The following is a 60,948-nucleotide window of genomic DNA, read 5'->3' as shown; positions in this document are numbered from 1 at the left end:
TCTGCACTCAGGAATTACTCCTGGCAGCGCTTGGGGTACCATATGGGATGCAAGGGATCAAAACCAGTCGACTGTGTGCAAGGCAAGTGCCCTACCCACTGCACTATCTCATCAGCCCCTCTCTACCCATTTTTGATGGAGATTAGCTTCTTTTGTTGTTATGCTCTGTTAATGTTTTATTTATCTTGGATAGTAGCCCTTTAGTTGATGTATCATGTGCAAATAGCTTCTCCATTTAGTGGAGTGTCTCAATTTTAGGTCACTTGGCCATGCAGAGATTTTTTTATCTTTTCAGTTTGTTGTAATTCCATTTGATTATTTTAGCTTCTGTTGTCTTTGCCAGTAGAATGATATCATTGAAAACACCACTGAGGTCTAGATTTTGGCACATTCCCCCCACATTTTTCTTACTGTGTTTTATGGATTCTGGTTTAATCTCTAGGTCTTTGTAATTAGACAATTTTCAGGGGGTGGGGTTCTTGGGCCACACCCGGCAGTGCTCAGGGCTTACTCCTGGCTCTGTGTTCAGGGACCACTCCTGATGGACCTCGGGGAATCAAATGGGGTGCTGAGGAATGAACCCAGGTCAAATGTGTGCAAGGCAAGCACTCTACCTGGTTTCTCTCCAAACATCATTAGAAAACTTGAATAAAAAGACAACAATTTTGTCTTGATGCACAGAAGATTAGGTGTGAGAAACAAAAGGAGCAGGATGGAGTAGAGGGAATATTGTGAAGGAGAGAGGGCCCAGGGTATGAATGATCAGGGCGGATTCTGGTAGCAATGCTCTAATAACACAAGGACACATTCTCATCACTGAGTTCTTTACTTTTCAGCTCTTTTGGCAATGCCCAGCAGTGCTGGGTCCCATTTGGTGCTTGGGTGGATCCTGGCCTCCTGCTTATGTTTAAACAAAGCACACCTATGTTTAACCCATTGCACTATTTTTTTAGCTCCTCGTCTTTGATGTCTTTTCATCAAATATTTATTAATCATTTTATATATTAGAATCAGTGATTAGCTGAGGAAAGAAAAACAAAGTGTACACAGACAATTGTGTACGAAATGAACACAAACATAGTCAATGGTCACAAAACTTGGGTTCAGGAAAATTCAGAAAGCCGAGCGAAGCCTGTAATGCTCACTGGAAATATTTATCACTGGTTAAAAATTAAAAGCGTGGCATCCGAATCATTTATTTGGAAAGGGCTCATAGCTAAGAGTTAATTGTAAAACTATGCAATTTTGTAAAAATTGTAAAACTATACTATTTCAGGGTATTTTAGTTAATATGCAAATCTACAACAGCTGTAAGAACAAAATTATCAATATTAGCACAACAGACTAAATCTCTTCAATTATTTTAAATCTTTCAAAATTTTAAATGAAATTACTGCCACATGAAATAAAAATTTTTTATTTACTTTTTTGGGCGGAGTCTTACATCTAGCTGTGCTCAGGGCTGACTCCTGGATCTGGGCTCAGGGACCACTCCTGGCAGAACTTGGGGGAACCATAATAGGTGCTGGGGGTTTAACTCTGGTCAGTCACATGCAAGGCAAATGTCTTAACACTGAAATAAAAGTTCTTGTACTACGTAGTTGCAGTAATTAAAACACCATGGTACTGGAGTAAGGACAGACTTTCAGATCAATGAACAGAATTGAAAACCCAGAGACAAAATCCTCAGGTATATGGACAGTTAATCTTTGATAAAATGGCAAAAAGTATGTAATGGAGCAAGGAAAGTCTCTTCAACAAGTGATGGGAAAATTGGCCCCATGTGCAAAAAAATATATATATATGTATATATATATATACATAGATATATAAAATAAACTCATATTTTTTTCTTTTTGGGTCACACCTGGCAATGCTCATGCTCAGGGGTTAGTTACTCCTGGCTCTGCACTCAGGAATTACTCCTGGCGTCACTCAGGGGACCATATGGGATGCTGGGGATTGAACATGAGTTGGCAGCATACAAGGCAAAAGCCCTTCCTGCCGTATTATCACTTCCACCCTTCAGACACTTTCTTATGCCATTCACAAAAGTCAAATCAAAACAGATTTAAGACCTCGGCATCAGATCTGAATCTACGTTATAGTGAGGAAAATGTAGGCAGAACTCTCCATGATATGGAACTTAGAGAGGCATCTTTAAGGAGTCAAGACCATAGGCCAAGCAAACAGAAACAGAGATAAAGAAACGGAGCTACTTTAAATTAAGAAGCTTCTGCACCGCCAAGGAAATGATGACCAAAATACAAAGATACTCCATGAACTGGGAGAAAATATTTGCCCACCACTCATCTGATAAGGGGCTAAAACTGAAGCCAGTGGGCCCCATTGGTGGCTTATGTGAGAAGGCTAGGACTGATAGAGTCTGTGATGGGCCCCTGACATCCGCTTGGTCTTCTCGGCATGGGAGTTGATCCTCACCACCTGATTCCTTGGGGAGCCAACGAACTCAGGTTGGAGCTAGGAACTGCTCTTTGCAGGATAGGAAAGTCTGTCCTAGGCCTTCCCCAGGGTTTCCAGGTACTTTGTCCTGTCTCGCAGAAAAGAATTTAAGGAGCAGACAAGCAGTGAAGTAAAATATTTTATTTGGAAGTTTTTAGGAAGGGAAAGGAAGGAGAAAAAATGAAAGAGTAACACCAGACATGAATAACTTCGTAATTCATAGTGACTACAATAAGTTTTCTTTTTGTTAACAGAAAGGATTTTCTCCATAAATTTACTCAGCAGCAAAAACCTTTAGAAAAGACAATTTCATGTCCGAAAACCCTAACACAAATCAAGGAGGTTTTGGGGTCACATCCAACAGTGCTCAGGGGTTACTCCTGGCTCTATACTCAGGAATTACCCCTGGTGGTACTGAGGGGACCAATGGGGTGCTGGGGATTGAATGAACCCCAGTTGGTCATGTGCAAGGCGAACACCCTACCCACAGTACTACCACTCCAGCCCTGATAAAATGTTTTAGAAGGTTTTCTAGGTTAGAAACTCAACAGCAGAGCTAAGTACATTTATAAATTGGAATATCACTTGATCACCTGACATCCCGTTACTCATTGATTTGCTCGAGCGGACACCAGTAACATCTCCATTCATCCCTGTCACGTGCTAGTGTAGCCCAATCGTTCTAGGAGCACGAAGAGCCTCAAACTGATCGTTCAGGGTCTTTTTTTTTTCTTTTTGGGTCATACCTAGTAGTGCACAGGGGTTACTCCTGGATCATGCACTCAGGAACTACTCCTGGCGGTGCTCGGGGGACCATATGGAATGCGTGCAAAGCAAACGCCCTACCCGCTGTGCTATTGCTCCAGCTCTTCGTTCAGGGTCTTAACAAAGAAGTCTGACCATCTCATAGGTGGGTGGTCACGCCGTCTTTTGACGTCCCGTGGAATCCAGTTGGTAACGGCTCTAGTCCAGCGGTCGTCTCCAAATCTCATTACGTGTCCAGCCCATCTGATTTTCAACACCTTGGCAAATGAGACAGCCTCCCTGATTCTTGAGCATTGACGGAGGTCAGAACTCTGGATTCTTTCTCTCATTTGAGTGAAACGTGATACTCCAAGTATGGCTCTTTCAATTCCTCTTTGGGAGACCCGAATAGCATTCTCATCCTGCTTTCGTAGGGCCCAGGTTTCTGAGGCATATGTTAATGCAGGAAGGATGGTGGAGTCAAGAGATGTACCCGGAGCTGGAGGTTCTTCATCCTTTTAACTATTTCTTCAACACTCTTGAAGGCGTTCCAAGTCGCTCTCTTCCTCCTGTGCAACTCAGGTGCCAGATCATTCATCATGTTGACTTCTCGACTTAGGTACACATAACTATTGCATTCGGAGATGGTCGTTCCATTGAGAGCAAATGGAACGTCAGGAACAAGACTGTTTCTCATAAACATTGTCTTCGTGAGATTCAGCTATAGACTGACCTTTCCACACTCACAGTTGAAGTCGGCCAGCATTTGTGCCGCTTGGCTAATGTTTGGTGTTATTAGAACGATGTCATCAGCAAAGCGGAGGTGGTGTAGTTGCCGACCATCTATCTTCACTCCCATTCCTTCCCATTCCAGTCACCGCATGACGTTCTCGATGGTGGCACTGAAGAGTTTCGGTGAAATGGTATCACCCTTCACAAGTTACCTGTCTGAATGCAAGGTTCCGTCCTAATAGAAAACCAGCAGGACTGTACTACTGTACAAGGGAGACATCCATGATATTGGCAACTATTGCCCGATCTGCCGTTTGTCTGTCATCTACAAGCTGTTCACTCGAGTCATCCTGAATAGGATTGGCAGAACACTAGATGAAGGACAACCATGCGAGCAAGCCGGGTTCCACAAAGGATTCAGCATGATCGCCCATATCCACACCACACGATAACCAAGCTCATTGAGGTTTCTCGAGAGTTCAAGTTTCTGCTTTGTCTAACGTTCATTGATTTAAAGAAGGCCTTTGATTCTATCGAGACAGAAGTGGTCATCGAAGCCCTAGTCAATCAAGGCATTCAAACTCAATACATCAGGGTCCTCCGTGAGCTGTATTGCGGATTCACTACCACGATCTCACCATTCTACAAAGAAGTGATCATCGATGTCAAATTGGAATGTCAATCTGCCTAATATGTGACATCCAAGGTACTTGGATTTTTGTGCAGAATAAAGACTGTAAGCTTACATATTAAAAGAGAAAAGTCTAATATTTCCCTCTACAGGGTGTTCTGATAGAAAGAGACATACCGAATTTTTGCATAATGGGATTCATAGAAAAGTCTGAGGGGAAACTGGACAAAACATTACCTGGATCCTGAGAACATGGAGATTGTCAGTTTAGGGCAATGGGTGCTCAAAGACTCCAGCAGCATGGACAAGACAAAGCCACTCAAACGGGTCATAGACTTGTAGTCATATGACAGAGTTTATTACAGGAGAACAATGTTTATATAGGTGCAGAAAGGATGCATTAAATGCAGATCATGAGGCGAAAAGAAGGTGAATTCTATGGTTACATGGGCTAGATGGGATGAAGTGTCACAAGGTATCACAGGATTTCTAGAAGCTAATGCAGACATGGAACAATAAACTTTAGACATTACAGGTGTCGGCTTTTCCTGCCAGGTCGCTGGCAGTTGTAAGGCCATTAAGCCATGCCAATCATCAGGGAATGCTGGTTCCGCTGGCATCAACGAAAGCAGGATGAGCCCCAACCAACGCTGGGACTTGGGGTTTTCCTGCATAAGCTCAGCAGCCCAGGTCAGGGAGCTGTGCCAGGAAGAACTACAGTAGATTTGCCCATATGCAAGTTACCACACGCAAGTTCACCATGACCAGGTTCAAGTTCACCATGCCCCGACTGAAGTTCACCATAGCCAGGTTCAAGTTCACCATGCCCCGACTGAAGTTCACCATGACCAGGTTCAAGTTCACCATGCCCAGGTTGATGTTCACCATGTCCATGTTTAAATTCACACGTCCAGGTTTAAGTTTACATGCTCAGGTTCAAGTTCACCATGTCCATGTTTGTGTGCTCACCACTGATAGGACAATTTTCTTTTTTTTTCTTTTTTTATTTTTAGTGAAACACCATGAGGTACAGTTATAGACTTATAAATTTTTGTGCTTGGGTTTCAGTTATACAACGATCAAGTACCCATCACTCCAAGTGCCCATCCTCCACCACCACAGGTCCCAGCATCCCCTCCACCCCTCATCCCCCCCCCCCCCCCCGTCCCACCCTGCCTCTGTGGCAGGGTATTCCCCCTTGTTTTCGCTCTCTTCTTTTGGGTACTGTGTTTTGCAAGAGAGGCATTGAGTGGCAATCATGTTTGGTCTATAGACTACTTTTAGCATGCTTCTCCCATGATAGGCCAATTTTCAAGAGACAAACTGATGCAAGAATAATAGGTCTACTTAGTGGCTAGCAACCTGAGAAGATGGCAGTTGCATGTCCCAAACAACCTTCTACCTTCTATAGTTACCAGAAGCAGTTTTATAGGTAAAGAAGATAGGGAAACTAGTTTGGAGATGGGTGGGCATCACAATGATCAAGAGTCACTTGGCTCATCCCCTGTGGCCCCTTGTCGATTTCCCTTCATGGGAGAGCTTTATCATTTTTTTCACATTGCTAATATCTTTTCAACTCACAGACCTTCCTTAATGTTTCTTCTGTCCATCAATGATGAACTCTCCCAGCTCTAATTAATCTGGGTCAATTTCATCTTCATTTTGAAGGACTCATTGGTCAGACTGTATTTCTACTGGATAGTCTTCATGCCTTTGAACACTGAATATGGTCATGTACTGCAGGATATTTTGGTTGACCACAGGCCACATATACGGTGGTGGTTTCTATAGATACCTTAGGTGGGTAGGTTAAACCGTTTTGGTTTACGTATACCTTGTGACATTTGCACGACGACAAAATTGTCCAACAGCACATTTCTTAGAATTATATTGCCACCCAGTGACACATGACTGTCATCCCACTTCCTCTAGCTTCTTAGAATTCTGCTGAGAAACTTGTTTACCTTGTGGGAGTTGACTTGTTTGTGGTGACTTTTCTCTTGCTATTTTCAGGATTCCCTCTTTGACTTTTTCAAGTTTTTGGTTTGTTTTTTCAGTGCCAGGGGTCAAACCCAGGGCCCCACATGCAAGGGAAGGGCTCTACCATCGAGCTACATCTCTGGTCCAGTAGTTTGTTTTTTAATTATACGGTATCTTGGGGGTGGGGTTTATTTAGGTTCATTCTATTTGTAGTCCATTAATTAAGCTTAGCATATTTGGATATTAATTCTCTTTAGATTAACCAAGTTTCTAGCCATCTTCAGGTTGGTTTGTTGCTTTTCCTTCTCTGGGCCTATCACAGTGTATAGATTGACTTACCATTTCCTATTCAATAGAACCCTTAGATTCTGTTATTCACTTAGTTTTTTTCTGATTACTTTGTATTTGACTTCAGTGATCAGAATTCTTGATTCTTTTTTCTGTTTCAAGACTGCTGCTTTACCCCTACAGTAACATTTTCTTTTCTTTTTGGTTCACACCTGGCTGTCTTCAGGGGTTTATTCCTGGCTCTTTGCTCAGGGAACCATATAATGCTGGGGATCAAACCCAAGTTGGCTTTGTGCAAGGTAAATGCCCTAAAAGCTGTACTATTGCCCCAAGTCCCCTATAGTAATATTTCAACTTTGAATAGTTCTTTTAAATTTTTTCAGTAAAATTAATTTTCTTTTGTTTTTTGGCCACATCTGGCTGTGCTTAGAGTTTTCTTTTAGACTGAACCTGGGTTGGCTGCATGCAAGGTCACCCACTGCACTATTGCTCTGGCCCTTTCTTTTTAAGCTCTTTTGTTGTCTCATTTTGTTCATGTACTGCTCTGATTTCATTTAGTTGGCTCCTGTGGACCACAGGTCCTCTTTAACACAATTTATTTGAATTGTCATGTCATTCATAGATCTTCATTTCCTTAGGATTTGTATTCTTAAAATTTCTGTTCCTGAGCTATGTTTGTCCTATCCTGTTCTCTGTGACTTTGCGCATTTAATAGAACATTTAATAGAACATTTGTGCTCTGTAACTTTGTGCATTTACTCTCCGACTCTTAAGAAGGGAGATCATCACCAATTCACCTACCTAGATACTGTAGAGACCTCTAAAATCCCTAGCTTAAGAGCAATTTCCCAGCCAGAGATATGCAGGCATCCAGAAATTGCTCCCTCTGGTGTCTGTCTGTGGTACTGCTGTTTTTCCTTTTTTGGGTCACACCTGGTGATAGTCAGAGGTTCTGCACTGAAGACTTACTCCTGGGGTGCTCAGGGGAAGATATGGGATGACTGGGGATCAAACCCAGGTCGCCCTTGTGCAAGGCAAGTGCCTTTCCGCTGTACTGTCCACTCCAGCCTCTCCTTTCCTTTAGGTTTCGGGGGTCACACCCTACAGTGCTGAGGGTTTATACCTGGCTCTGTGCTCAGGAATCACTTCTGACCACGCTCAGGTGGCCATACGCGGAGCCAGGAATCAAACCTGGGGCAGCTGTGTGCAAGGCAAATGCCCTCCCTGCTGTTCTATCGTTCTGGCAAGCATTGCTACTTTCCTGGTGTTCCTGCAGTAGGCTACTTTCTTCCTTTATTTGGTGGTCTTCAGGCACCCCAGGTATGCCGGTAACCGCTAGCATCCTGGACAGATGAGTCTCTTGGGCAGTCTTCTAGATAGTTGGAATCCACTTTTTTTTTTTTTTTTTTTGCTTTTTGAGTCATACCTGGCAATGCACAGGGGTTACTCCTGGCTCTACACTCAGGAGTTACCCCTGGCGGTGCTTAGGGGACCATATGGGATGCTGGGTATCGAACCTGTGCAAGGCAAACGCCCTACCCTCTGTGCTATTGCTCCAGTCCCTGGAATCCACTCTTGAGAAATCAGAAGTTGGGTGCCTTCTAATGGCATCCAGCCGACCTGACAGCGGCCGACTTGTTGCAGGTAGCTCAGCTCTCCCTTACTCTCAGCGACCCCCACTCCGAATACGCTGGTTTGGGCAGTGCTCTAAATCAGTCAAGAGAGGAATCAGTTAATCTCTGAAAATCCAGGATGTCAGATACCCTGTTGCACCGCACCCAGCTCACAATTCTCCAGCAGGGAACTGGCTGTTTTCTCCAAGTCATGCTGAACACTGGTTTGGGGCTGGGGCAACCATGAGGAAAATCAACTCTTCTCATGTTGCTGCACAGCTGTTCTCAACTTCAGGCTCGCTGGCTGACATTTCTTAACTGGATTCTGGAGTTCTCATAAGCCGATTTTGATTCATTATTGATATGTTGGTATTTCTTTGGGGAAATCCAAACTGAAATAAATACGGAAAAGCCTAAACTGGGTTCTGGAGTTCTTGTAAGGTATTTTGATTCATTATTGAAATGTTGGTATTTCTGTTGAGAAACCACAGGCATCTTGGGGCATCCGAGTCTGTCTCTATCTACCTTCTCCACCAAAAGCAGTGCCCTACCCGCTGCATTATCTCTCTGGCCCAAATACTAAAATTCTGTTAAGATGGGGAACTATTCTGGCTTACTATCGTGGGTCCATTATAATCAAAAAGATCTTTACAAATGGAAGAGAGAGAGAGAGCAATTTCAAGTGCTCCATGCTGGTTTTAAAGATCCAGGAAGCTGTCAGATGCCAAAGACTGGGAACCGTAGAAGCTAGAAAGAGGTAAGAAACTGCATTTCCCCAGGAGCACAAGCTTCTCGTCCAATGAGATCTGAATTTTTGTCTTCTAGTTTCCAGAACCTCAAGCTGCAGGTGTGTACTATTTAGTCACTAAGTTCATGTTAATTTGTTATAGCACAAATAGAAAACTAATATACATGTCTGGTTTAAAAACTACTAGTTTATTGTACAAAATTTACATTTATTGTACATGATGAAAATATGGCAAAAGAAACTGATTTTCCATTAATGAAATTTGGTTAATTCATTTTTTAAATTTTTCTGTGAAATTAAAACCTTAAAAAAAGTATTTTCTTCCTACTGCAGCCGCAGATAATATGATTTTTTTTTTTACCAGTACTGATGGGTACAAGCATTTTGGGACATTAGGTAAAAAACTGAAAATAGGTCAAAAAAGTGCAGGGGGAAGGCCACTGCCAAAGAGTAATCTCCAAGAACTAGGCATTTTCCATGGCACGGCAGATGTTGTGGGGTCATCTTTGCTCTGTGAAGTAAGAACAAATATACTTTAATCCTTGAATGTTAACATATTTTTCAAAATTAAGGTTGTTTTTTTTTTTGGTGCACACCCAGCAATACTCAGGGGTAACTTCTAGTTCTGCACTCAGGAAGCACTTCTGATGGTGCTTGGGGGACCATATGGGATGCTGGAGATTGAACCCAGGTAGGTCACATGCAAAGTGAGCACCCTACTCTCTGTATTACTGCTCCGAACCCATATACTTCTGAAATTTGTATGAAACCATAAAAATTCCTGAAAAGCTTAAACAACTCTGTGAAAATAGGTCGGCAGTATTACAGCTCCAGACTTTAAACTAGACTACAAAGCTATAAACAAAAGTGCACAGTGACAGATTCTCAGATCGATGGAATAGAACTGTGAGTCCAGAGCAGCGGTAAACCTTCAAATGTAAGGACAGTTAATTCACAGTAGAGGGGCTAGGTGTATGAAGCAGAGCAAGGAAAACCTCTTCCAACAAATGGTGTGGGGCAAACTGCTTAGTTACATGCAAAACAACCAAGCCTCCACCCTCCTCAAAAAAGAAAGAAAATTGGACTTTTCTGTAAAGGTTCATTCAAAATGGATTAAAGACCTAGATTATCAAACCTGTCTCTATAAAATCACTATCGCTATCCTCCTATTGTTCATCGATTTTCTCGAGCGGGCCCAGTAATGTCTCCACCATGAGACTTTGTTCTTACTGTGTTTGGCATATCAAATACGTCACGGGTAGCTTGCCAGGCTTTGCTGAGCAGGCGAAATACTCTCGGTAGCTTGGTTGGCTCTCCGAGAGGGGCGGAGGAATTGAACTCAGGATGGCCATCTTGGCTGCGTACAAGGCAAATGCCCTACCTGCTGTGCTATCGCTCCAGCCCATAAAATACAGAGAAAATCATAAGGAAATCTCTCCAAGGTTTTGACCTCAGTTATTTTCAATGATATGATACCATTGGCAAAGAAATCAAAACCAGAAATAAACAAATGCAATTGTATCAAATGAAAAAGCTTCTGTACTGTGAAAGAAACAAGGGCTCACATTAAAAAACACCTGGCTGATTGGGAGAAGCTATTTTCCAATCATACATCAGACAGAGAGCTAATGTTTAAGATAAGTGAGACACTCTCAAAACTCAACAAGTCAAACAACCCCATCAAAGAGACTGGGAGAGGTGAACAAATATATCTTCCAAGAAGACATAAAGAAGGCCAATACACATATGAAAAAATGTTCATCATTGATTAATAGGGACAAGAAAATCAAAACAACCTCAACGTACCACCTCAATGTCAGTGAAAATGGTCTAAATTAAAGTCTGGAAACACAGGGCTGGAGGTACAGAACAGTGGGTTGGGTGTTTGCCTTGTATGCAGCCGACCCAGATTTGATCCCCAGCATGGTCCCCCAAACATCACCAGGAGTAACTCCTGAGGATTTCCTGCTGTGACTCAAAAAAGCAAAAAAAAGACCCCAAACTAAAATAGACCCCAAAGTCTGGAAACAGTGCTGGAAGGGTTGTGGTAAAATAGGGCACTGTATTGGTACACTAAGCACTACCAGGAATAATCTTAAGCACAAAGCTAGGAATAGCCCCCAAGCAAAGCTGAATATGGGTCAACCCCAGTCCCTCAATATATATGTTTGTGTGTATAAACAGAAAAAGAATTATCAACCAAAGTAGCCATACAGAACAACAGTCCTAGGTGTAATGATCTTGTCCATAACTTTTAAAGTATCTTAACTAGAATATATACTCAATAGGGCTATAGAGATAGTATAGCGGGTAAGGCATTTGCCTCGCAAAAGCTAAACGGGGGTTGATCCTTGGCATGCAATATAATCCCCTGAACATTTCCTGGAGTAATTCCTGAGTGCAGAGCGAGGAGTAACCTTTGAGTATTGCCAGGTGTAACCCCCAAAGTAAAAACAAAAACAAAAACAAAAATACCCAAACACACACACACACACACACACACACACACACGGTCACAGTCCTCCTGTTGTTCATCGATTTGCTCAAGTGGGCCCAGTAATGTCTCCATTGTGACACTTGTTACTGTGTTTGGCATATTGAATACACCACGGGGAGCTTGCCAGGCTTTGCCGTGTGGGCGAGATACTCTCGGTAGCTTGCCGGGCTTTCCGAGAGGGGCGGAGGAATCGAACTCAGGGCGTGCAAGGCAAACACCCTACTGCTCTGCTATCGCTCCAGCCCATAAACACACACACACACACACACACACACACACACACACACACACACAATGATATGGCTTACATTGCAATACCTTTCTTATAAAACAACATTTTCTTATAAAACAACGAAAGATAAAAAAAAAAATCACTAAATTCCAAAGTGGACTTGTTCATTTCTGTAAGCTATTGTATTAACTCAACACAGTGAGTATAGTGAAGAACTTTAAGAATTTGTTTTTGGAGCTGGAACAATAGTACAGCAGGTAGGGCATCTGCCTTGTACTCAGCCTAACTGGGTTCGATTTCCAGCATCCCATATGGTCCCCTGGGCACCACCACGAGTAATTCCTGAGTGCCAAGCCAGGAGTATCCCCTGTGCATTGCCGGTATAACCCCAAAAAGGAAAAAAAAAGGATTTGTTTTTGAGGGGCCAGAGCAACAGTAAAGAGGGTAGGGTACTTGCCTTGCACCTGGTCAATCTGGGTTTGATTCCCAGTTTTCCACAGGGTCCCCCAAGCCCTCCAGGAGTGATTCCTGAGTACAGAGTCAGGAGTAACCCCTGAACATCACTAAAAAAGTTTTTGAAAAAATAGTCTTCATCACACAGCTATAGACAATAGTTAGTCCACTACACTCTAGTTTCAACAGCTCTACTAAGCAAAATTTTATACGAAGACATGCCTATAACATAAATCTGATTATATTTGTCTTATTTATATGGTATGTAAAATCCAAATTTAGGACTGGAGCAATAGCACAGCGGGTAGAGCGTTTGCCTTGCACGCAGCCAACCTGGGTTCAATCCCTGGCATCCCAAATGGTCCTCAAGCCAGGCAGGAGTAATTCCTAAGTGAAGAGCCAGCAATAACCCCTGATCATCACTGAGTGTGGCCCAAAAACAAACCAAAAAACCAAAAATCAAAAAACACCCACGCAAGTTTATGGATATATAACCAGAGAAATTAGATGCTTAAATTGTGGTTGAGGCTGGAGAGACAGCACAGAGGTTGAGGTGCCTGCCTTGCACGAGCTCAGTTTTCAATACCGTATCTGAGCCCAGAAACAACCCCAGGAGTGACCCAAGTCAGGAACAGTCCCTGCTGTGTGTAGCCCAATGTTCCCCCCATCTCCCCCAAAGGAAAACACTTACACATGGTTTGATTATGTGAAGCCACTCATTAAGATATTCAACAAGACCTAGAGCATCGGGGATGTTGTCTCCTTCTGAAACAAATTTTAGCAGGATCACCACTGGGATTTCTTTAGAACAGCTGCAAAGAAAAGTAATTGCATGACTGATACAACAGCAAAACTTATAAAGAAAACTCTAATACAAAATCAAGTCTGCCTTAATAGCTACCACGGTATACCAGGTTCTGAATAAGGATAGATGAATCTGATAACATACTTTTCTCCCCTTGTCCGACACTTTCCAGTTGTGGGGAAATGACAGGCACCACGTCATGCTCAACTCAGGACTAGGCAAATCTGTGCTTAACATCAAATCTTCATGAAGAAGCTCTAGTCTTAGCCTTAGGACATGAGGGATATTTCTTTACACCCTAAATCTATTCTGAAATATGATTTTCAGAAGCACCACAGCAAAGAAGATACCTTTTATAATCTAAAGCACAAAGGAAAGCAGTCAAGCAGAATATCTAGTTCAAAGGGGGAAAAGGGCTCCCACATCTTGCAGACACAAATGCCACTTTTGTAAGTGGTTACTATGTGCTAAGCTTTGAATGGATTTTTTTTCCTTTGGGAGGAAGTGAAGACAATTCCTATTTTCTAATCATTCTTTAATAAGAGAAAAAGAAAAAATGTTTTTATATTCTGCTTATAATTATCTTTTATTGCTGAAAACACTGTGGGCAAGTTTACAGTTACCACAAGTTATTGTTTGTCCTTACAGGGTTTCACACTACAGGGTGTGGCTTAGCATAGGGAGGGGAAACTCAGGAGCCCTCTTTAACCCTCGAACACTCCCTCACCTCCCTGATGTCCCACTCTCTACTGCTCTTTCCAGTGTGATGCCGCAGCCTTTCCCCACCTGATCTCTTGTCTCCTCCACGCAGCAAGACCCTGGTGCTCCGCCTGGTTTCCCACCTCCCCCTGTGTTGGAGCCACATCATTTTTCTAAGAAGAAAGCTGGAGCCAGGAGGGCAGAGAGATAGTACTTCAGGTAGGACACTTTGCCTTGCATGTGGCTGGCCCTGGTTCAACCCCCAGCATCACATATAGTCTACAGAGCCTGCCAGCAGTGATTCCTGAGCACAAAGCCAGGAGTAAGTAATGATCAGGTATGGAACAACAACAACAAAAAAAACCAAACTAGGTTTTCAGAGAAAACAAATGAAAGCTGGGATAGTAAGTATAGCCAGAGATTGATGAAACAAGTGTTAAGGGAAAAACAGTTATAATGCATCATTTCTGATAGTGAAACCTTTTGTTTCAGAAAGAATGCAGTAACATTATTACAAATAACAGGAAACCACTTAATTTTTTTTAAAGGGGGAGGGGAGTTGGGCTCCACAGTACACTCCACAGTACTCAGGGCTTATCCCTGGCTCTGTGCTTAGGGATCACTCCTGGTGGGGCTCAGGAGACCATATGCAGTGCCAGGGATGAACCTTGGTCAGATGCAGGCAAATGTCTCAACTGCTATACTATCTCTCTGACCCCAGGTTCAACTTTTGGATTAAAAATTAGGTTTGGGGCTGGAGCGACAGCACAGTGGGTAGGGCATTTGCCTTGCACGCGGCCGACCTGGGTTCGATACCCAGCATCCCATATGGTCCCCCAAGCACCGCCAAGAGTAATTCCTGAGTGCAGAGATAGGAATAACCCTGTGCATGACCCTCCCAAAAGGGGTAAAAATTAGGTTCAGTGTGATCTTGGACCCTGGGTGCTTTAGTGAAATGATTAAAAAGTACAGGGTTTGGCACCAGATACATGTTTCTTTCCCGGCTCTGCCACTTACCGTAGGTTTTTGGCAAGTCCTTGCTGTTATTTATTTTTCTATTTGTAACGTGATTTTATTTTTTATTTAAAAAATTATCCAGAAGAGAGATATTCAGATCATCTTTATTTCATTTTTTTCAAGGGCGGGGGTGGGAGAGTTGGTCTATATCTGACAATGCTCATGGGTTACTTCTGGCTCTGCACTCAGGAATTACTCCTGGCAGTATTTACGGGGGGGGAGGGAGAGCCATGTAAGATGCCAGGGATCAAACACAGGCCAGTCACGTACAAGGTTGTTGTACTATTGCTACCTATTGTACTATTGCTCCAGTCCCCTGTAATATGATTTTAGAAAGTACATACTGGGGCCTTCCTCTGCAAGGGTAAGTTTCTACTTCTGAAATATATAATAAGGAGGCAAGCATCAGTAGTTGGGCTAGCTTCTGCCCAATTCTGTAAGGCACTGCTGAAGACATCAGGCTGATAGCTGATGGCCTCTTCTCATGGGAGAGAAAAACAGTCAATCAGCGGGCTTAAAAAGTAGAAGGAATCTTCTCAACAGCTGCCCCGCATTTTCAAAACCACTGTCTTCTGAGAAGTGAGTAGGCACAATTCCCCATGAAAAGGAAGAGCCAGAGGGAGCAGGGCATACATCAAGACCTGGTTCTTCTTCCCAAACTTCATCTCCAGACAGTAAGAGATCAGGCAAAATCAGAGGACCTAAGTGCTCACAAATCTTATGGCAAATGGGACATGGACATATAAAGCAAAGATTTATAAAAAGAAAATAGATCTCTTTCTATTTCCCATCTTTTCTTTTGCTTGCATTCCAAATTTTATGATTCCCAAAACTGAATCAAGTGATTAAAGAGGATTAAAAGACAAATGCATAAAAAAAGTTAAAAATCTATGTTACTGGGCTCACCATGTATATAATTTGTGACAATACCAAAAAGGGTTGGTGGAGCAGTGTATTAAGTAGTTTTTGTAAGCAACTTAAATATCAACTGAAATTAGACTACATAATTTTAGGATGTTATATGTAATTGCCATAATAGCCACAAAGAAAACATCTACAGAATATATACAAAAGGACATTAAGAAAAGAATCAAAACTCATCACTATGTGGGTAGGTAGGGTGCTTGCCTTGCACATGGCTGACCTAGGTTTGATTCCTGAAACCACATATGGTCTTCTGAATCCTGCCAAGAGTAATCTCTGACTACAAAGCCAGGAGCAAAACCAGAAATATTCTGCTGGATGTAGTTCAAAAACAAAGCCAAGAAAGAAAATGAAACTTAATTATCTTTGCATTCATGAGGCCTGGGTTCAATCTTTGGTACTGCTGGGTACAATCCCCGGCAGAAAGTTGGAAGTAGCCCAGAACGTTGTCAGATGTGCCTCCCCCACAGTCCCCCAAGAAAAGAAAGATTAGTACTCTGTACATCTGACCACTATTTTTTAAAAAGTAAACATGAGGGGTGGGGAGGAGATGTAAGGAGGAGATGTGAGGGAAAAGAGATGGAGTTGGAGGGAAGAGAGGGTAGGGAGGAAGAGAGGAAGAGAGGGAGGGAGGGAGGGAGAGAGGTACTCAAGAGAGAATAGGGGCTTCTCCAGAGGGGAAGAAGCCGAGAATAGACATCTGAGGTTGCAATGCAGGCCAATCTCCAGGGTAGAGAAAGAGCTATTTTACCACAATTTAAAATAAAGAGTGACCACAGAAATCGTACAGAGTAAGTTTCAGGATCTCTAACATGCCACATGTTGTAATACATAGGAACCAAATTCTCCCTTAACTGTATCTGAATCTTTCCCTTGAATATAAAAATTCTAATATGGTACCAATTTATGAATATATTTCCAAAGTTCCAGTCATTCAACACACTATTCTTCACTTCTTTTTAAAATAAGATGGGGAGCAAATGAACAACACACTTACCTTTCATCATAGAGTGTCTTTGTAATGCCTCCTCCAGGGATACGGATACAAGACTCAGAATCATCTATCTCAGGGATACATGGGCTTCGTTCCATTTCTGTCCAGTTAAGGCTCTTTATTTGATTTTGGACATTTTTTTTTATGGAAGGTGTATACAGGTACCTGAAAGGAGTACTAGAAAAAACCATATAATTAACTTTCTAAAAGATTCATGGATAAAAACATTCACTGAAGTATCAGTTTTTAGCAAAGCTTATTATGTTTTCTATATTTTTACACTACAAAATAGATAATTTCTATTAAAGAATTACAAAATGTTGCTGAGTTTCTCTTTATACATTTAAGTGTGTAAAGAAAAAGGAAAACTTAAACTAAGGCTGTCACCAGGAGAAACCCACTTCCTGCTGCTACGTTCCCTTCAGGGGACGAGGCCTACTGTGGGATTCCTGGAAATGCAACATCTGTTGTGACATTCCAAGGAATTTCTTTAGTTTTGAAAGATAACACTTGGTGGTAGTCATCATGGTTTCTTAAGTATATAAATGATAATGCAGCTCAATAGTTTATATTCCGATCTCTTGAATATTTTCTCTTACATTTAGGTTGGTGGGTTACACCCAGTGGTTCCTAGGCTCTATGCTCAGGGATCACTCCTGGCAGGGATGGAGGGACCATATGGGATGCTGGGGATCACACCTGGGTTGGCTGTGAGCAAGGCAAGCACACTGTCTGCTGCACTATCTCTCCACTCCCTTTCTCTTACACTTAATAATTCAGTATGACATATCTGGGAGCTATACTTAAAGGCAATTGGATTTCCATAAGTACAAAAGTCAAACATATAGGAAGAGACAGAAATATCAATCTTTTAAAAAATGATCTCAGATGGAGGAGAGAGGAGAGAAATAAATGGTCCCTGGGTACAAAAAAAATCATCTTAGTAAATCTAGGGTACTTTTTTTCTTCTGGGGGCAGGGGCGGGGTGAGCCACACCTGTAGATGCTCAGGGGCTATTCCTAACTCTGTGTTGATTGATGAGTGAGCTCCGGGGATGTTAAGGGGACCATATGTAGTATTCGGGATTGTACTAGGGTCATGGCCAAAGCAGCCACACGGAAGGTAAATGCCTTACATCCTACACTATCTCTCTAGCCTTTTTTTTTTTTTTTTTGGGGGGGGGGGGTTCTGGGGCCATACCCAATGGTGCTCAGGGGTTATGCCCAGCATGGTGCTTGGAGGCTAATACTTGGGAGACCAGGTGGTGGCAGGGCTCTAGCCCGGTTTCTGGCAGGCAAAGCAGGTCTGCTCCAACCCACTGAGCTACTGCTCTGGTCCAGAATCCCCCTTTCTGCTAGTTCTCTCCATCACCTAAGCTCTGTGATACTGCCATGCATGATACCAAGCAATCAAAACATGGTTCTACAACCTTTATACCACCACCTTTATATCAAAGCTTGCCCTGTGTCCAAACTGGCACCATTCCTATATAGACTAAAAGAATCAGCCTATCTGTATCTACCTCTGTCTGGACTGGAGTGATAGTACAGTGGGTAGGGTGTTTCCCTTGCACACGGCCAACCCAGGTTCGATCCCCGGCATTCTATATGGTTCCCGAGAACCGCCAGGAGTAATTCTTGAGTGCAGAGGCAGGAGTAACCTGAGCAATGCCAGGTGTAACCCAAAAAGGAGGAAAAAAAACTCTATCTGTATAATACACACACACACACACACACACACATCTATATGCATATATATACCTCCATCTCTTAACTTTCTTAAATTTCTTTCCAAATTAAGGTAAGGATAGGATTATATATAATTTTAAAGTTTATTTTAACCTGTGAATAGAGAAACCATAATAACACTGTATAATTCATAAAGAAAGTAATTTTTAGAAGGCACATACCTGCCAAGCTGTAGGTCATTACAATGATATGAGTGACTGCTTGAAAGAACGACGACTTTGGCAAAGTCACTACTTTTCACCCAGGAAAGCAGTTTTTCACAAAATGACTTTGATTTAAACTGAGTAACAGAGAAAATCCAAAAGTTAGATCTTGGAGGATAAGATTAGTACTTTACACACTACATACTCGTGAAGGGGTTTGGGGCACCATATAGGGTGCAGGGGATCAACCCGGGGTGACCACATGCGAAGCAAGCATCCTACTCACTGGACTAGTTCTCTTGCCCCTCTTTTTCTCTAATTTTTTTAAATGGGACTTGGGCCACACCAACTGTGCTTAGAGTTTACTTCTGGCCCTGTGCTCAGGCGTCACCCATGCTCAGGGGAGGATATATGGTGCCAATAATTATACTACTTGTCCAACTCAAAAGACTAAATTTGTACTTCTAGTTTCTGAGTAATCATCATGAGAAATTTTATCGCCCTGATCAGCACATTAGAAAGTTTCCTAATGCTTCACCATTATTGATTTTAAGACATGACTCAGGAGGCCATGATGATGGTTCAATGCTGGGGGCTAAGGAGCTCCTGTAGTGCTCTGGGGTTCAGGTAGTAATGGGGATCAAACTCGGAGCCTTGCAAATGCACAGTATATACTCTAGTTCTCTGAGTTATCTCCCCAGCCCCTAAGCTTTGGGTATGATATTGTTAACTAAAATAAAGAATTGATTCTAATATAAATATTGAAATAATCAGAGCATCACTCACAACAGCATTGCACTCGGAAAATGATTAAATGTCCCACCAACACTATAATCAGCAAATAATGAAACAACAGAATCGCAGAGAGCTACGACTGAATGTTACTTGCAATAACATGGAGGAGGAACTTCACAAATAGGGTGTTGGGAAAAAGAAGTCAAACATAAGAAAGTACATGCCATACAACGCTTCTTACATAGTTATATAATAACTAGAATGGGGGAAGGGGGAAGGGCCTCAATGTTGATAAATTTCTTATCTCCTATATACAGGTCCCTTAACCCACTCAGTAAGTATATAATGAAAATTTCTCTAGACAGAGGCACTATTCTAGAGGATGGCGGAAATAAGAGTGGTGTAAGAATTTTGAGTCAATTCTCTCAGTAAGCTTCGTTTCTATTTGAGGTAAGATAACTAACAAAGAATGGCATGCTGGTGGTGATGAGTTGTGACGGAAACTGGGTTTAGGATGAGTCAGAAACAGTGGGGGCCAGAGACAGTGCAGTTGGGAAGGCTCTTGCCTTGCACACAGGTCAACTCCAGAGCCAGTCTCTTGAGCAATATCAGGAGATCAACAGCTGTGGCACCTCCTGAAACTCCCCAAAAAGGACAGAAACAGTGGTCAGGGAAGACTTTTCTGATGAGGTAACATTTAGGCAAATAATAACAGAAGCCATTTACTAGGGAAAAAAATTTTAAGCAAACAAGTTAGTATATGGCTTAAGAAAGAAGGGAGCTTTGCCTATTTGAACAGTGTGAGGACAGTGACAGAAAGGGAGCAAGAGAAAGAAGCAATGGGCAGAGAAAAGGCTGGAGATCAGGTTTGGCTGAAAAACTGTCAGGGGAACTAGAATGGGGAAAGGGGGAAGGGCCGCAATGGGAGAAATACTCTCTATGGCATTTGCTTGCCAGGTGTGGCTTCTGAGAACTTGAAAGGTGACTACTGTGAGAAAGAAATGCAATTTTAAATAATTACCTTTAATCAAAATTTAAATGACTCCAGATATACGGCTAGAGGGTATCAGGAGGGACAGAGCAGATGCCACGCCTCACAAGCCACAGGAAGGCGTGAATTCACTGAGATGGGAAGCCACTGGCAGTTGGCTTAAATTTGTTCCTTAAATTTGGGGCCACATCCATTGTGTAGCTCAGGGGCTACTCTTGGTTCAGTGACCGAGAGCTGCTCCTAGAGATTCAGGGGGTCCGTGCAGTCCCACGGATGGAACCCAGTCACCTGCAGGCAAGCGTGCACTCCAGCCTGCCGAGCTCTCCCTCCAATGCCCCACTGGAGGGTTTGAGCAGAGGAAAGATAGATTCTTATTGAAGCTTACAGGATCACTGGTTGTGGTTTGCAAACAGACTATTACTGTTCGTGGGGAGACAGTGGAGCTGTGAGATGACATCGATTTGAACCTGAATGGTAGCAGTGGAGGGAGGAAGAAGCGGAATTCAAAACACATTTTGTTACATAATTTTCATGTAGATGCCAGTGGCTGAAATAAAATGGAATAAACCTACAATATCCCTATACTTAAGTATCTTCACAAAAGCTACCTGAACTGGGACTATATAAAACCTATTACGATGTCCTAATTCCTCTGATAGGATCATGAAATAATGGCAATACCTTTGAAAATCTGAGAACTTTTTTCCTCCACGAAAAAGACCTTTTTTAACTGCACATTCAATATAAAGAACAGAAATTATTTGGATTAATCAGCATCAGTATTTTTCATTATTTTGCTCTAATACTCAAAAAGGCAAATGTAACATACCAACCTTAATAAAAATGGATCTTAACTGAAGGGCCACTAGCTTCTTTGAAGGTAACAAATATACTACAAAGAAAAAAAAATGAAATCAACAGTAAAATGAAAAGTTATACAAGTGAAATTATTCACATGAAATTAAAATAGAATTATAAGAAAATTTGCATTTAGATATTTTCAGTACAAATGTAGAATATGTACACGATGTTATTTAATAGAAAACATTTTGGGGCTCCCTTTACCCAACGGTGCTCAGGGGTTATTCCTGGCTCTGTGATTCCAGGAATCACTTCTGGCAGTGCTTGGGGTACCATAGAGAATACCAGAGATAGAACCCAGGTTGGCCACATGCAAGGCAATGCCCTACCCACTGTACTACTGCTTTTGTTACAACAGAAAACACTTTAAAATGCACACCTGCACTGTTCTATGGAAGATACATTTTTGAAAAACAAACTGTCACAAACAAACACTGTCCTCCTGTTGTTCATCGATTTTCTTGAGCGAAACCAGTAACCTCTCCATTTTTTGAGACTTGTTGTTACTGTGTTTGGCATATTGAATACGTCATGGTAGCTTGCTGGCTTTGCCGTGTAGATGAGATACTCTCTCTCGGTAGCTTGCCGGGCTCTCCGAGAGGGGCGGAGGAATCAAACCCGGCTCGGCCGGGCTGGCTGCGAGCAAGGCAAATGCCCTACTGCTGTGCTATCACTTTTGAAAATTTAACAAAAAATATTGAAATTAAAAAATATTTTTATTCTGACTTGATTATAAAACCAGAGACATATTCTCCCTAAAAAGTTCTGTTATTACAACAAATAGGTCATTAACAATATTTTTTGAGGCCAAGAGATAGCTCAAAGGACTGGAGTGAACGCGTTGCGTGGAGGAGCCCCAGGTTTTAGTCCCAAGTACCACCAGGTGTGGCCCCTACCATAGCAGGCCAATCAGCAGCCCCACCTCCAAAAAAGGAATGTTTTCATTTCTGACATTCTGTCCTTGTCTAAGGAATAGCATTCATTGGGATTGATAAAAAAATAAATAAATAAAATGTGCAAGAATTGTAGCAATATCCTAAACACATGTGTAAATGGTTGTATTTGTGTTCTCCAGGCGTTTTTGGAAGACCTGAAATAACATGCAAAGTCAGGACTGGAAAGATAGTTCGGTGAACAGGGCACCTTCTTGCACATGGTGAACCAGGGTATCCGGATCCCTGGTACCCAACATGGTTCCCTAAGCCCCACAGGAGTGATCTCTGGGCACAGAGCCAGAAGTCAACCCTGAGCACTGCCAGACGTGTCCCAAAAACAAACAAAACAATAAGTTAATTTTAAATTCTCTTGCATTTTTGGCTTTACTCAAAAGCCAAAAAATCAAATCCAGGTTTTAAGGCTGGGAATCTCAAATTCTACCTAAAGTTCCAAGTACAATCTCACCTCTTATAGGAGTGGTCATTTCCCAAAAAGGCAAAGATCTAAAGCTAGAATATAAAAGAACAGAATAGGCCCATGTGACTGGGTCAGAACTCGTGCCTAAAGCTGACACTAGGTAAATGTTTGCTACTGAGGAATACTGCACTCTAATTTCACTCTAATCTAATTTAGGGGAGGTTGGATCACACCTAGCACTACTCAGTAGCTATCCCTAGCTCTATGTAAGGAGTGACCCCTTACAACAGTGGTGCTGAGGGGACAAGATGTGGTACTGGGGGGTCAAATCAAGTCAGCTGCCAGGCCACATGCAAGGCAAGCACCTTACTCACTGTACTTTCTCTCCAGCCTCCTAGTATTCAATATGCCAAAAATAGTAACAAGTCTCTACAATGGACACGTTACTGGTGCCCACTCGAGCAAATTGATGAACAACGGGAGGATAGTGCTACAGTGCTACTTTTCATTTCTAATTTTATTTTATTATTTTTTTAATATTTTATTTATTGCTCTTTGGGTCACACCTGGTGATACTCTGGGGTTACTACTGGCTCTGCACTCAGGAATCACTCCTGGCAGTGCTCGGGGGACCATATGGGATGCTGGGAATCGAACCCGGGTTGGCTGCATGCAAGGCAAATGCCCTACCTGCTGAACTATCGCTCCAGCCCCTCATTTCTAATTTTAAACCACTCTACTGTCCCGTATATAAAATGGGTTGAAGGCTTACATACCTTCAGTATTTATACTGAGTTCTGTTGAATTTTCTTCTGCAGTGGCATATGGGTTATTTCCAACCATCGGAACTAGACAATCAGTATAGAAGTAACCAATCTTACACATGTCCAGCGTAGAAATGATCAGATCTATTGCAAGCTGGCCAACATTCCCAACGGATACTGCTGGCTGAAATCATTAAAACAACATATATTTTCAGTAACTTATTATCATTAGCAGCACTTTAAAAACAAAAAACAGAGCCAGAAGAAAAATAATCACAGCCAAGTACTCAATGCTTAAGGCATCATAGGTAGAGGATACCTCATTCATTGGCTGTAACTAAGATGTATGTGGGGCCTCCTCCACCTTGACTGACTTAACTCTTATTGAACGCGTAGACTATGTCAATCATTGCTATAGGTACTAGGAAAAAAGATCGACAGAAGTTTCTGCCCTCATGGAGCTTTCTCTCTAGAGAAGTATTTTACCTGTTTATTTTGTTTTTAAAGTAAAATATACACTGGTAAGTGCTATGAGGGGGCAGGAGGGAGGGGGAAGGAGACAAGGAGAGAGAGAATCAGAGAGGAGGGAGGTGCTTGGTTTCAATTCTATATAAGACTATCAAGGAAAGCCCCACTTCTGCTGACAGCAACTATAGCCCTGAAAGTGGTAAGGGAGCGAGTCACTCACAGATGGGGAAAAAATGTTCAGGCAATGGGAAAAAGCTTCTGTAATGTCTCTGTGGTAGGGGCAAACATGGCTACTGAGTCTTCTTTCCACCTGCTAGTACCCAACAGTCAGGGATTCCCGAAACACTGACCCCACACAAATACTACTATTGCTATGACTTCAATTGCCAAACTGCTACATCTCTACTTATCTGAAAGAGTCTAGGTCCATCACTTATCTGAATGCCAGAATCTAAGAATGGAACTTAACTTTTGTCCCAACTTGCTGCTATATTTTACATTTTAGGAAAGAGCAATTATCCACCCATTTAGACCAGGAAACTCCCCTCTGCCTAATACCACTTTAAAAATAATTTTTTTAAAATTGAATCACAGTAAGATATCGTTAAAAAGCTGTTCATGAGTTTCAGTCATACAATGTTCCAACACCCGTCTCTTCACCAATGTTCCCAGTTTACCTTCTGCCCCTGCAGACTGCCTTTATGGCAGGCACGTTTCTTCTCTCTTATTTTGCATTTAGGCAGTGGAGTTTGCAATACTGTAACTCAAAGGGTATCACGCTTATTACTTTGCTTCCTTTCAGCAATCAGTTTATGTCCAGTGTGATTATTTCCAACTATCATTGTCACAGGAACACACAATCAATTTTCATTGATTCTATTTCCGAAGTATCTCTTTAATATAGCTCCTTCCTTACATTCTTTCAGCAATTACAATTTTTTTTGCCTTCATATATCCCTTTGAGTGGTCTTTGCTATCTCATTGCTGTCATCCCTATTATCTCCTGTGATTCTCTTTCAGTCTCAAAATTTTGCTCCTTTGGTTGGATCTTTCCTGTGATCCATCCTTCTCTAACCATTGAATTCTTTTCATCAACATTTACACATCTATAAATTTATTACCACTGAGAATCTACACGTTGCAAAGTCCAAGCATACACTCATTTTACACAACTTCTCCATCACTTTTGACAAATGGTTAAAGCCTCCCGGAAACATCATTTCCTCTGAATTGAAATATTGGACACTTAATGCATACAAGAATGACTATTCTGTTTCTGAAAACCTAAAGCCACTCCAAACAGAACATTCTCCAAAGATGCCTTCTTGTTACACAGGGCCTTCTATTCTAGGCATAATTCCCAACTCTTAACCATCCAGGTCTCTCGCATGCCTTCATGTCTCTGGTTTAAACATTTTTCCCCCTCAAAGTCTTACTTCCCCCCTCATCTTTTAAACATTCCCTTTTGTGATTATTTTTCAGGAAAATGCATTGAAAACTGTATGAAAGTTTCTTTCTCAGCACACCATTACACATTCATTTTTAGCATTGATATTTGTGTGCATCACTGAAATGTAAATTTCCAAGAAGTGAATCTTCTATTGCCAAGAAGTGAATCAGCTTATTGCCATCTTTTTGTGTGTGCTTTTGGCAGTAGTGCTGGGAGCTGAACCCAGGGTCTCACTGTTTTTTAAAAAAAAAAAATACAGGGGCTGGAGAGAGCATAGTAGGGAGGGCATTTGTCTTGCACACAGCCAATCTAGGTTTGATTCCTGGCACCCCATATGGTTCTCAGAGCCCACTAGGAGTGATTCCTAAACACAGAGCCAGAAGTCCTGAGCACTGTCAGGTGTGGCCCCAAACAAACCCTAAATACCCCCCTCCCCATACTGTATGACTTAGTGGTTGAGGCCAGTTGTCCCTACTCTGGGCAAAGAACAGAGACCTTACATAACATTATATTAGTTTTAGGTGTCCAAAGAAAATAATTTGGTATCTGTACACACTCTCCCAGGCTGCAGCAATAGCACAGAGGGTAGGGTGTTTGCCTTGCACGCAGATGACTGGGGTTCGATTTCTCTGCCCCTGTCGGAGAGCCCAGCAAGCTACCAAGAGTATCCCGCCCGCATGGCAGAACCTGGCATGCTCCCCGTGGCACATTCGATATACCAAAAACACTAACAAGTCTCACAATGGAAACGTTACTGGTGCCCATTACAGCAAATCAATGAACAATGGGAGGACATACAGTGCTATATATACTACCATACTGGAACTGATGCCACTATAACTTACAATTAACATCTCCATCACTATGGTTACATTTTTACATTTTAGGGGTAGGGGAAGTAAAAAGAGCTTTTACAATCCACTCTCCTAGCATCTTACAAATGTGCAATAAAGTACCATAGACTGTGGGACATGTCATACAGTATTTACACTAACTGGAAGTTTGTCCCTTCCACTCCCTTCAATTTTGACACCTAGCCTTTCATCCCTACCTTCTAGCAATTCCTAGCAAACCTATGTTCTGAATTCGGGAGTAGAATTGGTGTGGAGTGGGGGTTTCTTCATTTATTCTAAGGTTCCACATATATTTCTCTAAATAGTTCTTGGGATCCAACACCTCGCAACAAATCCTACAGCATTTTTTCTCCTCTTTCAACCTTTCACTCCCCCCCCCCCCAAAAAAAAAGAAGTGGGTTTTTTTTTTCAGCATTTGTTGCCCCAATGGACTGAGATTTCCAAGTAGTCTGAAAGTCCTGAAGACAAATTAAGCCTACTTTCACATAACCGCATATTTACTGAAACAAGGAATGCAGATGGGCGATGACACAAGTGAAAACCACGTGTCAACTCCGGTTCATAGTTTTTCTTTAAAAATGTTTTAAATGTTTTTATTTTTTGCTTTTTGGGTCACACCCGGCGATGCACAGGGGGTTACTCCTGGTTCTGCACTCCGGAGTTACTCCTGGCGGTACTCAGGGGACCATACGGGATGCTGGGACTCGAACCCGGGTCAGCTGTGTGCAAGGCACACGCCCTACTCGCTGTACTATCACCCCAACCCTCTCATAGTTTTTCTCTAAAAACCCGACTTGTAACATTTGGGTTAAAAGCAATGAGTGATGCTAAAACGAAGTGAAAATTAAAAAAAAAAACACTTTTGGGGGGAGGGGGGAGTGAAAAATTACGAATCAAGATCCGCCCGGTCCATGTACATAACGTATGTGTTAATATCTCCAAACTCGCGCCGCTTTCAGTGACAACTAAGGGGTCGGGGAACCCCACCCCCCCAGCCCCACTCCGCGCCCCCCAGCGTGGGGTCGAGCGCACCACGGCGCCCGGGACAAGGAGCAGCCCTGACCCTTGGCTAGAAGCGCGCGAAAGGCGGGACTCACCATCAGGAGCGTGAACCCCGAGAGATCGGGGGCCGAGTCTCCGCAGGGGACAAACATGACTAAGGACAGGTGGGACCCGGGGGGTCTGAGGGTCGGCGGGGAGGAAGGAGCTAGAGCCACAGGAGGAAACCGCGAGCCAGCCCCGAGCCCGAATCCCAGGACCCACGGGCGACGCGGGCGGGGCGGGGCCGGGGCGGGCAGGGTCCTTCGTTGTCCCTCGGCGCGGGGGTCCTCGGAGTCCGTCCAGCTATCTGCCGGTCGGGAGGGCGCGAGTGGCCAGGGGCCGGGAGGCTGGTGGGGGGCGCAGTGGCAGTCCATCTGGAGACCCTGGCGCGGCGAGGAGACGGGGCGAGCCCGGGGGGGTGGGGAGGAAAGGCGGCGGGGACCCCGCGTGGGGAAGGTGGGCGGCGTGGCCGTCGGCGGCAATCAGGCAGAGCGAGGGGCAGCTCCGCCGCCGCCGCGCCGGCCGCCGCCGTTTGAAAGCAGCAGTTGAGCGCCTGGGCGGCCGCCGGTGCCTCGGCTCGCCTGGGGCTTCCGCGCTGACTTGCGGGGGGGGGGCGGCGGTCTGACGCGGCGTCGCGCCCCCCCACCCCCGGGAGCCGCCGCGCGCGGGCGAGCGGCCGTGCCTAACGTTCCAGGCCTTCCGGGGGGCGCGCGCGTGCGGGCCCTTGGCGGGGGGCCCGGAGGAGGGCGGGAGGGCGGCGCGCCTGCAGCGGGGAGGGAAGAGTTGGCTGCGCGGCCGCCGCTGCCAACAAACCATGTCGCTGCCTCCGGAGAAAGCCTCGGAACTGAAGCAGCTCATCCACCAGCAGCTGAACAAGGTGAGGGGGGCCGCGGGCGCCGGGCGAGACCCCGGCCAGCCCCGGAGCCCCTCGCCCCCCCCCCCACTCCTCCGCGTCCCTCCTCCCCCCCACCCCACCGAGGGACGTCCCTTCACTCGGTGCCCGGGCTGAGAGCTTGGGGACGCGGAGCGCTGGGCTGGGCGGAGACTGTGTGTGTGGAGCGGGAGGGAGCGGGAGTCGAGCAGCCCCCGGACGGACGGACGGACAGACGGGCTCCTCAGGCTGGACGCGGTGTCGAGCGAGCGCTTTTCTGGAAGTCACCTCCCAAGTGACAATTAAAAAGTTGGCGGCGGGAGCAGGTTTAGATTCAGACGCCGGGAATCGGAGTTCCTTTGAAGGGTGAAGCCTGGCCAGTCAAAGTCGGTGGACTTCAAAGCCTGCAGGGTTTTATGGTTTTATTTGGTTCAATTCTTTTTTTTTTTTCCCCTGATCGGTGAAGTTTTCACCAGCCCAGCTGCGCTCCCAGGTCATGTCATTATAGAATTCGTCGTGAAAAAAAATATTTGAATGAGTTTCTAGGGGCGGCAAGCGCAATCAGCATCATCGTCTCTGAGTGCAGTCCGCGGGAAGCCGGCGGAGCCCGGGGTTCTCGGGCACTTGACTCGCTGGCCGGCCGCCGCCGCCGCGACGTCTTTGTCCTGGAGTTGTTGAGCATCTGTTGGCTCTCTAATCCTCACCGTTATCTTGAAGGGCGCCGCCAGGTTGCCCGTAATTAGTTGAAAGCGGAGAAGATGCCCTGCTTGCTTTGTTTGCCTTGCCCCGCTGTTCCGCGTTCAAAAAAAAGATTTAAGTTTTTGGTGGAGTAAATTTTGCATGGGAAAAAAAATAAATAAATAACAGGTGGTAGATAACCAGAGAAGATCGCTCCTAGAATTTGTCCTTAAGAAATCAAAAATTGTTCCTTTCAAAAATAGTTCTCTTTCTTTGCACCGACTTCTGCTGACGATTTTACAATTGCAGTGAAGTCCAGGAAGCCGCTCTAAATCCAGACTTCGTAAATTTAGACGACAGCGTTTATTGGCTCTTGCTTTTGTTTTTGTTTTTGTCCCCCCCCCCCCCTTGACTTTGGGTCCCGATTTTAGAAAGGAACGCGCTCGTGGGCAGTTCTGCTGCTCTGTCAAAGTGAATTGTAATTTTTTTTTCCCCCCACAGATGGATGTGCATGGAAGAATAAGAGAAATCCTTGCTGAGACAATACGAGAAGAATTGGCACCTAATCAACAACATTTATCGACGGAAGATTTAATCAAGGCCCTTAGAAGGCGAGGAATCATTGATGATGTGATGAAGGAACTTAATTTTGTTACTGTGAGTAATGCTCTGCGGAGTTTGGAGTGGAAGCATCTTAGGCTTCCCCACTGCTTATGGGGTCTTTTCCCATACAACCACTTTAAAATTCTGGGTGTGGCCCCCCCAAAAAACATGTTTGCCTAGTAATATTCTTGTTTCAAGTACAAGCTAATGTAGCAGGCTTACATATCAATTAAACAAATGATAGACCACATTTCTCTAATGACAGGATTTCCTGTACATAAATGTAATTTTAAGTGTTCTTTTGTTCAACTAGTGCATCACCTCATTGTTTTCTTTTTCAATAACAATGGCTTATAATTATTTGTAGTTAAGAGTTTTTTATTTTTTACTCTTTATAGGCCACATGTGGTGATAGAGTTTTTTAGAATCCCTCTTGGCTGTGCTCAGGGAATCATAGTGCTGGGATTGAACCCCAGTGGGTCACTTGCAAGGCAGTTGCCCTTCCCACTGTCCTATCACTCTGGCCCTAGGATTTTTTTTTTAAAGAAAGACATTTGGAACTGTTTTCTCCATGATGGATGAAATCAGCAATTTCTTTTATTTAGTTTCTAAAATCTTTTTATTTTGTAGTGCCCGGATTGGAACCCAAGGCTTCATATTTGCATTGCATGCATTTTACTGTTGAGCCACGTCTATGACTCAAATGATGTTTCTTTAAAAATGTAAAAAATATAAAAGTATAAGAACCTTCTGGTATTTTCTTACAAATAGGCCAATAGTGGGATGATAATCTCTCAGTGCACAAAATAGTAAGTAGGACTTCTTTTGAAAATGAGGCAATAATGAGAAACTGTGACCTCAATTGTTGGGTAATGTAATGTAAAAATTGGATGGACTTCATAATACATCAGGGGATAAGTATTTTAGTACAGCATCCTTTTATAGTTTTTGAGGTTTATAAACCAATTTGTTAAAAAAAAAATTGACCTCGTCACAAGTTCTGCCATATGAATGTCACTTATTAAAATCTCTTTGTGGTGGAATCAAACCAAATGTTACATGAGTTTTGAAAAATGTTTAATCTTATTTAAGGTATTAGGGTTTGTTTTTAGCATCAGTCTTATTTGAAACCAATTAAGTTTTTCACTGTTGGATTTTAGACCTGACCAGTTACATCTTTATGTAGGCCTTTATTTTTATTATTTTAATTACAAAAAATGAGGTGTTTTAAGGACTCTATTTACTTCTAGTTCAGTGTTTAGTACCATTAGTGGTATTTTCTTTATTAGCTGTCGTATTTTTTTTCTAAATTGTTTTGATTTCTTTTTTAACCTTTACAGGAGACTGCTGATCAAGAAATCCCTTCTTCTCCAAAACAACCTGTATGTTTTCCTGATGGACAATCAACACTATTGAAAAAAAGTATGTGTAATTTTTTTCTTTTTTCATTAGTTGTGGATAGTGCTGAATGTTGATGTGATGTAATTTTTGGAATTTGGTTCCCACCCTCAGATTGAAATATTTAAATTTTTGTGGTTAATCTGTAGAAAAGTTTAGATTGTTTTGCACTAAGTATATATATAAAATACTACGTATTCTCTAAAATATGTATGTAAATACTTGGATATGTATACATACATATCCAAGTATTTACATATAATATATGTAAATATATTTAATGTATGGGGGATGGAGTGATAGCACAGCGGGTAGGATGTTTGCCTTGCATGCGGCCGACCTGGGTTCGATTCTTCTGTCCCTCTCAGAGAGCCCTGCAAGCTACCGAGAGTATCCCGCCCGCTCGGCAGAGCCTGGCAACCTCCCTGTGGCATATTTGATATGTCAAAACAGTAACAACAAGTCTCACAATGGAGACGTTACGGTGCCCTCTTGAGCAAATCGATGAACAGTGGGAGGACAGTGCTACAGTGCTGTATTTAATATATAGTAGAATAGAAAAAAAAACAGTACCACAGTTTTCTCAAATCTTAGTATATCTTCTGAAAATGTTCAGTCTTGGTTTTTCTCAGTATTGTGATTCTTTAACAGTTAGACTTTTGAGTTGATAATTGTCTGAGTTGGTTTGGAGAGGTGAAGGAATGTTGGGCAAGCAACAGAGGTGTAAGGATATCCCAGACATTGATTCTGACTCCTTTTCAACTAGGAGAAACATATTCTTATAAAAGATGGCACATTATATAGCTCTTCTCATGGTGCAAACGGTCCTGCCGCCCAGTAAATTTGTTATTCTTTGACTTTAGTTTTCAGTTTTCTGTCATTATTTTAGTTTTGTCATAAGTTATCATTATATGTCCAGTTAGTTCCTGTATCTTGATCACATTCCTTGACTTATTTGTCAGTATCCTCATTTATTGCTACACTTTACAGCTAATATTGATCCAACTCGGAGGTATCTTTACCTTCAGGTTTTGGGTGGAAAAGCTTTCTTGGAACATCTGCAAGAACCTGAGCCTTTACCAGGACAAATTTGTTCGACCTTTACTTTATGTTTACATTTTCGAAACCAACGTTTTCGTTCTAAACCTGTTCCATGCGCCTGTGAACCAGATTTTCATGATGGCTTTTTACTTGAAGTACACAGAGAAAGCTTAGGTAAGGAGCAATATAATAAAACGTCACTTGATTGAACAGTTTGGTTAGCTTTTATTATGAACAACTTTTAAAAACTTTCTGTGTTGGGCAGGGGAAATAGCTCATTGTAGAGCACATGGTTGGCATGTGCTGGACTCTGAATTCAATCCCTCAGCAGCATGGCGGGTGGTCCTGGGGGCCTCCATCCACTGCCGGGCCTGTCTAACTATTGAACCTCATTGCATTCAGCTCCTTATGGCAAGAACCTCTGTGAGTGGAATTAGCATTACTCTTTTACCCAGCACTGTTGGCTATGGACTCTATTTAAAACAAACAAACATAAAAAAGCCACCTTTTTTTTTCTGTAATGAGAATCTCTAGTTTTTTTTTCTTTGTTTTGGGGCCACATTTGGTGGTATTCAGGACTTACTTCTGGCTCTGTGCTCAAGGGTCACTCCTGGTGATGCTTGGAGGACCCATATGTGGTGCCAGGGATTGACCCAGGTCAGCTCTTGCAAGGCAGGCACCCTTTTTGCTGTACTACCTCTTTTTTTTTTTTTAACCCCATTCTACTCACTTCTGTATAAATTAGTTCTTTTCACCTTCTTGCTCTATTATCTGTTAATATCCCTAAAGAATAATTTTTGGCTGTCAGTGGTTGGCTTTTTAGAAACAAATGTTTAAAGGCTTATACATATAAGGGCCGAAGAGATAGGACAGCAGGTAAGGAACTTCCTTGCCAACTGGATTTGATCTCCAGTAGCCCATATAGTCCCATGAGCACCATCAAGAATGATGCTTGAGCATAAAACCTGAGCATAATCCTTGAGCACAGCTGTGTATAATCCAAAACCAAACTAAACCAAAACAAATGCCTATTATATACATGGCACAAGTGCTGGTGATATAGTGATGAAGAGTTATGATTTTTCTCATATATGAAAGATAACCTGGGCTGGAGCGATAGCACAGCGGGTAAGGTGTTTGCCTTGCACACGGCCGACCTGGGTTCGATTCTTCCGCCCCTCTCGGAGAGCCTGGCAAGCTACCGAGAGTATCTCACCCGCTTGGCAGAGCCTGGCAAGCTACCCGTGGTGTATTCGGTATGCCCAAAACAGTAACAAGTCTCACAGTGGAGACGTTACTGGTGCCTGCTCGAGCAAATTGACGAACAACGGGAGGACAGTGCTACAGTGCTATGAAAGATAACCATATATGATGTTTTGTCACTTAAAATTTAGATGTGAAAAGTGATGAAGTTATTATTTATGAAAAAAAGTACATGTTCACTTAAAAATTGAAATGTGAATCTTTATTTTTATAACCTTAGCTTTATTTTAGTCTTACAATTATTTTTAACCATTTCTTTTTATAAAGCATTTTATACATTTGTTAATACAGATATTTTTATATTTGTTAGGGTAGGAGAGATAGTACAGTGGGTAAGGTGCTTGCCTGGCTTGCAGCAAACTCAGGTTCATTCCCTGGCACCCCATATGGTTCCCCCCCTCTCCCCCAGCACCACCAAGAGTTATTCCTGAGTGCAGAGCCAGGAGAAACCTCTGAGCATCACCAGGTATGACCCAAAAACAAAAATTAAAAGCAAGAAAAATTTTTACATTTGTTAAACTAAATAAAGTTGTAGAATTAAGCCTTCTATAGTAAAGTTTTCTATTAACATGGTTAATGTCTACTCAAATAAATTTTTTTGTGAAGAATGTTTTTCTTAGTAAGTTTCGATGATTTAATTAATGTAATGGACTAAATTGCTAACTCCCAAAGATCTTTTAGTTTTGTGAGGATATTAATGAAGGTTTAGGAATAAGTGTAGTTTGGTATTTGAAAATTTTTTTTAAAACTGTAGTTTATACTTTTAGTTAAGTAGTATCAGAGAATATTTGCCTCTTTCAGAGCAGTATGCTGATGAGCATTAAGTAACTTGGTAACATGCCATCATAATCTCTCAGTCTTGTCAAAAGTTGAAAAAGGAAGATAGTTTTATTCCCAGTCTATTGAATGCTTTCTGAGGCATTGTCAAGTTATTTTTGGTTTTATACAAATTTGTTAAATTGTATTACTCTCAGTAAACTTGTTTGTTGGCCTGAATATGTGATGTATTGTATTTTTTTTTTTTTTGGTTACTTAGGTGATGGAACTAGAATGGCTGATTCAACAACAATGTTATCAATAAGTGATCCAATTCACATGGTGCTAATCAAAACAGATATATTTGGTGAGACCACTTTAGTGGCATCCTATTTTCTTGAATGGCGATCAGTTTTGGGCTCAGAGAATGGAATGACCAATCTGACCGTGGAACTTATGGGTGTAGGTATGATGATATTGCAGTTTCCTTTTTATAGCTATAATTTGTAAATGCACTTTGTGTTTTTACAGTATCTTCATAGACCAAGATGGAAATACAACAAATGAATGTTATTAGAATTACTTGTGTACTCTGGTCTTGTCTTGGGAAATAATTGATAATTTGAGTATAGCACTTCACTCTCAGTCTGGCCTTGAAGGTAGAAAAAATATTTTTCTGGGAAATGAATATGGAAAACTTGACACTTTCCTCCACCCTGAATTAATTTGATTATATGTAAGGGAATTAAATTTGATACACACATGCATATGCAAAAGTAAAGCTTTCAGTATTCCACAGGATTTAGTACAGTAGTGACTTTGTATAGTAGTGATTCTCACAGAATGTGGATTAGGTATTCTAACCTTTTCCATGGAAAGTGGGAGTTGACATTGTTCATGTCAGTTTCAGTGAATAATACTCCTTGAGGATAGAGGTGGTGATGTTTCTCTTATTTCTTGTTGTTTTCTTTGACAGCATAACCTTAGTTTTTCAGACCCAGAATGTTTTTCCTTAAATAAGGGTCATAACCGGAAAACTTTTTCTTAAAGAGAAAGATATCTTTTATAGATTTATTTTCAAAAGATACTGGTATTTTTCTTCACATGTAAACCTAACATGATAGTAATGACTTGAAAATTGGTACATTCTGATTCTTCAAAGAAATAAATATTAAGTAATTCTGGTATGACATTTCTTTTCTAATTCTTTTTTTTTTCTTTTTGGGTCACACCTGGCGAAGCACAGGGGTTACTCCTGGATCTGCACTCAGGAATTACCCCTGGCGGTGCTCAAGGGACCATAAGGGATGCTGGGAACCAAACCTGGGTCGGCTGAGTGCAAAGCAAACTCCCTACCACTGTGCTATTGCTCCAGCCCCACTTTTTTTTTCTTTTAAAATAATGCAGGAGTACTGCTATTTGCTCAGCCATTGATTAAGCTGATTGAATTGGGCATGAACTGCACATTACTTTTTTATTTTATTGTATCACTGTGAGGTAGAGTTACAAAGCTTTCATGTTTGAGATTTAGCCATACAATGATGAAACATCCATCCCTCCACCACGAATGTCCCAAGTATCATCCCACCTCACATACATACACATTGCAGTCCTCACTTGTCTCTATGGCAGACAGTTTCCCCAATACTCTCTAATTTGGGGCATTAATTTTGCTCGAATTTTCCCACCACCATTCAAGCCTACCTGTCAGGGGCAGATTCCAGATAATATATTTTCCGTAGCTCATTTCGAATATCACGAGAGCTCACGTGGGTGCGATAGTAAATGTAAATTTCTAGATTGTAAATAGTTGAGTTCCAGAGACATCTCTGTATGGCACTAATCCATTTTGGGATTCAACTGGGAGCCTCTGGGCCAGGGCTGTGGTGCGCCAAAATGGCATCCAGAGGCAAATTGTGGGCATGACAGCCAGTCTTCTGGGCAGGTGGTGACCTGGGGAGGAACAGCCCCGGTCCTCTGCCACCATGCGGCTTGGAGATGTAGTCCTAGAACCCACATACCCGGGCCTTGCTTGTGGAAGCTCTTGGTCACCAGGATTCCATCTGGAGTAGGCGGGGAGACTGCACCTGGTCCATCTGGGTGGCCCGGTGATATTCAGCCCCATCTTTTCTTTCCTTTTTTTTGGGGGGGGGGGTCACACCGGCAATGCACAGGGGTTCCTCCTGGCTCTGCACTCAGGAATTACCCCCGGTGGTGCACAGGGAACCATATGGAATGCTGGGAATTGAACCCAGGTAGGCCGCGTGCAAGGCAAACACCTTACCTGCTGTGCTGTTGCTCCAGCCCCCAGCCCCATCTTTTCTAATTCTTAAAACCTAGGCATGGATTGAAAATTTGTACTCACAACAGAAAGAATGAGGGATCACAAACTGACAAATGGAATAAGTATTTTCTCAGACTAAGGTGTTAACAGGTGCTTATTTATAAGTTTGGTTGGTATTACAGGTTTCATGACGAGAAAAACTAAGCTGTCCAAATCCCTCAGGTTTGAATAGTACCTTTAAAATTATTTTTTTTCCTCTTTTTTTTGGGTCACATCTGGCAATGCTCAGGGGTTACTCCTGACTCACGCACCCAGGAATTACTCCTGGTGGTGCTCTGGGGACCATACGGGATGCTGGGAATTGAACCCAGGTTGGCCATGTGTAAGGCAAATGCCCTACCCGCTGTGCTATTGCTCCAGCCCCTAAAATTTTAATAGAAAACTAAGAAAATAGGTAAAGTCTTATTAGATTAAAAAATAATTGCTTCTTTTTAATGTGAGTAATGTAAGTGGTGTTGAGTATTATCTTTATTCCATAGAAATGGGAGACCACTGACTTAAGTTGTTTTGGTTAGAATTTGGTTAGCTAAATATGTTGAGATCTCTGAAACTCTTAAATATTTATATTTATAGGTACAGAATCAAAAGTTTCTGTGGGAATTTTAAGTATAAAACTTGAGATGTACCCAACACTCAATCAGACATTATCTCAAGAAGTAGTGAATACACAGGTAAATAATTCAGAAATTTGGTGGTTTTTTTTTTTTGGTTGTTTTTTTTTTTTTTTTTTAATTTTGCTTTTGCTTTTGAACTACACCCAGCTTTTGAACTATACCCACTCAGGTCTTACTCTGTGTTCAGAGATCACTCCTAGTGGGTTTGGGAGAACATATGGGGTGCTGGGGATCAAGTCTGTATCAGCTGCATGCAAACCAAGTGCCTACCTGCTGTACTATCACTCCTGCCCCAGTAATTCTGAATTTATTTTCTTTGTGTATTTGTTTACATGCCTAGAAAAGACTTTTAAAAATTGTCACTAATTTTAAGCAAAATAATATTTAAAACTTTCTGTTTTGGGAGAAAAGGTCTTACTCATTGTTGAATCGATACAGAATTGTTACCAGGGGAATTGTAGGAAGAAGTCAGGGATAGAGAGAACACGAAGGTTAAGGCACATGCCTGACACAAAGCTTCAGATTTGACCCCAGTTCAAGTGTTTACACCCACCACTGAAAAAAGGTGGGGGGAGGGTGTTGGATTGTTATATCATTGAAATCCAATCATGAATAGCTTTGTAAATGTGTATATCACTGATTGAATTTAAAAAATAAAAATTAAAAAAATAGGAAATTGAGAGTCTCCTAGAGATAGAGGTGTTGGTGGTTTAGATTTCAGTAGGTGGCAGAGATGGAGAGAAGTGCATAAATTTGTTGCATATTTTGTAATTAAGGAGAATGACTAGAAATTTAAAAAAATAACATTTTTAAAAATTTTAAGCTTGCTTTGGAACGCCAGAAAACTGCAGAGAAAGAACGATTATTTCTTGTATATGCTAAGCAGTGGTGGAGAGAATATTTGCAAATTCGACCCTCACACAACTCACGGCTGGTTAAGATTTTTGCACAGGTTTGTAAAATTGAATTTTAAGTGTCATATCTGTGCTTGAGATTTACTGTTTCTTATGTAAATTTAACTTTTATTTGTAAAATGTGTTTACTCCAAATACTGGTTTAGTTTTAAAACATGACACTATTTAATTGTGTTTATTGAGATGCTAGAGAGATAGTACAGGAGTTAAGACACTTATCTTCCATACAGCCAACCTGGTTTGACTTCCAACACTGCATGTTGTCCCTTGTGAGTAGGTGAAGCTTGCTTCTGCCCTCTCACATGCCTTCCCCCCAGATTTCAGTTTTTTCCCTGAATTTGTGACATAATCTTCATTTTATTGCATTTCATTTTCACCTATTGCTTTTTAAACCCTTTTGAAGTAGATGTGATTTAAAGTTAACCAATACCTATTTTGTTTAGGGTGTCTTGATGGATATTAATTAAATACTTAGTATTGATTTATATGAAAACTATGCTTATTGTGTACATAGTGGTACTGTGCTTGTTTGTTTTTTAGTTTGAGTTTTGACTTTTTTTTTTGACAACTAGCAGTGCTTAGGGCTTTATTTCTGATGGTGCTCAGGACCATGTGGGCTGCTGGGAATCAAACCCAGGTTGGCCGCCTGCAAGTTAAGTGCCCTATCCACTGTACTCTCTCTAGCCCACAGTTTTTCTTTAAAGAAATATCCTAATGGGGCCAGACAGATAGTACCGTGGGTAAGGCACCTGCCTTGCACGTTGCCGACATGTGTTTAATCCCTGGTACTCATATGGTCTGAGCATGGCCAGGAATGAGCACAGGGGAGTGCTGAGCCTAGAAGAGTAAATCTTGAGTAACTCTGGGTATGGCCCAAAAAGAGAGTAAGGCATGTAATTCTGTAAAGCCAAGAACAATCTGCCTCTTTTTGCTCTATTTTAGTGCCCTTTTTTTCTTGTTAATAAACCGTTATGAAATACATCATCAGTATTTTATATAGGCCTGATAATGTATTTGTGTGTGTGTATATCTCTATATATACACACACACACAAATATATGTATATTTATATATTTTTGTTGTTGTTTGTTTCTCTTTGTTTTGGAGACACATCTGGCTGTGCTCAGGAATCATTCCCAGTGGGCTCAGGGGACCATATGGAATGATAAGGATCAAACCCATGTCAACCACATGCAATGCAAACACCCTATCTGTTATACTATCTCTAGCCCCTACCTGTATTTTTTTGTGTCTTCTGAGGCACTGTTCAGATAATTCAGGATCAGAATGTGACTTTGTGGTAGAGAGCTAGCTTTGTGTAGTTTTACCATTATCTGAACATTTTGTTGTTGTTCGTTTTGGGGCCACCCCTTTGGTTCTCAGTGCTGACTCCTTGCTTTGCACTCAGGAATTACTTCTCATATAGTTCTCAGGGGACCATATAGGATGCTCGGGATTGCCCTACCTGCTGTACTATCATTCCAGCCCCTGAAAATTGAGTATTCTTTTTTTTTTTTTTTTTTTTTTTTTTAGCTTTTTGGGTCACATCCGGTGATGCACAGGGTTTACTCCTGGTGGTGCTCGGGGGACCATATGGGATGCTGGGAATTGAACTTGGGTCGGCCGCGTGCAAGGCAAATGCCCTGCCTGCTGTGCTATCGCTCCAGCCCCTGAGCATTCTTATTTGGTATGATTTGGTAGATTCTTTTGATTGTCTGGGAATAATTACCACTAGTTGATATGGGAAAAAAAGAGCATTTTTAGATTCCCAAATCAGCATGACTACCATATCAGATCGAATAGGAATATTATACTTTGAAATAGCATGTGAAACATGTATTTTTTTGAAAATTGTTAAAATGGGAAGTGAGATATGTTAAAGATAATATTTTCCCCCTTCTTCCACCAGGATGAAAATGGAATTAATAGACCAGTCTGTTCCTATATTAAACCACTTCGTGCTGGCCGTCTACTGGATACTCCAAGGCAGGCAGCAAGATTTGTTAATGTGCTCGGTTATGAAAGAGCCCCTGTGATTGGAGGAGGAGGTAAACAGGAGCAGTGGTGCACTCTGCTGGCCTTTCTCTGTAGAAACAAGGTATTCTATACACAGCAAAGAATTTAGTAGCAATACCTAGTTTCCTGCATATGGTACATTTATTAAAAATAGAAATTTTTTTGCTCCTTGAATAAGTCAGAATCTGGTTTAGAGTTTTCTTAATGTTAAAATCTTAGTACATATCTTAGCATCTTTGTTTTCTCCCATGTTTTATTATTTAACTTAATATGATTTCTGTGAATTAGGGTTTTCCTGCAAGTAATACAATGTCAGAAACCAAGAGAAAGGGGTAAATTAATCAGCCAATAAAATCCTGTGCTAGGATTAAAACCATCTGCTTAGAGAGTTTATTGTTCTGAAAGAGAAAGTAGAAATGCAAATGTATATTGTGGAAAACCTTAGATTACATAGTACTTTTATTTAGTTTCATTATATGATACTTTGGTTTCAAAGTATATATTAAAAAGAATTAAACTTGTTATGTTAAAAATAAATGAATTGATTTCAGTAAACTTAGTTTTTTTTGTTGTTCTTGGGCAACACCCAGTGTTACTCAGAGATCACTTCTGGCATAGTTCAGGGGACCGTATGGGTGCCAGGGATTGAACCTGGTCAGCTACATGCAAGACAAGCACCTTACCTACTCTACTATCTCTCCACCCGCAGTAAACTAATCTGTTATGAGATATTTCAGTCCCCGGCACCCATATAATTCCCCAAACCTATCAGGAGTGATCCTGAGTGCAGATCCAGGAGTAAACCCTGATTTCAGCTGGGTGTGACTCCAAAACAAATTATTGTTATTAGAGTATTAGATATTATACATATTAATTTTTATCTTTGATGTTGAGCTTCTCCTGGCAGTACCCAGGGCTTACTCCTGACTCTATGCTGAAGGATTACAGTTCTGGTGATGCACAGGGAATTATATGCACTGCTGGGGATTGAATTGGGGTTTGCTGCGTCCAAGGCAAGCACCTTATACTCTTCCAGCCCCTGGGTATTATATTTTTAAAGTTACTAATTATAAATATTTTGTTTTATTGCAGTTAATTTGATCACAGTGGTATTGTAAATTATCAATGCATTAATTTGGAAGAAGTTCTAACACCTAACTCAATATTTATTTTTATTTTTGGTGTATTACTATAGTTCTTTGTTTACAAAGAATATATAATGAAAATATAGTTCTATTATATAGTTTTCAAATTTTTAAAAAAAATTTTTAATGAATCACTGAGATAGTTACAGGCTTACAAACTTTCATGATTAGGTCAATTATATAGTTTTAATTTTTTTCTTTTTTTTTTAAGACTATGAAGTGTGTGTGTGTGTATTTGTGCGTGTGTTGAAAGTATGAAATGGAGATCACCAAGTTAATAACTCAGCAATATGTGGGAGACAATACAATGCCAGGATCAGATTTGGTCCCTTGGTCCTCTGGGTTGGAGTGATAGTACAGTGCAGGTTTTGCCTTGCATGTACCCTGCTTGATCCCCAGGGCCTGCCAGGAGTGATCCTTCAGTGCAGAGCCAAGAGTAAGTCCTGAGAACTGCCAGGTGTGGCCCAAAAAACAAAACCAAAAATAAATAAATAAATAAATAAGACTTGGGTCTTTGTATGCTAGGCATGTACTGCAGACCTTGTGAGCGACACTTGTCCTTGTTTTTATGTTAGGTGGCTATAATTTTTAAGTTGTAAAATTATCGAAGAATTTGGAAAATAGAAAGTCCTGTAATAACCACCCTAATTATAGCTATTTGAGGATTTTTCTTATATATTTCTTTTAAGAGATTGTGTATAGATAAATACTATAACTCATTTTGAGTATTTTCCTGTTTTTGATATCTTGCTCGATAGTTTATCTGTTATGTCCTTCAGCTATTATCTCTAAGTATTACTGATTCTTTTTTTTTTTGCTGTTCAAGTTCTTGTTATGGAGGGTGGGGGTTCAAGTTTGGAGGCCATATCCAGTGATGCTCAAGGTGTTTCTTACTAAGGAGTGACCCTTGGTATGCTTGGGGGCCATATGTAGTACCAGGGATTCAAACCAGGATCCACCAGATGCAAGACAAATGCCTTAATTCTTGTACATTTTTTTTAATTTAACTTTTTATTGATTTTTTTAACTATAGGTTTGAGAGTCAGAACTGGAATATGAGCCAGTTCTTTGGGGCTGGCCAGTTCTTAGGTTCTTTTTTTTTATATATATATAATTTTTTTTTTATTAGTGAAACACCATGAGGTACAGTTGTAGATTTACAAATTTTTGTGCTTGGGGTTTGGTTATACAATGATCAAATACCCATCCCTCCACCAGTGCCCATTTTCCACCCCCATGGATAACATCCCTTGCCCCCATCCCCCCATCCCACCCTGCCTCTGTGGCAGGGCATTCCCTTTGTTCTCTCTCCTGTTGGGTGTTGTGGTCTGCAAAAGAGGCAGTGAGTGGCAAACATGTTCAGTCCATAGTCTACTTTCAACATGCATCTCCCCTCCTGGGAGGATCCTCCAGACACCCTTTATTTGGTGCTCCCTTTTCTATCTGAACTGCCCTTTCCCCTAGAAGACCCGGCTGGCCTCTAAGCTATGGAGTAATCCTCCTGGTGTTGATCTCAGCTATTCTTGGGTATTAATCTCATATTTTGTTACTTTATATCCCCCAGATGAATGCAATCTTTCTATGTCTATCCCTCTCTTTCTGACTCATTTCGCTTAGCATGATACTTTCCATATTGAATTCTTGTACATTTTTAATACCTGCTTTTGAACATGAATAGTTTCTCATACATAGGTTTTTAAACACTGACTTGTAAAATAATTTAGGCTTTCCCGAAATTGTTTTCTTTCCTTGTTTTAGGTTAAAACTGGAGTAATGATTAAAAAATTTAATAAGACTTATTATTTTTTTATTATATATCTATATATGTTTTTTGCTTTTTGGGTCACACCCAGCGATGCTCATAGGTTATTCCTAGCTTTGCACTCAGGAATTATTCCTGGAGGAGCTTGGTGGACCTTATGGGATGCTGGGAATCGAACGTGGTTCAGCAGTGTGGAAGGCAAATGCCTTACCCACTGTATTATCACTCCGGTGCTAATAAGAATTTTTATGGTAATTTTGTATTTAAATATAGCAGTCCCTTGCTTTTATTCATGGTTTTGCTTTCTGAGGTTTCATTTATCCTTATGCAACCTTAGTAAAAAATAAACTCTAGTAAAATACTTTGGAAGAGACACACCATATTCATGTAATGTTTAAAATTTTTTGGTGTCAAGAGTTAAACCCAGTGCCTCATTTATTAAAGCACTCGTTTTGCCACAGCTTCATCCCTGGCCCCCATGTCACCTCTATTATAGCATGTTGTTACAATTCTGTTATCATTATTAATCTGACGTTTGATTTAAGATTTATTACAGGTACAGAAGTATAGCACAGCGGTAGGGCGTTCGCCTTACAAGCGGCCAACATGGCCGACCCGAGTTCGATTCCTCTGCCCCTCTCGGAGAGCCCGGCAAGCTACCGAGAGTATTCGATATGCCAAACACAGTAACAACAAAGTCTCCAATGGAGACGTTACTGGGCCCGCTCGAGCAAATCGACGATCAACGGGAGGGCCTTTACCTTTACCTTTACAGAAGTATAGAAAAAATGTAGCATATGTAGTTTGTACTATCCATAGTTTTAGGTGCTTACTGGGGGGTCTTGGATTATTTCCTCTTGTGGGAAAGGGATTATTGTGGGGCTGGAGAAATAGTAAAGGGAATCCAACCAGAGTCAGCCATGTGCTGGATTCCCAGCATGCCATAATTCCACTGAGTACTACCAGGAGTGATTCTTATACACAAGCCAGGAGTAAGCCCTAAGCACAGTTGGGTGTGGCCCAAAAATTAAAAAAAGAAAAAAAGGATTATTGTGCTTAACTTGGGATGGAGCAATAGCACAGTGGTAGGGCGTTTGCCTTCAAGCGGCCAACATGGCCAACCTGAGTGTGATTCATCCGCCCCTCTCGGAGAGTCCGGCAAGCTACTGATAGTATCTCGCCCGCACGGCAAAGCCTGGCAAGCTACCCGTGGTGTATTCGATATGCCAAACACAGTAACAATTGTCACAATGGAGACATTACTGGGCCCACTCGAGCAAATTGATAAACAACGGGAGAACAGTGACAGTGACAGTGCTTAACTAGGTAATACTATGAAGGAATAAATAATTTTAATTCATTGTATTTTTAGGGTGACTGTGAAGATCATGCTAATCTCTTGTGTAGCCTTCTTCTTGGCTATGGACTAGAAGCCTTTGTCTGCGTTGGGACTAAAGCAAAAGGAGTACCTCATGCCTGGGTTATGACTTGTGGAACTGATGGAACCATCACTTTTTGGGAGAGTTTGACAGGACATAGGTTAGTTACAAGGATATTAGAATGAAGATGTATTACTGTGCCTCCACCACTACCAAACTGTTAAAGGATCCTCCACATCTGTCCTGTCACCTCTAGTCTGCCTTTTTTTTCCTGACTCCCTTACCCAATCTCCCCCCAGGATATATATACATTAAATTATAGATTTTGGGGGCTGGAGCAATAGTACACTGAGTAGGATGTTTGCCCTACATTCAGTTGACCCGGGTTCAATCCCCGACATCTCATATGGTCCCCCAAGCACCGCCAGTAATTCCTGAGTGCAGAGCCAGGAGTAACCCCTGAGCATCATTGGGTATGACCCAAAAATAAGCAAAAAAAATTACATATTTTGTTTCTGTTTCTGTTATTCAAAGGTACATGCTGGTCATTTTGTTAGAGCCTTTCAGAGGTAAAAATGATTTCAATTAAGATGTCTTCATAGGGGGCCTGGAGATGACTCATAATGTTGGAGTGCTTGCTTTGTGTCAGTGAGCCCCCAGGTTCAGTTCCCAGCACTGTGTGGCCTTTTGATCACCCATAGCAAGAAATTTCCTCCCCTACCCACACCATCAGCTGTGACCCAAAAACAAGCCTATGTAAATAAACTCTTAAGGAAATGTTTTATCTGAAATATTCTTTGTCAGTGTGATTTTGGTGATAATAAAATTTACTTTAAATGTTGCATAATTAGTATGTGCGTTTTCCTGATGGTTATTCCTATGCCTGAAAACTCATTTAAAATTTTAATTTATGGGGTCAGAATGAGAGTACAGCTGGTAGGGTATTTGCCTGGCCCAGGGCACCCACATGGTCCCCAAGCACTGCTGGGAATGATCTGTGAGCACAGAGCCAGGAATAAGCCCTGAGCACCACCAGGTGTGGTTCAAGAACATAAAAATAATGTATTTCTTTGCTGGGGGTGGGGGGGGCTTGGGGAGAGGAGAAGTGGGTTAGGCTAAACTTCGTGATTGGGGGCTACTCCTGGCTTTGTGCTCAGGGGTTGCTCCTAACAGTTCTTCGGGGACCATTTGGGGTGCTGGAAGTTAAACCACAGTGAGCCATATACAAGGCAAGCAAAGTGCTTTAAACCTCAAACCATCTCTCTGGCCCTTAAATCTTTGTTTCCGGCTTGGAGCCATAGTATAGCATATAGGGTGCTTGACTTACATATGACTGACCTGGGTTTAATCCATATGGTCTCCCAAGCAGCTAGTAGTGATTCCTGAGTGCAGAACCAGGAGTGATCCTTGAGTAACATTGAATGTGCCCCCCCCCCCCCCGTCCCCCTCCTCCCAAAAAATGTACTTCTTTAAAATTTGATATGGTCACTACTCTAGTTGGTAAGTTCATAGGACATTTTTTTTTTCTGTTCTTTTATTTGTATTCAATTTTCAAAAGTTAAATGTTTCCTCCCTCCTTGAATAATCTCTACTTCTCTCAGTGCTGTCTTTAAATTTTCCTTCCTGCTGGTCTCAGTTTGCCTTCATCTTGTCTTTAAATGTTGGTACTCCTAACAGGACACCTCTGGGCCCTCTTTTGAATTTTCCTGTATTTTGGGGGCCTGAGTGATAGTGATAATGGGTAAGGTCCTTGCCTTTCATGCGGCTGACCCAGGTTCGATCCTTGGCATCCCATATGGTTCCCAAAGCATTGCCAGGAATAATTCCTTAGTGCTTAGCTAGAAGTAAGCCCTTAGCATTGCCAGGTGTGGCCAAAAACAAAATGAACAAAAAAAATTAATTTCCGTGCATTCTTTTTTTTTCCTGGTGATTAATCATTTTTATTATGCCTAATAAAATACTGCTGAACTAGTTTTGTATTATATGAGATAATGTTTTTGTCTTTCATTTTGGGAGGGATGTGGGGTTCTCACATCAGAGGGTGCTTGAAGGACCATGCAGTGTTGGAGATGAAACCCAGAGCTCCTGCATGTAAAGTACGCCTCAGCCTTTTGAGCCATCTCTTTAGTAATCAATGGTTTTTTTCCTTAATCTTAACAATATCCATAGAGGATATTTTTGTGCATAAGAGTAAAGTTGGCCTCTATATTATGAGATGTAAAAATATAATTAGTTACTGGTGCCCGCTCAAGCAAATCGATGAACAACGGGAGGATGGTGCTGGACTGAGGAGTAATTCATACTGAAAATGCAGGAAGGAAACACAAGTGTTGAACAGTGGTCTTAACTAAGTAGTTAAGTATTAGAATGTTATTTTTCCGGAATAAGTTGCTGCCTTCTTTTCCATTCCTAGTTTATAAAATTATGATTTAATTCTTTCTAGGTATATCCACAAATGTATTAATCCTGATGAACCTCCAGTTCCTGACCAGCCCAAACCATTGTACCCATATCGAACAATTGGTTGTGTCTTCAATCATCAGATGTTCCTGGGAAATTGTCAGCCCTCTGATTCAGTAGACGTCTGTGTATTTGATTTGAACGATGAATCCAAATGGAAACCCATGAGTGAAGAAGCAATTAAGTCAGTGTGTGCTCCAGGAGCTACAACAGCCCTTCCTCCCTTTCCTCCTCTCTGTGCATCCACAATTGATGCTTCAGTGACAAGTAATGAAATCGAAATGCAGCTAAGGCTACTAGTGTCAGAACATAGGAAGGTAATTTATACCAGAATTTGTAGAGTTTTGCTTTTATTTTTTTGTACTTGTTTTATGTATTTAACAATTTTGGGCGTATTTATTTATAGTGATAATCACTGTTCTTGACCTAAACAAAGTGATACAATCCCTTATTTGATAAGTTTCGATTGATAAAGCTTATCATTTGAAAGTTGTGAAAGTTGTGAGACTTAAACATTTCCAAATGCACACTATAGTATAACCACCTTTTTGCCTTTTTATTTTTAAATTATTCTATTCATTTTTATTTATATTGGGTTTGGCTTCCAGCACTGCATGATCCCTCAAGCACTTTCTGATGTGAGAACAATACCTCACTCCCCTCAAATGTGCAGGACACTTTTGATAATGCTCAGGGGCTACTCCCTGCACTGCTTGTTGGTCACTCCCAGCAGTGCTCTGGTGGCATGTGCCAGGGATCAAACCTTCTGTAGGCAAAACATGTGCTCCAACTTTATTTTAAAAATGAAGTATGGTATGCTTGTTTAGACTTTGGCTAAATACAACTTTAACTCTTGTGAAGTGCTTTTTCACATTATTCCGCTTCCAGAGTATTGGGCTGGGCTGGAGAGTTAGCTTAGGAGATAAGCTGCTTGCCTTATATACGGCCAGCCGTGGTCCAGGTTACTAGCACCATATATGGTCCCTTGAATAAAACTAGGAGTGACTCCTAAGTACTAGATGGTGTGGCCTCCAAACGAAACAAAAAAATAATGAGTTATACTTTGCTCATTTTTTTCCATATTGGTTTTGTCTGTGGTGTTTGCTGTTGTTAATTTTACTAACATGGATAGATATTATACCCTCACTCTGCTTTAATGTGCATTTCCCTTATTACCAACAAGATCAAGCTTATTAGCCATTTAGATTTCTTTTTTTTTTTTTGGTAAGTACTTTAAAAGAGAAATAGCATGGGACTAGAGAAACAGCACAATGGGTTAAGGTACTTGCCTTGTACATAGCCAACCCAGTTTAATCCTGAGAACATCGCATATGGTCTGCAGAAGAGTTGCCAGGAATGATTCTTGAGCACAGAGCCAGAAATAGACCCTGAGCACAACTGAGTGTAGCCCAATAGCAAATAGAAAACAAGAGAAAAAAAATTGTATGTTAAGAAATTCAGTTCAGGGGCCAGAGCGATAGTACGATGGGTAGGACGCTTGCTTACATGTAGCCAACCTGGATTCCATCCCTGGCATCCCATATGGACTCTCAAGCACCACCAGGAGTGATTCCTGAATGCAGATCCAAGAGTAATCACAGAGCATTGTTAGGTGTGACCCAAAAAGATTTAAAAAAGAGAGAGAGAGAGAGAGAGAGAGAGAGAAATTTTGTTCAGTGCCAGAGCAATAATAGTGTTGGTAGAATGTGTTGCCTTGAAATGTGTTGGTAGAATAGTGTTGCCTTGAATGTGGCCAACCTGGGTTCGATCCCAGGCACCTCCTATGGTTCCTCAAGCCCTTACAGAGGTGATCCCTCAGTCAGAGCCAAGAGTATGCCCTGAGCATTGCTGGGTGTGGCCTAAAACAAAACAGTATGTTAATTAGTAAAAGTAGAACAATGAAATTATAGACCATGGTGTGGGAAAAAAATATTTGCAGCACACACAATCAACAGAAATAGAATCCCAGATACAGGACCTTTAATTCTAGTTTACCTTTGGGATTCTCCAGTAGTCTTTCTATTTGGGTGTGCCTTGTTTTTCTGTTCCTTGAGGTCATCACAGGCGAAATGATTTGTTAGATTATTTTCAGAGCTACTAATTACTCTTAACTTTGGCTTGTAAATTATTCATTACTCACTTGCTGAGTCATCAAGGCATTAATATGTTTTGGAAAATACCTAACCTGGCATTTGTAATATGTTTTCAGTAGTAGGTTGTTCGGACCATCCTATTACACTACTAGTCATGAAAGACCATGTTTACTCATTTTTTCCAGCCATTAATTTAGTTAGTTTTCTTAGATGTTCTCTAACAAATGAGGCCATTAGTTTTTACATTATAAGAATTTTATATAGAAAAAGAAAGAGAGCTGAGCTAGATTCAATTTAGGGTGGATCACTATTTTGTTTAAATTTATTGTTTACAGAGCTGTTTATGATTGAATTTCAGTCATACAGTATTCCAACACCCATCCCTCCACCAGTGTACATTTCCCAGCACCAGCACCAGTGTCCCCAGGTTCCCTCCCATCACCCCCGACTCTATACCTGCCTCTATGGCAGGTGCTTCTCTCTCTCTCTCCCCCCCCCCTTCTCTTCCTCCCTCCCTCCTTCCCTCCATCCCTCCCTCCTCCCTCCCTCCCTCCCCTTCACTCTCCCAACCCCCTTTTTGGGCACTGGTTTGCAATATTGTTACTGAAAGATTATCCAGAATATTCCTTACCTACTTTTAACCCTCAGCTCTTGTCCAGCATGTGGATCACTATTAATGGGGACTAAAATCTAGCAAGTGAGATTCGCTTTCTTGTCACAGGAAAAGTGTAAATCAACGTGTATCTTTGGAATTGGTTGGAACTAGTTAAACACTTGAACGTGAAATCAGGAAATGCTAAATGTCTATTATAATATTTAGAATTATGGTTTTTTAATTTTTAAAAAATTTTATTTTGGGGCCATACCTAGCAGTGCTCCAAGTCTACCTAGCATGTTTGTTGGCTTGGGACCAGTTGGTGCTGAAAATCAAACCCCTGTCTTTTGTAAGCAAAGTGCACTCTATCCTTTTGAGCTATCTTTCTCACCCACAAGCTTTTTTTTTTTATGACTTTTTTTAAAAAGTGCTACTGTAGTTCATTTGTTATAATTGAATCCATAATTTCCTTCATTATTCTATAGAAGTGGGGGGAGGGGCCACAACCCGCTGTGATTAGTGCTTATTACTGGTTCTGTGCTCAGGAATCTCTACAGGTGGGCTTGGGAGACCTTATAGGGTGCCAGGGATCGTGCCAGGGTCAATGACATGCAAGACAAGTGCCCTACCTTCTATATTATTTTACTGGTCTCTTAGAAGCATGTTTTAATCTCCCTGAAGGTCTGTAAGTATTAAAATTGGTGCCTTTATTATAGAGTAAATGCTCAGGTAATAGCATTTAATTATCTATACAATTTGCTGACTTTCCTACTGCGTTTACATATCTTTATGATAGGAACAATCAAATTAAGCATATTCAGAAGAACTAAAACTCTTTAAAGTTAAGTAGAATTTAACTTTCAAGTGTGCTGATGTTATCCCTTACACAGAGGGCTGCTAGTCCATGTAGTCTAATAGATATTAAGGAGATACAGGAGTTGGAGCATTTATGAATGTTGTTTCTTTGATGATTTCTTTGAGAAGTGAAACCTAACACCCATAATTTTGTTTGTTTTTATATTATGTATCCTTCTGGCAATAGAAAGTTTCAACAATGACAGGTTTTTTATGGTTCTTGGTGTATATATTAAAGTAGCCATTTCATTGTAGTTGGAAAATCTGAATATGTGATTGACCCTTGAAAACTTGGGTTTTTGAGCTGCACTCATCTGTGTGTGGATATTCTTATAATAGAAACATATGTTAATGTAGAATAGTACTTTACATATATTTTCTGATGATTTTCTTAAAATACCTTATTTTCTCTAGCTTTATTGTTAGAGTATATTATATAGTGCATATAACATACAAAATGTGTATGAAGTTAATATTTATGTTACAAGTAAGGCTTCCGGTTAACAGTAGACTTTGTTAACTGTTAACTGGAGACAGAAGTAATATTCAGATTTTTCATTTCACAAGGACTAAGCAACCTCAACTGAGTTGTTTAAAGAACAACTTTCCTTTTTTCCTCTGATTACTACAGGATCTTGGCCTCACTACTGTTTGGGAAGACCAGCTTTCTTATCTTTTGTCACCAGCCTTGGCTTCTTATGAATTTGAGCGAACAACAAGTATATCTGCAGGCAACGAAGAATTTCAAGATGCCATAAGGAGGGCTGTACCTGATGGTCACACATTTAAAGGATTCCCGATACATTTTGTGTATAGAAATGCAAGGCGTGCATTTGCCACATGTCTTCGGTAAGATGGAATTTATAAACTAATGTTTATAACTTAAAACTTCAAAATCACATTTGTAATTTAGGGATGTAGAAACGGGGACTGGAACAAGAGTACAGCAGGTAGGATGCTTGCCTTGCTCGTGGCCAATCCAGGTTCTATTCCTTGGCACCCAGTTGGTCCCCATGCTCTGTCGGAGTAATCCCTGAGTGAGTGCAGAACCAGGAGTAAACCCTGCGCATAGTCAGGTATGGCCCAGCCACACCCTACCCCCCACCCCACCCAAAAAGGAATGTCAAAATATAAAATAACTCTTTCTGTTTGGGGTCTATACCTGGTTGTACTCAGGGCTTACTCCTGACTCTGTCCTCAGAGGTCACTCTTGGTGGGCTGGGGGACCATATGGGTGACGAGGATTGAGATTGGCCGAAATCAAGCTAGTTTACCTGCTGTACTGTCTCACTGGCCCCTTAGGTTCTCTTCTTAATTGAATAAGGAACTTTTACAATAACATTTCCCCTTTCTACAGAATTTGATTCATTGGGTTTGAAAGATAGTTCTAAATCCTGTAAGATCATTTTCCCATTAATTTTAGTGTAGTCTCATTTGAGCATCTATAATTTTTAAAAAAATTTGTAGACGATGAGGAAATAGTAATTTGAATAGCTCACCCGAAGTTAGAATTGTTGGTAGCAATAACAGGGTTTTTTTTTCCAATAAGAAAATAAGAGGTCAGAGATGAGGCTGTTATTAATGCTCCAACCTTAATGTGCATGAGGCCCTGACCACACAGTACCATATAATAAATAATAAACATAAGAAAGGAATTCTTAGGGTCAGTTTTTTTTTTAAGTTTCAAATTTGGAGGCCATACTCAGTGGTTCTCAGGGCTTACTCTTGGCTCTGCAGTTCAGCCACGTGCAAGGCCAGCACCCTACAGACTGTACTGTCTCTCCGCTCTCAAGGTTCTCCTCTGAACTGAATTCAATTCCTTCTATAGGTCTCCTTTTTGTGAAGAAATAATCTGTTGCCGCGGAGACCAAGTACGTCTGGCTGTTCGTGTCAGAGTGTTTACTTACCCTGAATCTGCATGTGCTGTTTGGATCATGTTTGCTTGTAAATATCGCTCCGTATTATAGAACTAGTATTTCTATTAGAAATAACCTGTTTGTTAGAATTTTACATTTGTACATTGCTAACTGTTAGAGTTATTTTCAAAACAATCTAAATTGGATGTCATATCAATTTTGTATATACCTGATAATGTTTAAAAATATAATGTATTTAAATTAAGGATGAAAAACTTGTATAAATCTGAGTGTCATTTAGTATAAATTAAGTGTATATTATATTTTAATAAATGCTATTTTGTTTACAGATATTCAGTAGTTTAAATACAAATAGAGTATATACTCAGTTTTCTTTAAATTAATCTATAATTAGGATATTAGTCTAAGAACTTGAATCATATTAAAATCAATGTGATCATTATTTTTCAAAGATTAACAAGATCATTTTATACAAATTAGAAGAACTTGACTTTTCAAAAGATTTATTTATATATAAGTAAAAATACATTTTTTAGGGGCCAGAGTGATAGTACAGTGGGTAGGATGTTTACCATGCATTGGTGACCTGGGTTTGATCCCCGGCATCTCATATGGTCCCCTGATCACTGGCAGGAGTAATTATTGAGTGCAGAGCTGGAATAACCCCTGAGCATCACCAAGTGTGGCCCAAAAATCAAGCAAATAAAAATAAACATTTTGATGAATTACCACTTTTGTGGTTATCAGTGCTCATAGGAATATTTGTGACTTTTTAATAGGTTGATGGGAAGACTGTTACAAAATAGGGATAATTACCAGAAAAGCACAAATACTAATAATAAAGCAAGTTAACTATACGAGAACATGAATTGTTTATAAATATGTGTTTTTTGCATGAATTGGGTGGTTTGAAATAATTTTATTAGACACCTCTGTTACAATACGGATCAATCAATCACAATCACAACCATCCTGTTATTCGTTGATTGCCTCGAGCAGGCCCCAGTAACGTCTCCTTTGTCCTAGCCCTGAGATTTTTTTTTAAAAGAAGTGCCATATTCAAGGCTCTTTCAGAGTTAGGAGAATGAGACCCTTCATTGTTACTGGTATTTGGCATATCAGCTACGCCACGGGGAGTTTGCCAGACTCTGCCGTGTGGGCAGGTTATACAATACTGATAAATATTTTTCATAATTAGCATTGGAGTCTGCTGATTTTCTGTGGTCAAAGACTTCTTTACTAGCCTTTTCATGGATTCATTCTATCTTTTGAAATCACAGCTTTTTTCTTTGTGATAAAAAATAATCAAAAATAATCAAATCATAGAATCAAAGCTTACTAAATGAGCTTTTCTGAATATCTTGATGCTTTTATGTTTTAAAATTGAATTAGCTTTAAAAGTGAGCATGAAAAAGTCTATAGAAATTTGTGCTTTTCTTAAGAAACTTCATGATATTAAGTGACATAGGTTGGATTGTTCATCTTTTATTTAAAAGAAATTTTATTTTAGATACCTTGGTTTTAATATATGTGTGTGTATACATATATATATATACATATATATATATAGTGTGTGTGTGTGAGAGAGAGATTTATTTTGGACATAACAGGTGGTGCTCAGGCCTCACTCCTGCTCTCTGCTCAGGGATCAGTCCTGGTGGGGCTCAGGGGACTATTTAGGGTTCAGAGGATCAAACCCTGGTTCAGCTGTATATAAGGCAAGCGCCTTATCTGCTCTTCTATCTCTCCAGCTCCTATAATACTGTGAATGGTAGGGTTTCTTGCATTAGTCATTACACGTATGTAGTTAATTCACTTTATTGGTTTTCTTAGGAAAGTAATTGTATTTCAGTTGGGTGTACAGATTATTCTTTTCATCACTTTATTTCACCATTGTAAATAAAATGACTTAAAGGCTTTCTAAATTTATTTATTTTGGGTGGTACCAGGGATCAAACCTTGAGCTTCATACGTGAAGTTTACCACTAAGCAGCATCCCCAGCCTTAAATTATTATAAAAATAGTTTTAAATTAAAACCTAAACATATCTTAAAGTATACTTTTTGTTTTATTTTTATATATGAAAAGTATAATTTGTTATGAAAACCTGAAAAATACCCTTCTTCTGTGTGAGTCTGATGTGACTTTAGAGAATTAGCAAAGTAAGAATTAAGGGGTCTGGAGAGACAGTACAGTGGCACAGTGCTTTCCTTGTGCATGGCTGACCCAGGTTCAATTTCCAGCACCCATATGGTTCCCCTAGCCATGCCAGGATTGTTCCCTGAGCTTGGAGCCAGGAGGAAGTCCTGAGCACCACTGGATGTAGGTTAAAAACAACAAAGAGAAAGAAGGTAATTTTACTCTGTGGCAAATATTACTCATAAAGCAACTAGCAGAAAATTGTAATTTTCAACTTTTAAGGACCTATTATGAGACTGGCTTGAGATCAAGGCTGTATTATTGGAGGTTGGCATGTGTTGTGATTCACCTTTGGTATAAATCCTAAAATTTGCTTCTATGCATTAGAGTCCTGGAAGGAATACCTAGATTTTTCTAAAGGTGGTTTGGTGATTTAGTTTGAAAAAATTACTTCAGTGCATTTGGCAATAAAGAATATCTTGCTACTTATAATCTTTGAAAAATTAAGCTTACTTTATATGCTTAGGTCTGTTGTGAGTTTATCTATTAAAAACAAATTTTTATATGATGTCTCTAATGTGTTCTTTATGACAATATGTGCACTTAGTCCTTATATATGACATATTTTATATATATTATGCAGCAAAAGAATATAAATAAAATTAGAAATTTCACTATTCAATGTATGAGCCTATTTAATAAAATTTAATAAATTTAGTTCTAACTGAATGATCCAAATTCCTTCCTCCCCTAGTTGTTAGGTATATATTTTTCTGTATGTTTTACAAAATCTATAGCCTGGAAATTTGAAAAGTACACACATTTGAAACCTGTTTTTATACTCTGTCCTTTTTTCCTGTCTTTTTGGGCCACACATGACAATGCTCAGGGGTTAGTCTTGATTCTTCGCTCAGTAATTAGTTCCTGTGGTGCTCAGGAGACTATCTGGGATGCCAGGGATTGAACCTGGGTCCGCTGCAGCCGTGTACAAGCCAAAACACCTTACACCCTACCCGCTGTGTACTATCTACTCCCTTCCCATTACTTTATGTACACAATACTTATGTACCATCAACAGCTTAAACTAGCCCATTTATTGTTCTGTGTTCTGTACTAAACAAAAAAATCAGTCTCTTAGGCTAGAGTTAGTTTGCAGTTTCATAAATTTTGACTCTTGGATAACAATTTTGTACTCTACACTTAGGTAAATATAGAAATTAGATGATATTTTCAGACTTGCACTTACCTTTTTACCAGTAAAAATAGCTGTTCCCAGCTGTTGGTAATTGAGAAATAATTTAAGATTAACCATAGTTAAATCTTTAAAAGTAAAATAATCAAACACATACACTAAGAACCTATTCAATTTCGAAGAACTTTTTAGCATATCATTTATAGCATAGTTTATATTTGCATGCAAGTTTAGTCATATTATTAATATATTTGAGTGTGGTATTTAATGCTCAGGAGTTACTCCTGGCTCTGCACTCAGAAATTACTCCTGGCATTGCTCAGGAAACTATATGGGATATTTGTTCTGATATTTCTTCTGATATTTGTTTGGAATAAGGTAAAGGTAAAGGTAAAGGCCCTCCCGTTGATCGTCGATTTGCTCGAGCGGGCCCAGTAACGTCTCCACTGGAGACTTTGTTGTTACTGTGTCTGGCATATCGAATACTCTCGGTAGCTTGCCCGGGCTCTCTGAGAGGGGCAGAGGAATCGAACTCTAGGGCTAGAGCGATAGCACAGCCCTTTTGTTTGGAATATTCATTGTTATTATGTTTGAATTATTTTTAGTTTGTGAATTCAGCACTTGACATTGGGTTGATATCACCATGGATATTGCAAGGGAAGCAGGAAGTTATTAACTGGCAATTTTTTTTTGGGGGGAGGGGGTCACACCCAATGGTGCTCAGGGAATCACTCTTGGTGGTATTCAAATACCATATGGGATGCTGGAGATAGAAACCAAGTTTGCTGTGTGCAAGGCAAGTGACCTACTTGCCGTACTACCGTTCCAGTCCCTGGAGTGCTTGCTTTGCATGGCTCTGCTTTTGAGGATCATCTGGTGGGACTGAGGGAACCATAAGTGATATCGGGGATCATACCCAGGTCAGCCATGAGCAAAACAAGCACCCTACCTGCTGTATTATTACTCTCGCACCCAGTTTATGTATCTTTTCATTGTGTTGGTTTTGATTTATTAAATCCAGGGGTATGAAGGTATCCTGCATTTCTAAGAGTTTTATAGTTTCAGCTCTTAAATAGGGTGCTCCATTTTTACCACAGTTTTGTGTGGTAAGGGTCTAAAAATTGTTAAAATTATTGGTAAGGGTCCAATAATTTCTCCCCCATTTGGTGTTTGTTTTGGATTTTTTTGGTTTCGTTTTGATTTGGGGCTACACCTTGTGGTGCTCAGGGGTTACTCCTGGTTCTGCAGTTAGGAATCACTCCTGACAGGCTCAGGGGACCATATGGGATGCTGGGAATCAGACAAAGTTAGCCTTGTGCAAGGCAAGCACCTCACCTGCTTTTATCAAGTAGGCCATCCCCAATTTGGTTTTGGAGACTCACCCACCTGTATTCAGGAGTGACTCCTGGTTCAGAGGTTGGGGGTTGCTCCCAGCTGTGCTCAGAGGACTATCAGTACCGTGTGAATGGATCCCAGGTCTCCTGCATGCAAAGCCTGTGCTCCAGCCCTCTGAGCTATCTCTTAAAGGTCCCCAGCATCATTCTTTTGCATATGAATATCCAGTTTGCTCTTAAAACCAGTCATCAGGATTAAGTGATAATTCACTGATTATAGAGTGTCTTCTATAGATGTTCATATACTGGATTTTTTTTTCTAATGAATGCTTGTGTAGTGAATGTATGTGTTTGTGCATGCATTGTTGGGGATTGAATCCAAGGCCTCTGGCAGGCTAGACAATATCTACTACAGAAAGGAAAATGACTCACTATGGAAGGGAAATCAAGGGATGGGTTGTCAATACTTGGAGGTTACCTTGCAAACTCCCTGTCACAGATGACTATAAAGCTCTTAATTTCTTCCTTCTTTGACATCTTAAAATAGATTGTCCAAAGACAAGTACTTAATCCAAAGAGAAGTACATATTCTTGTATTTAGTTCTAATATCTCTCTCTCTCTCTCTCTCTCTCTCTTTCTCTCTCTCTCTCGTGCCCATGGAATAAAATAAGGGCTGGAACCTAGGACTGGCATTATGGAATCACTTAGAATGCCTAACACAGTTCATAAAGGTTCAAGTTGAATCTCTAGTATGTAACCTGAAGGTTCAGGTACGAATCTGTAGTATTCATGCCATGAACAATGGTTTTTAAAGCCTAAATGGGAACTTTAATTATGTATAACTAAAAAGTTCTTTTATTCATTCTAACAGTTAAGTTGATTGCATTCTCCATAATATTTGGCTTTTCAGAAGGTGGGTTTCAGATACTGTGATATAATTCCTAGAAGTCCAAATTTTTTATGACAGAGGAACTCTTTGTTCTCTGTTACTGTGATCTTTTGTTTTATTAATAAATAACAATATATATAATTACGGCAAAGAGAACTTTCATCACTTATAATAGTAGTTACTAACAAATACAATTTGCTGATCTACATCCCTTGCCCCCTAGTCTTTAAACTAGATTGCTAAATCCAATTCACATTCGATGTTTTTATAATATAGTTGGATTATGCCTACCTTGGATTTATGAATAATTTTATTACCATTAAAGGAAAAGTGTTAGGAAGTTAAGATATTGGCAGGACCAGAGATATAGTGCGGGGGTTAAGACACTTGTCTTGCATCCCACTCACCTCGACAATAAGGATATAGAAAGATACATCCTTTTATGTTTAGGTTGAGTATCACGTCTATGAATTTCACTGCCAGTGGTTTCTAGTCTAACAAAAGGATTATGCTTGCTAGGGAAAAAATAGGAACAAAGAGTGAAAAAGGATAAAAGAAATAGGAACAAGGATGGAAAAGAATAGCAAATAGTAGAAAGGCAGTGGGCTCCATTCATGACTACTGAGAAGGAATTAAGAGGACATATGAATTAGGGTAAGCAGAACAGTTCTGGAAAATACCTGAAGGAAAAGTACAATCAAGTCGTAAGCTGTACAGCCCTATCTTTACCTTTTCACAGGAGTCACCAAGGCAGGGTTTAAAGAATAACTAAAATGTGCTTAATGAATTCTGTGATTGAGTGAAAAGGTAAGTCATTTTGTGTTAGTTACATGTTGACCTTGGAAGAAAAGTGAGTTTCACAGAGTAGAATCTACTATAGTGACCTCATATTTGAGGTTAGATCGTAAAAAACAAAAACGTGAGCAACAAGAAAGGATTATCTTTTTATATAAAGGTCAGCAAAAATCAAATAATGTAGGTTTAAAAATATGTTTCAGGGGAGCCTGAGATAGTTCAAAGGGCTGGAGCTCATGCTTTGCATGTGAGAGTAATTTTGATCCCCAGAACCACATTGTACACAGAGCACTGCCAGGGAACAGGGAACCCATCCCCCACCCCAAACACTGCATGGGGAGTAACCTCTGAGCAATGCTGGATGTGACTCCTAAACTAGAAAAAAAACTTTGTCTTAGCAAAGGAATGGTTCAGGGTAAAATACATTAATTCTTTTTCATTTACACAACCCAAAACTCTTGGTATTTATTAAGTGTTTTAAGTGATTGGCTTTTGTTTTTGTTTTGGGGGGCCACACCTGGCAGGAGTTACTCCTGGCTCTGCACTCAAGTATTACTCCTGACAGTGCTCAGGAGACTATATGGGATGCCAGGGATCGAACCCGGATTGACTGTGTGCATGCAAATATCCCGCTGTGCTATTGCTCTGGCTCTGGGTTTTTTTCCCAAGTCATTATTATCAAACCTTTGCTATCAAGGATATTTTTGTGTCTTATATTATTTTTTTCCCTCTTGGAATTATGTAGTTTTATCCTAACTTGAAATCTGTTAAGAACCAGGTAACTATAATAATAATTATATAACTTTAGTTGTGGAACTATCCACCAGGAGACTCCCCTGTCCAACATTTAGATTTGGCCTTCTGAAACTGTGAGTCACCATGGATGGTCTTGTTCCACAACAAAATTGAGCACATCATATTCAATCGACAGTTTTGCCTGACCAGTGTTGCTGTTGTCGCTGTTGTCCCAAAATTCTAAACGGGATCGGACCACTGTCTCCTTCGTGCAAGATTCTACTTCACGGAGCGGGGAGAAAGGGCTGCAAAGTTAAAGAAGAGAACTCCCAGAACGACCACCAGCTGGGAGATCTTTGGCACTATTGCGGCAACATGGGAAGATGCTGTCATTGACAGCATTGACGAAGAGTGCGATCAACTGGTTCAGCACCTCCATGATTGTGCAAGGAACGCCGAGAGAGTGCCACAAAAAGACGCCTGTCTTCGAAAACTCTCAAGCTCATTCGCCAACGTGGTTTGACGTGAGCCTCAGGCAACCACAAGCGAACATCAGAGCTCGAAAAACAGTACAGAGAAGCGATAAAAGAAAACCTCAAAGAGAGAAGAGCAGCAATGCTGGCTGATGCGGCAGAAGCCAGGAAAAGCATTTGCAACGCCCGCCTGTCCTTCGCCAACTACAAGACCAAGATGACTGCCTTCCAATGTCCTGATGGATCTATCACATCTTCCAGAAGGGCAATGGAGAAGATTATCCATGACTTCTACTCAGAGCCTTCTACTTCAATAGCCCATGCCCACCTGCCCACATATCAAATTCTGCAGGATGGATATATCGTTCCCTGCGTTCTCCCTTCCAAAATCTGACATGCCATTTCGACGGTAAAGAAGCGAACAGCACCTGACCCAGACAAGGTCAGACCCGAACACCTGAAGAACCTGCTGTCCATACTCATCAATACACTGGCTCGGCTCTTCACACACTACCTGTCTGAATGCAAGGTTCCATCCCAATGGAAAATCAGCAGGACTGTTCTACTGTACAAGAAGGGAAATATCCATGACATTGGTAACTATCTTCCGATCTTCCTGTTGTCTGTCATCTACAAGTTGTTCACTTGAGTCATCCTCAATAGGATTGGCAGAACACTAGATGAAGAACAACCATGTGAGCAAGCTGGGTTCCGCAAAGGATTCATCACCATCGACCATATCCACATAATAACCAAGCTCATTGAGTTTTCTCGGGAGTTCAAGATGTTGCTCTGTCTAACGTTCATTGATTTAAAGAAGGCCTTTGATTTTGTTGAGACTGATGCGGTCATCGAAGCCCTAGCCAAAGAGGGCGTTTAGACTCAATACATCAGTATCCTCCGTGAACTGTAGTGCTGATTCACTACCAAGGTCTCACCATTCTACAAAGAAGTGATCATCAATGTCAAGAGAGGGGTTTGGCAGGGTGATACCATTTCACTGAAACTTCAGTACCACCCTCGAGAATGTCATGTGGCGACTGAAATGGGAAGGTATGGGAGTGAAGATAGATGGTCAGCAGCTACACCACCTCCGCTTCGCTGATGACATCATTCTAATAACACCAAACATTAGCCAAGCAGCACAAATGCTGGCCGACTTCGACCATGAGTGTGAAAGGTCAGACTACAGCTGAATCTCACGAAGACAATGTTTATGAGAAACAGACTCATTTCTGATGTTCCATTCACTCTCAATGGAAGGAACATCCCGGTTATGTGTACCTAGGTCGAGAACTCAACATTATGAATGACCTGGCATATGAGTTGTGTAGGAGGAAGAGAGCAGCTTGGAATACCTTCAAAAGTGTTGAAGAAATAGCCAAGAGGATGAAGAACCTCTGGCTCCGGGCACATCTCTTCGACTGCACCGTTCTTCCTGCATTAACATACGCCTCAGAGACCTGGGCCCTACGAAAACAGGATGAGAACGCTATTC

General features: G+C 41.0%; 2 protein-coding genes across 2 annotated transcripts; one reads left to right on the top strand and one right to left on the bottom strand.

The window, feature by feature from the left end:
* Positions 1-9,366: 9,366 nt before the first annotated feature.
* PSMG2 (proteasome assembly chaperone 2) lies at positions 9,367-27,428 on the bottom strand. The gene is made up of 7 exons (XM_056127601.1): positions 27,285-27,428; positions 23,428-23,599; positions 21,271-21,329; positions 18,730-18,848; positions 16,824-16,997; positions 13,073-13,193; positions 9,367-9,710 (listed from the first exon to the last, which is right to left on the bottom strand). The coding sequence occupies exons 1-7, from the start codon at positions 27,339-27,341 to the stop codon at positions 9,615-9,617; spliced, it is 798 nt and encodes a 265-aa protein (XP_055983576.1). The 5' UTR covers positions 27,342-27,428; the 3' UTR covers positions 9,367-9,614.
* A 577-nt stretch (positions 27,429-28,005) lies between these two features.
* On the top strand, positions 28,006-52,234 carry CEP76 (centrosomal protein 76). Its single transcript, XM_056127206.1, has 12 exons — positions 28,006-28,105; positions 29,279-29,434; positions 30,721-30,802; positions 31,769-31,993; positions 34,119-34,304; positions 36,756-36,853; positions 37,620-37,748; positions 39,620-39,808; positions 44,006-44,172; positions 46,456-46,789; positions 50,647-50,864; positions 51,844-52,234. Exons 1-12 carry the CDS (start codon positions 28,043-28,045, stop codon positions 51,980-51,982), a joined length of 1,986 nt encoding a protein of 661 aa, XP_055983181.1. The 5' UTR covers positions 28,006-28,042; the 3' UTR covers positions 51,983-52,234.
* Positions 52,235-60,948: the final 8,714 nt, after the last annotated feature.

The sequence above is a fragment of the Sorex fumeus genome, unplaced genomic scaffold (assembly GCF_029834395.1).
Source record: "Sorex fumeus unplaced genomic scaffold, SorFum_2.1 ptg000063l, whole genome shotgun sequence".
Lineage (NCBI taxonomy): Eukaryota > Metazoa > Chordata > Mammalia > Eulipotyphla > Soricidae > Sorex > Sorex fumeus.
Note: the sequence above shows the minus strand (reverse complement) of the source record. Positions and strands in the feature narration are given on the sequence as shown.

Coding starts and splice junctions, on each gene's coding strand:
- PSMG2 (XM_056127601.1), bottom strand. CDS start 27,341: ATGTTTGTCCCCTGCGGAGACTCGGCCCCCGATCTCTCGGGGTTCACG. Junction 13,194..16,823: donor AAGACACTCTATGATGAAAG/GTAAGTGTGTTG, acceptor TTTTCTTTGCAG/CTGTTCTAAAGAAATCCCAG. Junction 9,711..13,072: donor TTCACATAATCAAACCATGT/GTAAGTGTTTTC, acceptor CTTACTTCACAG/AGCAAAGATGACCCCACAAC.
- CEP76 (XM_056127206.1), top strand. CDS start 28,043: ATGTCGCTGCCTCCGGAGAAAGCCTCGGAACTGAAGCAGCTCATCCAC. Junction 29,435..30,720: donor AGGAACTTAATTTTGTTACT/GTGAGTAATGCT, acceptor TAACCTTTACAG/GAGACTGCTGATCAAGAAAT. Junction 50,865..51,843: donor GCATTTGCCACATGTCTTCG/GTAAGATGGAAT, acceptor TTCCTTCTATAG/GTCTCCTTTTTGTGAAGAAA.